Here is a 72,089-nt window from a genome sequence, read left to right as displayed (position 1 = left end):
GGTTAATTGATTTGTGATTCAATACGTATATAAACACACACACACACACACACACACACACATATATATATATATATATATATATATATATTGTTCATAGGGCTTCTTATTGAAAAACCTACTTTGATTAAAATATTGGAACTTGAAAGAAGCTTTGTGATTTTGATTGAGTTTGTATTCAAGACAAAGATTTTGTTAACTAGTTCACTTCAAATATACTTGTGCATTCTTATAAAGCAAACCAAGAACCCTAGTTAACTCCAAGGCATTTCAAATATATTTTACTTGGAAGTTTTGATTAAATACGAATTTGTGTGTTGACACATATCTTACATCAAACGATTGTATTGGTTTTCATACATTCTTGACCTTCAAGTTATATCATATGTTAATGTGTTAGGAAATTGAATTGTACTCACAAGCTTTTGTTAGAAGCATTGTTTTGAGTGTTATTTTCAGATTTCATTGAAAATACGGTTCGGGTTGTGAACCGGGTGTGAGGAGGAAGTTGTACCTCTTGTGAGCAACGAACAAGGAGGGAGTTGTACCTCTTGTAAGCAGCAGTTTGTAAGGGAAGCTCCGTCCCACTTTAAGGAGTAGGGTTTTTAGTGAATCCTTGAGTGGTTGCTCAAGGCGAGGACGTAGGCTAAGTTGGTTGAACCTTGTAAAATCGCATTTGTCTTCTCTCTTCCCTCTACTCTTTATTTTCCGCATTGTATTTAAATTGAGTATATTGCATGCATAGATAGGATTGCCACACACATACATAATTGAGCAACAAGAAGTAGTTGGTAAATTTATAAGAAGTGTGTAAAAGGAAATTAAGTGGATTGTTTTGTTTAATATCCAATTGACCACCCCCCCCCCCCTTCTTGGGATTACACCTTAATCAACACAACTCATGGTGGCTTAAATTGCACCGTACAATGCAACAACAAAATTTCTAACGCTAAAATTGCAGGGCTTTCATTAGTGTGATGACAAAGACTTTATGCCCAATGAACAAGTATAGTCCTACAACTAAACTTGCAGGGCTTTCATTAGTGTGATTACAAAGACTTTATGCCCAATGAACAAGTATAATCCTACAACTAAACTTGCAAGGCTTTCATTAGTGTGATGACAAAGACTTAATGTCCAATGAACAAATATTGTCCTACAAATAAACTTGCGGGGCTTTCATTAGTGTGACGACAAAAGACTTTCCCAACTTTAAAAAAGTTGAAAAGGCTAAAACACAAAGTTATAAAAAGGTAAAAATAAAGTAGGAAGACTTTCTTATCTTGCTTTGGGCCTTTCGTCAAAATGCCACCGACAAAGTCTCGATTTTTGTGCATGAAACTCGAGACATCACTAGACACATCCTAACCATCTTGGACCACTTCGGATTACCTTGGACGGTCAAAATTGATTGAGAATGCTCTGACATGCCAGAGATAAATTAAGGAAGGGAGGGAGCTTAGGATGTGCCCTATGTTCTTGGTGAATTGACTCTTGGACAAAATCTGTTGTCAACATAATGTTCTATATATTTTATACATGTATTTAAGTTTAGGTAAATTAAGCTAAATTAATTCGAGTTCGAGTTTGAAGAACTTGCAATTGAATCAAATTCAAGTTTAGCAATTTTGATATCGATCGAATACGAGTTGATTTTTGAGTTCAACATTTGAAATTTGGGTTGAGTTTGAGTATCCTTCCATATAACTCAACTATACTTAGCCTAATGTGAGAATCAAAAATTATGAAATATGACTCAAGACTAAAATAGTTACAATTATCAATTAATGAAATATCTCCTCATGTATAGATAAAAGTAGATCACTCTGTTCCTTCTATATTTTTGGATAAGAGTGCCAAAAAAGTTTTGAAAAAAACAAATGTAAAATGGTTTGCTAAAATTGGTAGTACGGTTTCTCTTTCATGCAATTTAATTGTATGTAAATTTGCTTATCTCGTGTAATTTCTTTTTATCCAAGAAGGTAACTTATTCGGAACTTGAAAAAAAAAAACAATTAGTAAAAGAAAGAAAAATATACTCTTTTAAAGTTTTTAAATATACTTTTTATATATTTAATATTAAATACATGTTAGGACCGGAGAAACTCATGGATGGGCTTGATATACATGGGTGAATACCAACTTGATCCAAAAGCTTAAGCCTATTGGGTTTTGGGCCCAACCTTATATATAAGTACCCATCATGTAACGACCCAAAAATAATAATAATAATTAACTAATTTTAAAAATTATTATTATTAATTAATTAATTATTATTAATAAAATTAGGAAATTTGAGGATTTTGGGTATATATATATATATATATATATATGTGTGTGTGTGTGTGTGTGTGTGTGTGTGTGTATAAAAGTATATATAAAGTTATTATATAATAAAGTTAAGTATGAGATAAAGGAAAAGAAAAAAAAAAACTTAAATGCTAAGCTTCCTGGAGAAAACAGGAAGGAGAAAGAGAAAAAAAAAAAAACTATTCACGCAGTAGAACAAAGGAAGGAAAAGGAAAAAAAAAAAAACTCTCTTGACTCACGCTCTCCACTCCTCTCTTTACGATTTCGCGGCGGATTCTCGCCTAATTGAAAATCTAAAAATACCACTAGACTTCATTCTCCGCCACCGACATATCTACCGAAGTAAATTTGTTATAGGAGCAATGTGGGCATATCTCCTGGGGGTGAGGCAAATTCTCATTCTTACCTCAATTTTTCTTAAATTTTAAGCCAAATGGGCAATCGGACACCACCACGAGAATCTAGGGATGATTATCTACAAATCTAGCAGAGCGGATTTCTCATGGGATTGTTGTGGGAATAGCCCCAAAACTAAGATAAATGGGTTATTTAGAAATTAATTGTTATTTAATTATTGTAAATTAGGAAAGGTTAAAATAATATTTTATTGGGATTAATTTGATTAAATCAGGGTTCAGGTGAGCGCTGCGGGTATAATTTTGAAAGCTCGACAGGCGTGATTCAAGGAAACAGGTAAGGGGGAATAAAATTATATCAGTTTTTTATTAAGGTGAACTTGTTATTTATGAGCGTATAAATTTTATTATTTATCTATATGATTTTTAGAACCGTCTGAGTATTATAAAATGATGATTTTGTTTAAAGTTTATATTTGGGATAATTGCATATGATATTAAATTCGTGTGACAAGGGAACAATTTTTCCTAATAAATTAAATATGAATTACTGTGGTATTTGGGTTTGCATGTGGGGATATTTGTAATGATTATGACATGATAAAAATTTGCTATGTTTGACTCATGTGTGGAAATGTATTGATCTGTTGGAGTACTGTGTGGGAATGTGGATATGTTAGATACTTGTGTGGTAATGCATTGATGCGTCTTTGTGAACTAACTGGTGTGGTTATTCGTATGCATCTCAATATAATGTTGGCATGAAGAGGTTGTTATATTGCCTAGATATAAATCATGATATGACATTGGCAGGTTGAGGAGCTCGTCATACTGTCATTTATATGGGGTAGGACATTGGCAGGTCGAGGAGCTTGTTCTACTGATATACGACGGGTAGGTCATGGAGATTGGATACTGGTGAATAGTGGTGCTTGTGTGGACCACGTTATATTCTGTGTGGATAATTGTGCCTGTGTGGGCCATGTTATATATCCTATGTGGATAATGGCGTCTGTGTGGGCCATGTTATGTATCATGTGTGGATGGTGGCACCTATGTGAGCCATGTTATGTACCCTGTGTGGGTAGTGGTATCTGTGTGGGCCACGTGTAGATAAGAAGTACATAGGTGTCTGTGTGGGCCACGTACTGACATGTACGTAGTTGCTCTGTGTGGGCCACGTACTGATGATATTAAAAGATGAAGTATGAGATGCATGATTCCTGTGTGGATGTGTTGTGCGCATGTGAATTTAATTATAGCATAAAAATAATGGTATAACATATTATGAATGCATGTGTGTGCATGCGGCGAGGTAAACATACCATCAGGGGCTTGCTGAGAAAGGCAAGTACTCTGCTAGGTAGTTTCTTGGTATCAGTGCAAAGGGATACTACTTATATGAGCGGGTAGACATCCCGATCCTCGGAAACTTTCGTATTTAAAATAATAAAGATGTGTGTACTGGCGGCAAAGTAATACTTCACCTAAGGGCTTACTGAGTAAGGTGAGTGCTCTGGTAGGTTGTATTTTTAGTACCAGAGCAGAGGGAAGCTACTTGTTTGGGCGGGTAATCTTCTCTATCCTCGAGGACTTTCACTTGCATAAAAATTATGTACTTGTGCATATTGGATGTGTGTATGATATTAGATGTCGGAGATGTTATTAATAGTACATTTTCTCAGTTGTTATTGATATTATGTGAGAAACAGTTTATTTTGATATGTAAATATTAAAACTCATTTGTCACACACTATTATAATTTATTTCACCCTTACTGAGAAATGTCTCACCCTAGTGGATTAACAACTTTTCAGGTTCTTCTGGAGATCGGGTTTGAAGGCCTAGGTTGGGACTGTTTTTGCTAGTTTCTTTTTGGGGTAATGTGAGATACTGATATATGTATAGATATATTTGTATGGGATTATGTTTTAAATACTAGTTGTGGATATAGATATCTGGATGTTGTAGTATTTGTTTTTGGGTTTCTATATAGAACTCTGGTATTTACTTGAGGATATTTATTTATATTTCGCTGTGTACATGTTAATTATGGTATCAGATACAGGTAATTGGAACACGTGGCACCCGGGGCCCACTTGGCGGGTTCGGGGCGTCACATTGAACAATATCATTCATTTTCTAGTACTCAGACGGTTCTAAAAATCATATAGATAAATAATAAATTTCATATGCTTGTAAATAACAAGTTCATCTTAATAAAAAACTGATATAATTTTATTCCCCCTTACCTATTTCCCTGAATCACGCCTGTAGGGCTCCCAAAATTATACCTGCAGCGCTCACCGGAACCCTGATTCAATCAAATCAGCCTCAATAAAATATTATTTTAACATTTCCTAATTTACAATAATTAAATAATAATTAATTTCTAAATAAGTCATTTATCCTAGTTTTGGGGCTATTCCCACATCAATCCTACGAGAAATCCGCTCCGCTAGATTTGTAGAGAATCATCCCTAGATTCTCGTGGTAGTGTCCGATCACCCATTTGGCTTAAAATTTAAGAAAAATTAAGATAAGAATGAGAATTTGCTTTATCTCAGGAGATATGCCCATGTTGCTCCTGTGACAAATCCACTTCGGTAGATATGTTGGTGGCCAAGAATGGAGTCTAGTGGTAATTTCGGATTTTCAATTGGGCGAGAATCCTACGCGAAATTGTAGAGAGATGAGGAGTAGAGAGCGTGAGTTGAGAGAGTTTTTTTTTTTTTTTTCCTTTTCCTTCCTTTGTTCTGCCGCGTGAATAGTTTTTTTTTTCTCTTTCCACTTCCTGTTTTCTTCAAGAAGCTTAGCATTTTAATTTCTTTTTTTTCTTCTTTCTTTCTTTCCTTTGTCTCTTACTTTACTTTATTATTTAATAACTTTATATATACTTTTATATACATACACATATATATAAATATATATATATATATATATACATATATATATATAATTTATCCTTATATGTAATTAAGTATACATATATACATATCCAAAATCCTCAAATTTCCTAATTTAATTAATTTTCTTAATAATAATTAATTAATTAATAATAATAATTTTTTTTTTAGGTCATTACACATCATCCACTCTAATTTTTCAATGTGAGACAAGCTCACAAGTGGAATTGTCAACAATCTCCCCCTCACTTGTTGGTTCCAATTACTCCCCATTGAACGGAAACCGTCTCCCTTATGGGAACAAGCCCAATTCCTCAACAGTTGCTCAAGTGGGTCTTGACCCTACTCGGATCCATCCGCAGTCTAGATGATCCTTATTGGCTTCAGTCACACACTTGGTTCTCCAACTGTTAACACGTTAGGAGAATTAGTTTTACATCTTGACTTTTTACGATGTCGCTCATCCAGAGTTATGAATCGTCGGCTTTAATACCACTTGTTGGGACCGGAGGAGCTCATGGGTGAGCTTGATATATGTGGGTGAACACCAACTTGACCCAAAAACTTAAGCCTATTGGGTCTTGGGTCCAACCATGTATACAAGTACCCATCATCCACTCTAATTTTTCAATGTGGGACAAGCTCACAAGTGGAATTCTTAACAATACAATTCAATTAAAACAAATCAAGTTGTGCTCGAGTTTGAAGAACTTGCAATCAAATTGAGTTCAATTTCAACAATTTTGAGATTGATTGAGCTCGAATCGAATTTCGAGCTTAACATTTTTTAGTTAAGTCTAATAAACATATCCCACTATATTAACTCATCACAACTCAAATACACCCCTAAGGAGATGATGAAAATTATGAAATGAGATCTAAGACTTGAAATAGTAACATGAAGTGTAACGACCCGAACCCTTAAACCCAGGTCCGACGCGTTATACCTGCTAAAATCCTTGATAATCCGTAATCCATATCATATACAGCGGAAAATATAAACAAAATCTCCATAATATAATATAATACTAGAGTTTACTAATTTCTATCTATAATCCAAAGTATCCATCCAACACCTGCATTTCCATATATACATACATCTCCAAAAGCATTTTAGTATTTTCACAACCATTCTGTTCTCAACAGGCTTAAAACATAAAAACTTAAAACATAAATATTTACATTCCCCTAAAGTATATAAAAATATACCCTTTCTCTTTATACAATCCTCAGAAGGCTAACAACCCTTGAGCTCTTTAAGCCCGACCTCGAGGATGTCCTGAAAAGAAATAATCATATTCGGGTGAGACACATCTCAATAAGGGAATAAACATACATATTAAAACAGCATGTGGCCAACATGAGATAAATAGATATCATTTTTATTTCATTTGCAAATCATCATATAACATTGAAATCGTTTTCTGAACCTAAACAATCACATGCAAATGTTTAACTCACGAGATTACCCGAGGATAGGGGTGATTACCCGCTCATACAACTAGCACCCCTCTACTCTGATACCTAGGTAACCCTAAGGTTACAATTAAAACATATTAGAGCACTCACCTTACTCAGTAAGCCCTCAAGTGGTAGATTAATCTCGTATTCACACAGTTTAACAATAGTTTACCGGCAAACGCCCTAAGGATAGGGAATTTTACTCGCTCATACAAGTAGGTTCCCTCTGCACTAGTGCGTTATATAGCTAGTGCCACATCTGAAACTACTAGTGCATTCGCCTTACTCAGCAAGCCCTCAGGCGAAGAGTGCGCCCCGCCCAAACGTAACATGTTCTACATACATAAATATTTCTAATATCATAATACATCATTATTTCCATCATTATTCAATCATTCACATTCTTTCATGTTCATAACTTAACATTTCCTTGTGTTTCACTTTAAGTGACTCTTTCTCATTTGTATCATTTACATTTCACATTTCATTTCATTGCATTGTCATTCCTGGTCATTTCCTTTTATAACATTTTCATTTCATTCCTTTGTACTACAGCCGCTCTTTAGCCGTCATTTGTTAGTCCACATAGAAATGCGCTAGAATCTAACACAGCTCATTTTAACTGTCATCAGTTAGTTCACATAAAAATGAGCTAGATCTGCTAACCCGGCTTTCAGCTGTCGTACCTTTACATGATTGCATTTACATACACTGGCAACATTGTCCATATCATATTTTATTCTCATTGCATTACTTATTTAGCTTGCATCACATACATTTAACATATAATTTGTATAGATTCTCATGCCAAACAATTTAGCAATAAAATTCATACATATTTCTCATAAAATAAGTTAACCCACATGTAACATTTACATGCTCAAAATACACTTCATTTCTTACATAATTCCTTAGAAAATTCTTTTCACTTTCGTTCGTTTACTTTCACACATACATAACTATATCGACAATCCTAGGCTCAGAAAACATAAATTTCATGGCTGGCATTTTAAACCCATATAAAAACATATACACATAAATAACACATAATCATTTTTAATTCATGAAAAACCTGATTTAAAATATAAATTTTTCCCTTACCTGAATTCTCGAACTACACCGACAGGGACTCCGGAAAAATACCTGCGGCGCTCACCCGGATCCTGAATCAAAAATTCTAGTTCCATGTAATTAATCCTGAATAAAATATTATTTTAATATTTTTCCATAAATTCTAAATAAATAAATAAATATACCCTTAAATATAGCTAAATTACCAAATTTCCTAAATTAATTAATTCATTTCCCCAAAATACTACCCATCTAGCCTTCCTTAGACTCCACACACCTCAAATTAATATTTAAACTAATATTTAACAGTCCCACTTAATTTTCTAAATTATGCCTGCGGGGTCCAAAATTACACCTGCGGCGCTTACCCGAGTCTTGAATCAGAAACTCTAATTCTATTTAAATTATTCTTAAATAACATACTATTTAAATATTTTTTAGGGTCATAATTTTCAATTTACAATTATACTCGCAAATTTAACTAATTTGTCAAATTTCTCAAATCCCACTCTCGCTTTGGAGTAGGGTTTAGAAAATTCCAATTGAAAAATTACTTACATCAAAATGACGACGACGACGACTAGGATCACATGGTGGTACCCGTTTGCCGATTTAACAGTAGATTTAAAACAAAATTGAGAAAATGGAGAAAATTTACCTTTCTCCGGGAGCAGTGCCTAAGTCATTCCCATGACTAATCTGCTCTAGTAGAAATGTCGGCAATAGAACCAGAAATCCAACGGGACCTTACATTTCCCGATCCGCTGCAAATTCACCAAGAAATTGAAAGAATGAGAGAGACGAAGACGGAGTGGCTGGCACTGCGCAAATAAAATTTCAGAGAGAGGGGGGGGCGTGCCTGTTCTACAAACCTCTTTTTCTTCTTCTTATCCTCTTTACTTTATATATATATATATATATATATATATATATATATATATATATATATATATATATTATTTTAATTATTATTTTTTTAAATCCAATGCAATAATATTTAATCTAACAACTAGTTATTTAATTATTTAATTTATCTTAATTTAATTTAATTTCTTTAATTTTTATTTTTTTTAATTTAATTTTTTTTTCTTTTTCCCACGTCATTTCTTTTATTTATTTATTTGTTATTTTATTTATTATTTTTTTTCTAAATTATTTTAATCCTTTTAAATTTCCGGGTTTTACATGAAGTTAGACCATACGAAAGTAGATGACTTCTTTTTCCTTTTTTTTTTATAAAATTTTTTTTGGGTACCACAACCAAGAGAGTTAAAAAATAATTTGGGAATGCAACTTTTGTTTCATAGAATATAATTGTAAGAATATGTAAATTTGCTTGATTCGATTAAATTGGTTTTTTTTTTTTTTTTTATAATCCAAAAGAGTAGCTTATTTGGAATTTAGAAGACGACAAGAAAATAGAAAAAAAAATATATGAAAAAATATACTTTGTTAAGTTGGGTTGTAAGTAAAGCAAGAAGAAAATAAAATGAGTTTACTAAATAAATCAATAAACAAAGTTTTGATTTTTATGTCATTAATAATTGGTTTTCATAATTTTTAGTCATATAGAATTAATTTTTATTTCTAATAGTATTTGATTCTAAAGAGAAAATATGAAAGCTATTCTAAAATCATACATCCACCTAACTAAGTTTTCACAAGTCCTCTTTTTTAGTTGTTTTTTTACTTGCTTTATTTATGAATGTTTAAATAAGTACTTAAAAAAATATTTTTCCAAACAACTTATTTTAATAAAACTCACTAATTTGAAAAAGTAATTATAATAAATAATCGCAAACTACTTTTAGATAGGTATGTTTGTCGATAGTAAGGTGTCAGTATAGTGAATTCAGTGAATTAATCAAATTCATAGAAAAATTTTGGTTTAGGGTATACCCTAACCTTTACCCAATTGAATTTTAGTTCAGTTGACTTGGTTAATTAAAATTATGAAGCATTTCTTATTTGCATATTTATATTTATATATAATATAAATATATTTACATATATATATATTTATAATTTTTATATATTAATGTCTATACATTTAATCGATAAATTTGATTAATCGAAAAAAAAGTTCTCTTAAACCAAATGAACCAAGCACAAAACATAGAATTTTTTTTAAAATCAAACCAAACCAATCGAAATTAAAATCTTAACTGAACCGATTTAATTGAACTTCTTTAATTTGGTCTATGAAATCCATTTTCACCGTACATTGCTCAATCCTAACTAATAGTATTTTTCTATAAGTGATTTCAAATTATCTCAAATAAATCATTTCCCTTCTTGTTCGCTCCTTTTATCAAGATACATTTCCTAATCTCACAAACATGGACACCCAAGGTAGTCTTTTACATTTTGAACTCCTCTACAATGGTTGGAATAATACTCCTCCCTTTAACACTTGAAGTTTTCCTTTATGTCTTAATTAATTAGAAAATTATTTAAAAAAATTTTCCAAAAATCCCAATTAGTAACTTCAAAAGTTCCAACAAAATTCTTATTTAGGAATTTACTTGGCAAATGTATTCCAATATTCGCAAAATATAAGGAAATCTAAGACAGCTGAAATATTTAAATGCCGATTATCATTAAGGAAAGTTTCTTCGCAAATATATTATCTAATAATGATTATTCAAGAACAAGAATCCTCTCTAAGTTAAGAAATTAATAGGCACATTATCCTCTATGTCTAAGGATACATTTCAATGGCCATAATTTGAAATTACATATTAGAGGTGTCAGGTTTGAACCTTGAGAGGATGAGATGGTAAATGAGTTACCTTGTATGGTCCGGGCCTTGTTGGCTCTCAATGGACTAAAAAAGAAGTACATTAAATTAGGCGAGATCAAATCAAAAGAGGAGGGAAGTACCCTCGTGATAAATCAAGAATTACTATTTGTGAAAAATTGAATTCAAGACCTCTTATTGTGCCCATTGGCGCCTTAAGATTTTCAAATAACGCAATTTGAAAAATTGAGAAACATTTTTTCAAAAATTTTGAAGCAAAAAATTATTAAATTTCTTTTTGAAAATTCCCTCAAGGCACTCACTAGTGTAACAAGAAAATTTGAAAACTTCTAAGTTGGGTTCTTTCTTGCCATGCACGTTTGGTTAACATAAAAAAAAAAAAATTGAAGCAACATAATGCATAATTTTAATGTATTGATTAAATTTAGAAGGTGTTGTGTAAAATCTTCCCTAATATGAAAATTTTTTAATTAATAGCATAGGCCTGTTAAAGTGGTCATGTCATTATATGGGTTCAAAATAAGAAATTTGATGGTAATAAATTGATAAAAGTGCAAGTTGCAACTAGAGAGAGAGAGAGAGAGAGAGAGAGAGAGGAAAATAGCTATTTATATATGGAATGTAGGTAATGAAAGGCATATATTTTTTCAAATATTAGTAATAAATATGCCAACATTTAAATTTCAAAGCCTCTCGAACACTCCAAGCCTATAAATTAAGGTACTGACACACCTTTGGTTGAAACATAAACCAGTTGTGTGTGTGTGTAAGAAGTAAGAAGTAAGAAGTAAGGTGAAGAAGATGGAAATGAGTCTGACTGCAACCTTGAAGTTCTTGATTACGATGGTGAATGGTTCGCTACTGTTCAAAGACTTCAAGCGAAAGGAGTTTTGCCTGCAGGGTATGAAGAATAAGGCCTCTGTTTGTGGCAACTTAATGGAGTACACAGATCTAGTTTAACTATTATTATATGTAATTTCAAGCTGTATTTGGTTTATGTAAGTGATAGCTTAATTTCGCTTCTGGGAAAATGGGTATGGGACTATGGGAGAGGAGATAATAACTTTCTCCATGTTCTGTTTTGCCCTGTTTCTCTTCTTTGCTTGCTTATACTTTCCCTATTGTTGAGTGCTATTCTTGCGTGGTTGTAGGCAGCATGAGTCAATATTAGGTTTTTTCTTGGCAGGGTCTCCGCCTTAGTAATTGTAGCTGCCACAACAAATTGCATCCATAATATTCATAGTTTTTACATTGTTACTATGTATTTTTCTTTTCAGGAAATTAATTATAGCGAAGTGTTAAAATATAGGAATATATTATCTTTGGAAACAAATTTGATGGACCAGATAAAAAAAAGTGTGAAGTTTCAACCATTCACATTAGATCACTTTCTAGCAATACATGGAAAATCCAAGCAATTTATTAATTTTTGGAAAGAAACAAGAATCACAATAATTTTAGCTATTTCTATGCTCAAATAGTCAAGCGTTTGCTTTTCAGTAAAACTCAAAAACATTTTTGCCGAGTAGTCAAGTATTTTCTACATAGCATTTGCTAACAGTGAGTAAATCACTTATCATGGTTCACCCTAATAGTCATGTACTTTTTACTTGCCCAATTTATATGTACGCACTTATATATATACATATATATTACAAATCGTATGTTTGAATATATGCATTTACATAAATGTGTATATATATATATATATATATATATATATATATATATATATATATAGGGGGTATGCAGTATTGAAAAATTATTAGTTTATCTAATCATATCAGTTAAATCCATATATTTTGGTAATTTTCAACTCATAGTTTTCAATTTGAATAAAACTTTTAACACAAACAAACCAAAAATAAAAATTCAAATATTTGGTTGATTGCATAGAAATAAAATAAATAAAAATCAAAGTCCTCCCACACCCAAATACACATAACCAACTTTGAGTTGGGGTGAGATCATATTTCCCACTCATTGATAACTGTATAGGTGGAGTCGAGTTGGGGTGGATCACTTCCCATAATCATAGAAAAGAAATGGAATGAAATTATAAATGGAGAATATGATAAAATTTAGTATGAAATTTAATTATATTATTATCTATTCCATTTCATTCTTATGTACCAAACATACATTTAATTAATTAGTAATTATGCATACAATAACAACAATAACAAATCTTAAATCCTATTATGTGAGGTCCACTATATGAATCTTTTTTTCAATCAATTCCCGTGATTCGAGACATTTTCTTCAACTAAGTTAAAAGCAATTAATTAATAATTATACGTGTGTAGTTTAATTTTCACTAGAATTACAGATATTTTAATTTTTAAAGTTTGCTTTTAAATTTTAATGTGTCTTTGTGAAGTTTATTTGTAACTCTCTTGTATTTTGGACTTGTTTACAAATAGGGTATGAAAGCCAAGTCAAAAAACTAATTTGTACACATGAGCAACAAATTGGGGATGTCTCCATGAACATGGACCATCCCCATTGGTGCATTAACTAATCGGGTGAGAGCCTTCTCATCAAAAAGAAAAAAGATAAAAAGATAAATAAAAAGCACCCCGATGTCATTATTACCACATTTACTATTTAAAAGCTGTCCCAAATGAGAAATAAGAGTTAATGGCAACAACATGAATTTTTAACCTTGAATTTAAATTTGAATAAATTTACACAAACAAGGCCCAATAATGAGCACAACTCGTTAGGCAAATAAGACCCAATTGATGAGCACAACTCGTGAGGCCACACAACAGCTTAGTGAGCACATCTCATTAGGCAAAACAATGTCCAACTAATGAGCACAGCTCGTGAGGTCACACAAAAGCCCAATAAATGAGCGCAACTCATTAGGCAAATTGTGTCCAACTGATAAAGCAACGCTTGTGAGGCCAGAAGAATGTAAATACAAATGAACACCACTCAGGTAGGCAGGGAAGACTCGACTGATAAGGATAGCTTGTGAGGCCACAAAGTACATCAACAAAATGCCACAAAGAACAGCTTAGCGAACACAACTTAACAAGAAATGCCACTAATAGCAGCTCGGCAAACACAGCTCAACAAAAAATGTCACAAGAGCAGCTCGGCAGAAACAGCTCGACAACAAATGCCATGAAGGGCAACTCAGCAAAATAGCTTGGAAAAAAAATGTCACAAAAAGAAGCTCGGCAGAAACAGCTCGACAACAAATCCCATGAAATGCAACTTAGCAGAAATAGCTCAGCAAAAAATGCCACAAAAAGCAGTTTGGCAGAAACAGCTCAACAAGAAATGCTACGAAAAGCAACTCGATAGAAATAGCTCGGCAAGAAATGTCACGAAGAGCAGCTTGGCAGAAACAGCTCGACAAAAAATTCCACGAAGGGCAGTTCAACAGAAATAATTCGGGAAGAAATTCCACAAAAAGCAGCTCGGCAGAAACAGCTTGTCAAGAAATGCCACGAAAATAACTCGACAAAAATAGCTCAGTAAAAAATACCACAAAGGGTAGTTCGGCATAAACAGCTCGGCAAGAAATGCTATAGGGAGCAGCTCGACACAAACAGCCCTGCAAGACATGCGGCGAATAGCAGTTCAACAGAAACAGTTGGGCAAGAAATGCCATGAAGAGCAGTTCAGCAGGAAATGCCACAAAGAGCAGCTCGGCAGAAACAACTCGACAAGAACGCCTCAGCCCAAACCCTTAGGACATCCACTCAGTAAGCATCGGCGCAGACCAACCAAACCCATGCATCATCAGCCTGGCAAAAAAATAGCTCGGCATGCGAACCAGTTTGGCAAAGCCGAATAAGAGCCCAACCGACTCAGACTAGTCGAACCCCCAGGCATCAGCTTGGCAGAAGGCAAGCTCGGCACACGAATCAGCTCGGCAGAGCTAAAGTGGGGGGGGGGGGACGACTGATATGCCCATATCAGGAAGTCAACACTTAACCATCACTCCCTAAGTCAAACCTTCTGGCGAAAGCAATCAGCTTCAACTCGATAAAGAGGGGAGAGATCCACGCTAGCGCCTTAAACTCTTGGAGTGATACATGCTAGTGCTTTATGACCTAGGAGCGATCCACGCCCTCACGTCATAATGAAGAATCACCTCAAGGGTTAACCCTCACCACTATAAAGAGGGGGACGCAAACAAGCGAAGGTATCTCATTCTTAACTCACATTTATTGTTGCATTCAATCTCTTTGAAGCATTCCTCTTACTTAGGCACCGGAGTGATCCCCCGGAGTACACCCCGGGTCCTCCAAACCTGTTTTTCTTTCACCCTTTTCAGGTCATCAGAAGTCGGGGAGCAGTCTTGCAGGTCATTGCCATTTTTATCCCGCAACACTCGTCAATAAATTAGAAAGGGATAAGATTTATTATTAACAAATGCAAAAAAAAAAAAAAATTACTGAAATTATCATTGACAACTTGCCGGACTCCTTTTATTATATGAAAAATGACCTTTATATTAAATGACGATGAACTCTTCACATATGAACAATGAAATATGACTAAGGCTAGGAAATTGGAACAAACCAAGAATCAAACACCCTCAAGCACCAAATTCCTTCCCAAGGTAGTTGTGCTCCTTACCCTCTATTTTTTATCCTACAGTATATTTGTATGGGTGTGCACAGAAATGCTTGATTGACATCCAGTCCCAAACACAACTCATGGCGGCTTAAATTACATTGTACAATGCAACAACAAAATTTCTAACCCTAAAATTGCAGGGCTTTCATTAGTGTGATGACAAAGACTTTATGCCCAATGAACAAGTATAGTCCTACAACTAAACTTGCAGGGCTTTCATTAGTGTGATTACAAAGAATTTATGCCCAATGAACAAGTATAGTCTTGCAACTAAACTTGCGGGCTTTCATTAGTGTGATGACAAAGACTTCATGTCCAATGAACAAGTATAGTCCTACAAATAAACTTGCGGGGCTTTCATTAGTGTGACGACAAAAGACTTTTCCAACTTTAAAAAACTTGAAAAGCCTAAAACACAAAGTTATAGAAAGGTAAAAATAAATAAATAAATAAAAGTAGGAAGACTTTCTTATCTCTGCTTTGGGCCTTTCGTCAAAATACCTCCGACAAAGTCTTGATTTTTGTGCATGAAACTCGAGACATCACTAGACACATCCTAACCATCTTGGACCACCTCGGATTACCTAGGACGGTCAAAATTGATCGAGAATGCTCCGATACGCCAGAGAATGTTTCAGCACTAGGCTTACATCTATTAGCAATCTAATAAGTTTATTATCAAAGTATAGAGAAAATATAACAAGAGAATACTACTCTTTTCTCAACAATTGTGAAAATTCCACGATTCTTTCCACTCAAGAAAAGAAATTTATGTAATAGGAAGAATTTAAGGTAAACTTAAACCTTATGGATATAATGTCAAAGCTCTCCAAACATAATAACGCTACAACTATCTAGACAGTTGTTCCCAAAGTCAAAACATGACTTTGAAACTTGCATACTTGGGAAGTTAAGTCATAGACATCAAACAATGAGTCTTTAATGAAGAAAATATGAAGTTAATTAGAAATATGACTCAAGACTAAAATAGTTACAATTATCAATGAATGAAAAATCTCCTCATGTATAGATAAAAGTATATCACTCTGTTCCTTCTATATTTTTGGGTAAGAGAGCCAAAAAAGTTTTGAAAAAAACAAATGTGAAATGGTTTGCTAAAATTGGTAGTATGGTTTCTCTTTCTTGCAATTTAATTGTAAGAATATGTAATTTGCTTGTCTCATGTAATTTCTTATTATCCAAGAAGGTAACTTATTCGGAATTTGAAAAAAAAATCAGTAAAAGAAAGAAAAATATACTCTTTTAAAGTTTTTAAATATAATTTTTATATATTTAATATTAAATACATGTTAGGACCAGAGGAACTCATGGGTGGGCTTGATATACATGGGTGAACACCAACTTGACCCAAAAGCTTAAGTATATTGGGTCTTGAGCCCAACCATGTATATAAGTACCCATCATCCACTCTAATTTTTCAATGTGGGACAAACTCACAAGTGGAATTCTCAACAATCTCCCCCTCACTTGTGAGTTCCAACTACTCCCCCATGAACGGAAACCGTCTCCCTTATAGGAACAAGCTCAATTTCCCAACAATTGCTCAAGTGGGTCTTGACCCTATTCAGATCCATCTATAGCCTAAATGATCCTTATTGGCCTCAATCACACACTTGGTCCTCCAACTATTAGCACGTTAGGAGAATTAGCTTCACATCTTGACTTTTTACGATGTCGCTCATCCAAAGTTATGAACCGTTGCTCTGATACCACTTGTTAGGATAGGAGGAGCTCATGGGTGAGCTTGATATACATGGGTGAATACTAACTTGACCTAAAAGTTTAAGCCTATTGGGTCTTGGGCCCAATCATATATATAAGTACCCATCATCTACTCTAATTTTCCAATGTGAGACAAACTCACAAGTGGAATTCTTAACAATACAATTCAATTAAGACTAATCAAGTTGAGCTCGAGTTTGAAGAACTTGCAATCAAATTGAGTTCAAGTTCAACAATTTTGAGATTGATTGAGTTCGAATCGAATTTCGAGCTTAACATTTTTTAGTTATGTCTAATAAACATATCCCACTATATTAACTCATCACAACTCAAATACACCCCTAAGGAGATGATGAAAATTATGAAATGAGATCTAAGACTTGAAATTGTAACATGAAGTTAGACCATAAGAAAGTAGATGACTTCTTTTTCTTTCTTTTTTTATAAAAAATTTTTTGGGTACCACAACCAAGAGAGTTAAAAAATAGTTTGGGAATGCAACTTTTGTTTCATAGAATATAATTGTAAGACTATGTAAATTTGCTTGTCTCGATTAAATTGTTTTTTTTTTAATCCAAAAGAGTAGCTTATTTGGAATTTAGAAGACAACAAGAAAATAGAAAGAAAAAATATGAAAAAATATACTTTGTTAAGTTTGGTTATAAGTAAAGCAAGAAGAATATAAAATGAGTTTACTAAATAAATCAATAAACAAAGTTTTAATTTTTATGTCATTAATAATTGGTTTTCATAATTTTTAGTCATATAGAATTAATTTTTATTTCTTATAGTATTTGATTCTAAAGAGAAAATATGAAAGCTATTCTAAAATCATACATCCACCTAAGTCTTCACAAGTCCTCTTTTTTAGGGCACTACTCTTTCCAAGTTTTTTTGCAACAGGTGCCAGTGAGTAAAAGTGGGCAGGATATTTTTGTCTGGAAGCCTGCCCCGAACAATAATTTTTCTACAAAGACGGCTTGGGAGGCAGTGAGGAGCAGAGTGATAATTTTTTGTGGAATGACTGGTTTTAGCATTCTGTATTACCTAGAAGAATCTCAATGTGTTTATGGAGAGCCTGGTTTAGATGCTTGGCTGTAAATTATAGAATTCAGATCACAAGAATATCGATGACTTTGGCTTGTGATTGCTACTTTCAGAGAAGTCAAGAAAACATTGATCATATTTTTTCTTTAGGAGAGGTGGTTTTAGAGGTTTGGCATCGGGCTAGTGTGGCTTTGGGGATTCCTTTCCAACGATCTCTTCCTTGGAAAAATAAAATGGCAAATTGATTCCACTATGCAAAAAATCATCTATTAAAGGTTTTTTAATCGAGCTGATTCCATGTTTGATTACGTGGTGCCTCTGGAATCGAAGATGTAAAACGAGAATGGAAAGAGTTTATCAAAGTGCAGATCAGATATGGAGAAGTGTTCGATTCTGTGTTTGTTTTATTGCTGAGAGCACCATTTCTTTTCAAAAATTGAAGAAGTCGGGCATTAAGATTTTGAATAAGTTTCAAATTAAGCATCAGGGAGTTTGCAATAGGCCTGGAAAAATTATTCATGGGTTAAACCTCCAGTAGGATGGATAAAACTTAATTGTAATGGGAGTTGTAGGGGCAATCTGGGTACTTCAGGAGGTGGAGGAATTATTCGGGATTGTCATGGCATGGTAAAAGTGGCTTTTTCAAGTTATTTTGACAATGGTACGAATAATAGTGTGGAATTAAAAGCAATCAGGGAAGAAATTCGTTTATATAAATGTTTGCATTATGTTAATGTGATTATTGAAAGTGACTCGCTAATTGTAGTTGATTGGCTTTGGAAATGTAGATGTACTTTGTGGTATCTTTGGGAATTTTGGGAGGAGCTTGTAGCAGAGTTAGAAGGAGTGAATGTCATGGTGATGCATCAATATAGAGAAGGCAATAGTGCTGCTGATTTTTTTGCTAAAGAATGAGAAAGGGGAAACAATGTAAGTTACGAAAAACAACACATTCTACCACGTTATCTGAAAGGTATCCTTCGGATGGATAGGTGGGGTCTTGTTTCCTTTTGTCATTAGTTTATTTCCAGAGTTTCGTTTTGTTTTTTGTTGTTTTTATGTTTTTTTCTCCTTTGTTAGTTATGTTTAATTTTGTTTGTCCTAATTTGGTTGGTTGGTGTTAACTTGTAATCGCGGTATTCCTCTACCAAAAGTGAAGGTTTATTAATAAATAAATGGAGGTACCGCCCTCTTTTACCAAAAAAAAGTACTGACATAAAAAAAATATTTTTCCAAACAACTTATTTTGGGAACTAGTTATTTTCTGAAGAAGTATTTTTTGTAAAACTCAATAATTTGAAAAAGTAATTATAATAAATAATCGCAAACTACTTTTAGATAGGTATGTTTGCTAATAGTAAGGTTGCACAATCAGTCACTATAGTGAATTCCGTGAATTAACCAAATTCATAGAAAAATTTCGGTTTAGGGTATACCCCAACCTTCACCCAATTGAATTTTAGTTCAGTTGACTTGGTTAATTGAAATTATGATGCATTTCTAATTTACATATTATTTTATATATAATATTTTTATACAATATAAGTATGTAAATATTTATAATATGTATTTATTTACATATATATATATATATATATATAATTTTTATATATTAATGTTTATACATTTGATCGATAAATTTGATTAATCGAAAAAAAATTCTCTTAAACCAAATGAACCAATCACAAAACATAGAATTTTTTAAAAAATCAAACCAAACCAATCGAAATTAAAATATTAACTGAACTGATTTAACTGAACTTCTTTAATTTGATCTGTGAAATCCGTTTTCACCGTACACTACTCAATCCTAACTAATAGTATGTTTCTATAAGTGATTTTAAATGATCTCAAATGAATCATTTCCCTTCTTGTTCGCTCCTTTCATCAAGACACATTTCCTAATCTCACAAACATGTGCTGGACACCCAAGGCAGTCTTTTATATTTTGAACTCCACTACAATGCTTGGAATAATACTCCTCCCTTTAACCTTTCAAGTTTTTCTGCCACACCATGGGGTCTGAAGTGCTCGTTGATGGCTGGAGTTTCTATGTAATCAAAAAATAAAAATAAATAACACTCCTCCCTTTAACCCTACAAGTTTTCCTTTATGTCTTAATTAATTAGAAAGTTATTTGAAAAAGTTTTCAAAAATCCCAATTAATAACTTCAAAAGTTCCAACAAAATCTTATTTAGGAATTTACTTGGCAAATGTATTCGCAAAATATAAGGAAATCTAATGCAACTGAAATATTTATATACTAATTATCATTATGGAAAGTTTCTTCACAAATATATTATCTAATAATGATTATTCAAGAACAAAAATCCTCTCTAAGTTAAGAAATTAATAGGCATATTGTCCTGCAAGTCCAAGGATACATTTCAATGGCCATAATTTGAAATTACATATTAGAGGTCTCGGGTTTGAACCTTGAGAGGATGAGATAGTAAATGACTTACCTTGTATGGTCCAGACCTTGTTGGCTCTCAATGGACTAAAAGAAAAAAGTACATTACACTAGGTGAGATCAAATCAAGAGAGGACGTGACTTTCCTCGTGATAAATCAAGAATTACTATTTGTGAAAAATTGAATTCAAGACCTCTTATTGTGCCCATTGGCATCTTAAGATTTTCAAAGAATGCAATTTGAAAAATAGAGAAACTTTTTTTCAAAAATTTTGAAGCAAAAAATTATTAAATTTCTTTTTGAAAAATTCCCTCAAGACACTCACTAGTGTAACAAGAAAATTTGATGACTCCTAAGTTGGGTTCTTTCTTGCCATGCACATTTGGTTAACATAAAAAAAAATTGAAGCAACATAGTGCATACTTTTAATGTATTGATTAAATTTAGAAGGTGTTGTGTAAAATCTTCACTAATATGAAAAATTTTTAATTAATAGCATAGGCGTGTTAAAGTGTTCATGTGATTAAATGGGTTCAAAATAAGAAATTTGATGGTATAAAATTGATAAACGTGCAAGTTGCAACTAGAGAGAAAGAGGAATATAGCTATTTATATATGGAATGTAGGTAATAAAAGGCATATATTTTTTCAAATATTAGCAATAAATATGCCAACATTCAAATTTCAAAGCCTCTCAAGCACACCAAGCCTATAAATTAAGGTACTAGCACACCTTTGGTTGAAACATAAACCAGTTGTGTGTGTGTGTGTAAGAAGTAAGAAGTAAGAAGCAAGAAGTAAGGTGAAGAAGATGGAAATGAGTCTGACTGCAACCTTGAAGTTCTTGATTACGATGGTGAATGGTTCGCTACTGTTCAAAGACTTCAAGCGAAAGGAGTTTTGCCTGCAGGGTATGAAGAACAAGGCCTCTGTTTGTGGCAACTTAATGGAGTACACTGAAAGAGTTTAATAATTCTTGTATATAATTTCAAGGTGTGTTATTATGCATCCATAATATTCATAGTTTTTACTTTATTACTATGTATTTTTATATTCAAAAAATTAATTATAGTGAAGTGTTAAAATATATGAATACATTATCTTTGGAAACAATTTTGATGGACTGGGTAAGAAAAAGTGTGACGTTTCAATCATTCATATTAGATCATTTTCTAGCAATACATTGAAGATCCAAACAATTTATTAGTTTTTGGCAAGAAATCAGAATCACAATAATTTTAGTTATTTCTATGCTCAAATAGTCAAGCGTCTGTTTTTCAGGAAAACTCAAAAGCATTTTTACCGAGTAGTCGAGCATTTTCTACATAGCATTTGCTAACAGTGAGTAAATCACTTATCTTGGTTCACCCTAATAGTCATGTACTTTTTACTTGCCCAATTTATGTGTGCGCACTTATATATATATTACAAATCGTATGTTTGAATATTTGCATTTACGTAAATGTGTATATATAGAGGGTATGCAGTATTGAAAAATTATTAGTTTATCTAATCATATCAGTTTAATCCTTATATTTTTGTAATTTTCAACTCATAGTTGTCAATTTGAATAAAACTTTTAACACAAACAAACCAAAAATAAAAATTCAAATATTTGGTTGATTGCATAGAAATAAAATAAATAAAAATCAAAATCCTCCTACACCCAAATACACTGCCATACATAACCAACTTTGAGTTGGGGTAAGATCATATTTCCCACTCATAGATGACTGTATTGCTGGAGTTGAGTTGGGGTGGATCACTTCCCCTAATCATGTTTCAATAGATTTACGTTGACCCATTTTGCATGCTTATACAAGGATGGTCGATTTGCAGAATGGAATGGATAGAAAAGAAATGGAATGAAATTATAAATGGAGAATATAATAAAATCTAGTTCATTATTATTTATTCCATTTTTCATTCTTATGTACCAAACGTACATTTAATTAATTAGTAATTTTGCATACAATAACAGTAATAGCAAATTTTAAATCCTATTATGTGAGGTCCACCATATGAATCTTTTTTTCAATCAATTCCCAGACATTTTCTTCAACTAAGTTAAAAGTAATTAATTAATAATTAATTTTCACTAGAATTGTGGACATTTTAATTTTTGAAGTTTGCTTTTAAATTTTAACGTGTTTGAGGAGTATATTTGTAGCTCTCTTGTATTTTGGACTTGTTTATAAATAGGGTATGAAAGCAAAGTCAGAAAACTAATTTGTTTCACATGAGCAACAAATTGGGGATGTCTCAATGGACATGGACCATCCCCATTGGCGCATTAACTGTTTGGGTCTCACCAAAAAGAAAAAAGACAGAAAAATAAAAAACACCCCTAATGTCATTATTACCACATTCACTATTTAAAAACCGTCCCAAATGAGAAATAAGAGTTAATGGCATCACTTATCTTTCCATTAGGAACATGACATAAGACATTTATTCAAATTCAATAAAAATTCAAATCCAAATGCTCTCTAAAGATGGGATTAACATTTTTTTTGTGAGAAAAACTCCATCCAAAGGGTCAATGCACTGATGAAAAAAGTGGACACAGCTTATTACATCATCCAATTAGCCAAAAAAAAAAATCCTGAATTTGATGTTGTTTGTTCAGACTGAAAGTACATTAAAAGAAACTGCTATATTTAGAGAGCATCTATCAAAGTTAACCCCAACCATTTGAAAGAACACACATCCTCCAGAGAGAGGGAGAGAGATGAGGTTGCTTCCAGAGGGCAAACCATTCTAGTAGGACAGAGCTATTTCTCTGCGGAGAGGGGGCTGCACCTCTGGAGAAAGGGGGCTGCAGGCTTCACGTAAGTGAAGTCCTTAAATATGTTCCCTTTGACGTCGGGGCTGGAGGCTGGAGAGTCCAACAGTGGCATGTCAGTCCAGTGCTTCTCAAAGTTGGCAATGCAGTGTTTTCCAGCAACTTCTGGACGAAAACTTGGTTCAATTTCCCGCGCCTCTAGTTTCCTCCAGTTTATAGGCTTGAACCACTTGTGGCGCTTGATCTCCTCGCCCCCTGCAGGCCCACTTCCCAGCCGCTTGCTTGCATCCTTTTGTAGCAACTATACCAATAAGCAACAATTTTTATAAATTTCCTCATCAATAAATTAGAAAGGGATAAGATTTATTATTAACAAATGCAAAATAAAAATTACTGAAAATTATCATTGACAACTTGCTGGAGGCCTTTTATCATACAAAAAATGACCTTTATATTAAATGATGAGGAACTCTTCACATGTGAACAATGAAATATGACTAAGGCTAGGAAGTTGGAACAAACCAAGAATCAAACATCCTCAAGCACCAAATTCCTTCCCAAGGTAGCTGTGCTCCTCACCCTCTATTTTTGATCCTACAGTATATATGTATGGGTGTGCACAGAAATGCTTGATTGACATCCAGTCCCAAACACAACTCATGGCGGCTTAAATTGCACTGTACAATGCAACAACAAAATTTCTAATGCTAAAATTGCAGGGCTTTCATTAGTGTGATGACAAAGACTTTATGCCCAATGAACAAGTATGGTCCTACAACTAAACTTGCAGGGCTTTCATTAGTGTGATGACAAAGACTTAATGTCCAATGAACAAGTATTAGTCCTACAACTAAACTTGCAGGGCTTTCATTAGTGTGACGACAAAAGACTTTATGCCCGATGAACAAGTATAGTCTTTTTGCAATTTCTGTTTAGCATATTGCTCATGGTAGTCAGAGTGGTTAACATTTGCAGGACTTCTCAGTCTGGTGTCAGCAATAAAGATGCTGCTTATGGTTGGAGCTACACTAATGTCTGGTCAGTAGGCATGGAGGAAATAACAATGGCTAGCAATCTGGTCACTGGCCTTGGAGACAACAGTGGCAAATTGGTTGGATCTGATGGTTGCCTATGGAGCTTGTGTGCACAGCTAGAATGGGAAGCCATGATGCTAGTTTCGACTGGTGGTTAGCCATGGAGAAGACAAGTCAGGTTCTAATTATAGGATGAAGACGACAGCAAGGGCCAAATGTGATTTGGTCAAGGCCGCTGGAAAAGATGGTAATAACTCCTATCAGGGAACAGTGGCAAACTGGTAACAGCAATGACAACAATTTTCCCCTACTTCCCTCTTTCCCCAATTGGATGTCACTGAAATTTCGATTAGGGATAGTGTGGATGTTTCACAAAAATGAAAAAACCAGTGTTTTAAAAGGCGAAGGCGGAAGGCGAGGCATTTTACCCTCCGCGAGGCGAGGCATAAGCCTCAAGGCGTAAGCATTTAGGGATTGTTTTTTTTAAAAAAAAATGTAATAAATAAATAAAAATTATATATAGTATAAAAGGGAGAAAAATATTAGAATAATGGAGAAAAAAACAAAAATATAATTCTTAAGTATTAAAAATAAGCCATAAGTTTTCAAACAGGAGAAAAAAACCAAATTACAAATTTCTCCAGCCTGTTAAGGGTCTGTTTGGGAAACTTTCATGAGAAAATGAGAATAATTTTTAATATTCATTTAGTCAACTCTGGTTGATTGTAAAAATAATATGGTCAGATCCGTCGGACAGAGACAGAGAGAGCAGAGGCTTCGAGCTTCGAGCAGAAGCTTCGTCGAGAGAGAGCAGAGGATTCGAGCTTCGAGCATCGAGCAGAGGCTTTGTCGAGGCATAAGAGAGAGAGAGAGAGAGAGAGAGAGAGAGCAAAGGCTTCGTCACGCCTCGTCCAGGCTTCGAAAGAGAGAGCAGAGGCTTCGCCGAGCTTCATCGAGTCGTCCAAAGACAGAGCAGAGGCTTTGAGAGAGAGCAGAGGCTTCGTCCAGGCTTCGAAGAGAGAGCGAAGGCTTCGTCAGGCTTTGGCGACAGAGCAGAGGAGAAGAAGCTTCGCGGGAGAGAGAGGGAGGATAGGGTTTCAGTATGTTTTGGGTTCTGGACCGAAAGGCATATGCCTTGCATATGAGGCGTTAAAAAGCGTGGTTTTTTGGCTGAGACGTACGCTTTATTGGATTTACGCCTTTACACATATGCCTTGAGGCGTATGTGTCCTAAAATGCACCGAGACACGCCTTAAGGCGCGCCTCAAAAACGCCTTTCAAAACACTGAAAAAAACACTTGCCTATAACTGTAACATAGATGCTCTTTCGTGGGCTGGCATCAGTGGGATGTGTGAGGAGGTGCAGGTGCAGGTGTATAATTTCAATCCCAATAACCTCGTCATTTAGATATCTAAACTCACTCATCAATCCTTCAAGATCCATGTAAATCACTCCAGCAGATGACCAGGCATCCTAAGGACAGATGCCGGCACATCTAAGGCAGCAAATTTAAATACAGAAATACAGAGTCAAAATAAACGTTCACACACAAAATGACATAAGCAGCTCACAGCTTTAAGAATGACAAATAAATTTAAGGGCATGTGGATTACCCCTTTCAAAAGAGAATGCGCTTCACTCGACAAAAATGATGGTAACTTAATCTTATCTTTAATTATCTTCTGCTGCATCTTTTCCCGGTTCCCACCAATGAAGGGAGGCTGCAGAAGGAAAACAAAAAAGTAGTAAGGCACCACAAATGTTGACTTGATGTGTAGGAACTTCCAAACAAATTAAATTTGCTTTCAGGACCTCAAAGGTCACAAATGGATGTTAAAACATAATCTGGAATAATTCTAAGATACTTCATCTAATTTAATATAATCACTAAATGTATATTTAAAAAACTGTCAATTGATTTCCAACTATTCAGAAATTCATTGTCAAATAGATGCTAATAAAAGTTTGACATTGTGCGACACATCTGGAACCTGAATAAGTTGGTTCCAGTGAGCCTAGCATCAATTTTTTCCTCAATTAAACAAAGAATTATTCAAGAAAAAAAGTTGAGATAATTATAAGGGAATAATTGCGTGGATAAAGTCAAGCATCAAGAAAACATACCAAAACTTTTCAAAGAAAAGGAAATTATCAAAAAAAAAACTAGCAAAAAACATTAAATATGCGTATGAGTACTGCCCCAATAAAGATTATCTAACCACCACATGGCACACTTGCAGAAGATAATTCATTAAAAAATGCTTACCTTCCCAGTGAGCATCTCGAATAATAGGATGCCCACACTCCACCAGTCTGCGGCCTTATTGTGGCCCTTTCCAAGAACAATTTCAGGTGACATATATTCTACTGTACCACACATGGAATTTGACCTTGTATTCTCATCAAATTGCTTTGCCAGTCCAAAATCAGTCAGCATAGCCTGCATGAAGGAATGTGTATATGAGGTCAACTAAATACACCACATAACACCAGAACAGAGGCAAGTGTGCACACACACAGAGAGAGAGAGAGAGAGAGAGAGAGAGAGGGAGAGAGTACATGGCCATCTGCATCCAGCAGGATATTTTCAGGCTTAAGATCCCTATGCATTACACCATTTGCATGAAGATGAGAGACAGCAGAAACAATCTCAGCAGCATATATACGTGCCAGATCCTCTCTGAAGCAAACAAGGATATATGTGATGACTCTGCATTGAGGGAAAATTCAAAATTACATGAAAAAAGTGCTGATTAAAGAATACCTGAAAAGGCCATGGTGATAGAGCTGAAAAAATAGGTGACCCCCATTTATGAAATCCAGCACAAGGTATAACCTATATTTGGTCTGCATTTCAGGAACCACTCAAGCTTAAGAACACACATCATATAGTAAGAAAATCCATCAATTTATTTTCAACTCTTCCATGTAGACTATATGCAAGACTAGATTTCCTGTATATGCTTGTAAGTTCCAAAGTTCAATTAGAAGCTTCAACAAACAATAAAAGAAAAAGAGAAGAGTATGCATGCATGTGTAATATATATGAAGTTCAAAAAAATTATTTCAGAATGGGGAAGTAATTACTTGGAATGAATATCTGAGCTGGACAATGAACGGGTGATCTATTTTTGTTAAAATATCCCTCTCTGCTTTCATGTATTCAGCATGATTTTTCTCCACAATCTTATCCTTCCGAATGACCTTCATTGCATATATTTCCAATGAACCCCTCTTCCTCACCTGAAACACTTTTCCAAAAGCACCCTTCCCAACAACCTTCATAACCTCAAAATCTTCAAGACCTACACTTTGGACCTTCATGAAAGTATTATCAACATTGTCAAGATGTTCCTCAACAACACCATCCTCCGCCGAAGTTCCCTGAAGTTTTTCAATGCTCTCTCCATTGAGACACTTGGCCAGTTCCACTGAATCATCCATCTCATGTATAGTAAGGTTGCTGAGGTCCAATGATTGATTAACACAAGTAAAAGGGCCAACCAAAGAATGTGTTTGGCTGTAAATTGCAACTGGATCATCATAAATAAGCTTAGTCTCTTCAGGTACAGACAACGAGTTCACCGAATCCCCAAATTTTGCTTCTACCGAAGCCTGAACTGGGCCAAATACATCAGAAAAATCAAAATCATCATGATCTGAGGGGACAACTTCAGGGGGGTTCAGAGGAAAAAGTAACTGTCTCTGGAATGGTTTGCCTAGATGAGTCTTTGCCAAGCCAGTTAGCTGAGAAGAAACCATGTTGCAGAAAGTAGAGAGGGATGTGTACAGCAGATGACCAAATTAATCACTATGGATGAACCTCACAATATTCAGAGAAGTGGCCTCCTGAAGATTTCCTAGCAATAGCCTTAATCAGCAAGAAGTTCACGTATGCAATCGGGTTCCCAAAGAACTTTGGCAATAAGCAAAACAAAATCCAGAAGAAGAAGTTGTTCTTGTTTCCCGATTTACAGGAAACGATGGATGCTTCAGTAGTTCTTGAATTCATGAAGATTAAGTCGTCAAACCTGTAGTTCATGGCAAATATGGAATAAAGGAACAAGTTAGCAATACAAAGCCAAATAAGTTAACAACAAGAGTATTAGGGTTTGAATGGAGAGGTAGCAATGGTCTGAATTATACAATTTTCATTTAATTTCCTTTTCATGAAGCTTATATAGGTCTAAGTTACCTTGTTCAGATGTACTATGTCCAAGCATTATAATCTTCCGTATTTTTGGTTAACTTCCTCAATCATGAATATCTATCATTTACTTGTTACTGGAAAGGCATGATGTCTGTTCATATTCTAGACAATCCTAGGAAATTCCTTACAGATATCATAGATTAAAAATAGATGGGGAGGAGGTTGCTCCCTCCCCCGCACCCCCCCTAAACACACACACACACACACCTCTTGCATTTGCAAACCAAGTATATGTTTTATTGCAATAAATTGGTGATACTTCTTTTACAGGAACTATGAAACATTGCATGTTTGATCCCCTATTCAACATGGAATAGGTAAACAATTTGAGCCTTATTTCAGCTATTTTGAAATGAACTGAGAATTTTCAGAATTTACTCAGTGTAAGCTTTCCAAATAGGTTGAGGCAAATCATGGTTCAAACTGGAACACTTCGTGAAAGAAGCAAAATTCTATTTATTGGTCTATTTTAAACAACTTGGGGCCAGGAACTTTGTTATCTAAATGCTTGTTTAAATTCAAGGAATTGGGTGATTTACACCTATGGTTTGAAATAAATATTATGCTTGGATTTGATTCTAAATTTAATTTGAGTGGAATAGAATTCAGAATGAAACTTGATGTTTGGTTTAATTTTCAACTTGATTTGATCTGCCATTTTCTGCACTGCATTGAGATGATATAAATTTTACAGTAGGAAGAATGCAAGCAAAGTTGGGATGCTTAATGAGCTCTTAGGTTCACTGATCTTCCAATCTATAACTTATTTGCACCCTAATATTCTTTAAAAACCCATGTCTTTACAGTATTGGAGTTAAAAATATTCTCTCTCTTGTAATTCCTTGCACATAATAAAAACTGACTTTGATCAATCAGTAAATATTTCTATCATCTACGATTATGTAGGTTGGTGATGATGATTAGTGTTCTTATCACTTGGCTCACAAATTTCAGGAAAATATTTCATAAAATCAACAGGAATTCCTACCATTTTAGGTATGATGGCTGGAAGTGGCAGCCCTTTGCTAGGATTTTTATCACTTGGCCTCCACAACGTAGAGGTAATGAACAACCATTTATTTTCAAAAATACTTTGGTAGATTTAAGAGACCTTATGAAATGTTTGTTATTATTTTTGTTTTCTTTTGATGTGCTTGTTCAGGGACAGCAAAGAAGCAGGCGAGGACAACGCATTTATCTACTTTGCAAGTTTTCCATTCTGTTGTCTATATTAAGCTGTTATGCAAAGAGAGTTTGGTTTTCACTTGTTGCAGCAACCCATTAATACACTTTTAATATCATGAATTCATATTTGAATTAAACAATTGTGAATAAATTTCCATGACACTTTAAAATAAAATTCAAATAAGAACATCAATAAAATTTCTAAAAATAAGAAAAATCATCGAAAAATAATTTCACCGTTTTTCAACCTTCATATATAATAGGATTGTTATAGTACGTCAAGTATATAATTATTATCAGAATAATTAGAGTAATTCTTATTTTCATTATAATATACTTTAACTTGCACTCTAGCATTTTCCATTATTCTAATTATATATTTTTATTTTTATTTTACCAAAATAAACACACGTTTGATTAGATTTTTAACTTTTTTCTATTTTTGGAATCAAACCAAACAGGTTGTCAATTTCAATTTTTTTAAGTTTTTATTTCCCTTACTTTCTTGGTTTTACTTTCACATTTTTAACAGTGATAACAAAAGATGATTTAATTTTGCAAACCATATTTTTGCATAAAAGGAAAGACTCCAAAAATATTTTTCATCCAAAATTCTTTCAGTGATTTTCTACAAAGAAAGGGAAAATCCTAAAGCATATTTTTTCCTGGGTCCCCACAGGAAAGGTCCACAATAAATAAACAAATTACGCAAATCTTATAAAACACTCATCACATATAGAGAACAAAATAAAAATAAGTTCTTGTCAGGAGAAGGAAAATTTCTTGGTTATGCATTGAAACAAATCTCATAGTTCCGAGTCAACGTTTCCAATCCATGAAAAAATTCCCAAGATACTTTTTCCAGGCTAAACAAGCAAGCATATATACAAATACAAGTCCGAATGAGCAACTTAATTGTTCGATAAATAATCAAGCGTCCAAAAAATATTTTGAAAAAACAAAAACAAAAACCCTAACCAGATCCAACAGCGTCGCGTACACATACAGTGACAAAGCTTCGATCAATAAGAAATCAAAACCAAAACCAAAACCAAAACAAAAACCAAAACCAAAAACAATTGATTCCTAACATAGACTCAGATCTCTTCAAACAAACAAGCAATCAAACGATCAAACAAGAAGCTAAAATCTTAAAAATGATGAAGGAAGGAGAATCGGAAAGGTACCTGGGGAGTTTGGGGGGTACGCCGGGCGGAGGACTCAGAAAGCCTTCTAACGATTCCTCTGACGAACGTTTCGGGTCGCCACTTCCGAATATATACCCGGCGGGTGAGCGAATTTCATGCGCACGAAGCTGATGCTCCTTACTACGCGTAACACGTGGCACGATCGTAGCGGTCGAAGGAGTCCTCTTCTTGCTATTTGAGTTTCCGATTAGGATTTTCAATTTGGGCTGGCGCCTCGTCCCAACTCGGAGAAGCCACGCAACGAATCACGGCATATGCTTCGTACCGAAATTATTGATCTCCCGGGTCCATACGAAATATAAAATTTAAAAATTAGATAATATTATATATATATATATATATATTTAATGTAATGGCTATGAAAATATGACTAATTTAGACTATTTAGTTATGGGTTACTCAGAAATTACAATTTTATTCGTATTTATATTCTTTGATGGAAGTGAAGGCAGTCTCCACTCATATAAAATTTGTTATTTATGTGTGGTTGAAGTAGATGGAAGAGGGAATCGATTGCTCAATGTTTAAGATTAAATAGAAATATTGCTTAAACAATGATTCACGGTTTCACATTGATTGTGAATTAGGAAATTTTTGAACTTAAAAGGTTTGTTTACATTATGCCCAATTAATTTTCTCTTATCAAACAAGATATTATTGTCAAATAGTTAATTAATCGAGATCGAAAGAATAATAGCATCTTAAAAATTATAGGATAGGGTGTAATATTTAAATTGTTAATTGAAAAGGTTATTCAAAGAAAAAGATGAGATTAGTTGTAATATAGATGAGTAGAGTTTTGAAGGGATAAGGGTTGAGGATTGACTTATTTTAAAGATAACTACTAATGGTTAAAATAGATAATGATGAGATTAGAGACTATCCAAGGAATTCTTATCCTTATAAAGGGGTGGCTTGCTTTTGTAATTTCTAAACCTTCACAAATTTAGGAAAGTCGTAAATGATATTCCAAGCTACCTTCATTTGTAAGTTAGAAGCAAGGATAAATTTTTTTATTCTCTTTATAGTTCCTTCAAAAGTTGTAAACAATAAAATTGAATAGGTTTAAAGTAAAGTAAAAAAAAATAATATAAGATGTGTTTGTATTCATCACATTCTTAGAAAAAAAAAAATAGGGATAGATATATTGTATATTAATTTACTCATTGTGTGGTGTCACGGTCCCACTTTGGTTGTGTATGATATTAGGTTTGTAAGAATGGTTTCAACTCTAATTAAGTGAGACACATTTTATAGGACAAACTCATGAGGTCAATGGGTCAAAGCGGACAATACTTAACCGGAATTGGGTCCAGGACCGTTACATTTGGTATCAAAGCCTCCTTGGGGATACTATCATGTGAGTTGATATGCCCTCAGGGTACTATCATATGAGTGGATCTTACACAAAGGTATAAATCACTTTGATGGGGATGTTAGAGATCGAACGAAAGGCTTTGTCGCGATCTCACATCGGATGTGTACTTAGGCAATCACGCTGACAAGGATGTCAGAAATTGGACAAGAGAGCCTGTCACAAACTTACATCAAATGTATACTAGGGAAATCATGCTGACGAGGACGCCAGAGATTGAATGAGAGAGCCTGTCATAGTCCCACATTGTATATGCATTAGGAAGATCTTGAACTTATAAGGAGGGTTTGGGCTCCAACTAAGTGAGATGTCTTTTATAGGACAAATCCGTGAAGCCAGTGGGCCAAAGCGGATAATATCTCATCAGAGTTAGACCCAAGACCGTTACATGTCGGCATGTTTCTCGGACATATTTAATATATTACTCATAGAGCTAGTTTTAAAAAATGATCAAGCTCTTTTAAAAAATAATATTTTCCTTAAAATATTTAACTCCAAAATAATTTAATAAAAGTTATTTCCTAAAAACACAAACTCTCCATGTTCATTCTTTCTCAAGATTTTTTTCCTAAATATTAATTTGAAAATAATTTTATTAATTGTATTGTCCCCATATCAAAATTAATAATGCACATAAAAGATATTATTTCTTAAAAAAAATGATTTAAAAATCAAACTCTAATCCCATGTTTGTAAAGTCTTTGAATTTGGATAAGATATAATATAAAATTGTATTAAAATTTGTCCAAATTTACCTAAATTCAAATGAAAAGTTCAAAATTCATCTCCTAAACATAGCATAAATTTATTTTAATTTCTTTTCCCTCTTTCACCGTCTATCCCTCCTATAATCTGTCCTTTAACCTACCTCCTTTGCTGCTTTGCCATCTCTCTAAGAAGAAACATTGATAATATAAGAGCAAAAAAGATTTGCCCGGATCTCTACTACACACACACATAGATACATAGATACATAATATTAACTAAGAGAAGTTTAGTCAATTTTGAACCAACATTTTCATTATTCTTGGGATGTACTTGTTAAAAAAATATTTAGTTATTTATTTATTTATTTATTTATTGTAGCTTTTATCACAGCCATTAGATCGTCTCTAAATTCAATGGTTGTGTGGTGTTATATATATGTTCGTAAGTCATGGAAAAAAGAGTGTATTGTTTGTCATTTTGTGTAAGGACAACTAGAGGGGGCTTTCTCCCTAGTACGATTTTTCTTCACTAGTTTGATAGGTAAAGGAGTGTACAGGGGATCTGGGATCAGGGAGAGTCTGATCAGATCTTGTACTGCCATCGTTTCATAGTGAATTTTTCTCCAGGTGCACACTCTGTGGACGTAGGCAATCTTACTGAACCACGTAAAATCTCTCGTCTACATTTTTTCTGTGAATGTTCTTTGTACTATTTATTTTGTTGATTGGAAGATTAAAATTGTTGCGCGTCAACAAGTGGTATCAAAGCACGGTTTCGATTGAATGCAGATCTCATAGATCAAATCAGATTGAAAGAAATTTTTTGGATAGTTTTTCTGCGGGAGTGCTCAAGATCAGAGCAGTTCATTTAAATCGAATTGAGGTATGCGGATTCAAATCAGGTGCCGAAAAATTATTTTGCAATTTTTTCAATTGAAGGAGGATCATTTTCCAATTGAAGGTGTGAAAAAAAAATTCAGAAAGAAAAATTTTTTTTCGCGGATGAAGAACATGATGAATAGTGCCAAAATTGGGTGACAGACTCGGATTCAGAATTGGGTCGAGTACGGAACGCAACGGTCTGACACGCGGGTCAAGAGGCTGGGTTGCGAGTTGGATCCAAGCGGAACCCTCGGAGTCAAGGCGCAAGTCAGCATCCAGGTCTGCTAAAACACGTGCGGGTCGCACATGCAGTGGATCAGGGATCCGAGTCGAGCGGAACGGGTCGGGTTGAGGTGCGGATCCTCCCCATGGAGCGTTGACGTCACGTTGACATCATCCTGACAAGTGCTAACGTCAGATGAGAGAAAAAAAAAAGAGAAAGAAAAAAAAATTTTAATGTCGAGTACTTCGACGACCAAGTTCGATGTGGAGCCCTTTAATGGAAAAAATAATTTTAGTTTGTGGCAGAGCAATGTGAAGGATGTGTTGGTCCAACAAGGACTAATTAAGGCACTGTATAGGAAAGACAAGAAGGCAGAGACCATGTCAGATGATCAGTGGGAGGAGCTATAAATGAAAGGCGTAAGTACCATTCGCTTAAGTTTAGCTCCAGAAATTAAATACAGTGTGTTGAATGAAACATCACCAGCTAAGCTTTGGAAACAAATTGGAGAATATTTATATGTCCAAGTCCTTAATTAATAGACTGTATTTGAAGAAACAAATGCATCAATTGAGGATGACTAAGGGCACAAAAGTCAAAGACCACCTTAATTATTTCAATAAAATAATCACGCAAAAGTTGAGTATTGAGGTAAAAATTGAGGAGGAAGATAAAGCTCTAATTTTGTTGTATTCGCTTCTCATTTCACTTGATACTTTGAAAATCACACTACTGCTAGGTAAGGAGACTCTTACAGTTAATAAGGTGACTACTACCATTTTGGAGAGTGAGAATTTTCACAAACCAGATTATCTAGGACATGGAGAAGGGTTGGTGGCTAAGGGTGAGTCTAGCCAACAGCGGGGCAGGAGTTCTAGCAAGGGTAATTGGAATCAAGGGAAATCTCGATCCAAGTTCAGGGATAAAAATGGGAACTGAAGGAGTGGTTGTTTTTATTGTGGGAAAAAAGGGCATATGAAGAAGGACTATCTAAGGAGGAAAAAAGATTTAGAGGAAAAGAACAAGAAGAAGACTGAGCAGGCTACTGTTGTAACGTCCCTCAATTTCTTAACATAAAATATCACATAATAAATAAAATGGTCAACCCGAACCCGTGGGTAGCGGGGACACCTGTCAAACACAGCGGAAAACCTAGCAGTAGTAAACATAAAAATCTCAAACATCCAATCATAAAACATAATACCAGAGCTTTCTATAACATTATGATACTGTACTACTATACATCCTCATATACATCAAAATATCTCTAGGGTCAAACACAAAATAATTCTAACCCTAGTACAAAATTTTACCCTCCTCACGGGGTAATCTCACTAATCTCAACGGCGGCCTTGACCCGCCGGTCTCTCAGGGACTCCTGAAAAATGTAATAATATTGGGGGTGAGACACTTCTCAGTAAGGGAAAATAAACTAAATACAGCTGTGTGGCAACATGAATATTTAATGCATTTATACGTATATAGTACATTTCATAATTCCATAAACATCATCATATCGTACTGGGTAAACATATATTTTCACATCTGTTAATAATTCATATCATACATAAAATCATTTGTTATAACTGTAGTACTGAAAATAAACACAGGATGAATAGCTAGCTGGTGTCATGTATTACCCCCCATGACGGGTTGTGCAGCCCGAAGGCGAGACCCCACAATGGCTGGCCGACCACTGCCGAATCAAATATGTCTGTAAGTACGATGAGCCCGCCACACCCTGGTCCGGACTGCCAGGTGGACGTCCACACTCTACTGAAAGCCACATCGACTATCCATCTCCCATCCCCTCGTGGGACGGTAGCACTAATAAGGCCTCGTGCCAAAATGAACTCATAGCTACGGTACCGAGCTCCTGGTCTGAATTAAACTAAAATCCTGGTTGTGAAAACATATAATACATGATCATACGTAACATCATTACGGCCACGTGCCGAAAACATAGATACGGCCTCGCGCCGAAATCATACATATGGCCTCGCGCCAAAATCATAGTAAATATGGCCTCGCGCCAATAATATAAATACGGCCTCGTGCCGATAGCATAGAATCGGCCTCGTGCCGATAACATAAATACATGGCATCACGCCAATAACATAAATACGGCCTCGTGCCGATAACATAAATATATGGCCTCGCGCCAAAATTGTTTCAGGTATATATATACTGAAAATACATCATTTATCACAACATAACTCATATTTTCATAAATGCTTGGTTCGTAAAATCTTTCACATCATAATACATTTCACATAAAATAATATTCATGTCACACATATGCTGTTAAAAGTCATACTTCATATTCTAAAATCGTGAATTTCTTACATCTCATACATACATATACATTTTAATCATCATAGCAGTATTTTCTCAATCGTACATTTCATTCGAAATACACAATATAACATATGTTTTTCTGAAAATAAATTTACTCATAATCAATAATAATTTGTATGGAAAATTACTGCTTTAGTTTATTCCCTTACTTGACTATTGAGAAATTCCTTAGGACCCAAAATTTCACGCCCTTGGCGCCCGAAATCTAATTCCTGCAATTTACATTTTTCCCCAGATTTATTAATCTATTTCTCCAAAATAATACTCATCTAGCCTTCCTTAGGCTCCATATACCTCAAATTAATATTTAAACTATTATTTAATATCCCTACTTAATTTTTTCAAATTTTGCCTGCGGGTCCCAAAATTACACTTGCGGCGCTTACCCGAGCCCTAAATTTCAGAAATCCTATTTCAGTCGCAGATGCTTAATATTTAAGCATTTCTAAATTAATGCTAATTAATTAAAAATAAGCCCCTTAATAATCGCCGCACCCCAAATTTGGAGTTTTGGCCCGACACCCCCACGAGAATTCCGTCCCACTAGACTTGTAGAGAATCATCCCTAGATTCTCGTGGTGGTGTCCGTTCGTCAATTGGGCTTATATTTTGCAAGAAATTAAAGAAAAATGGGGAAATGGCTTACCCCAGGGAATATGCCTACGCCGCTCCTACCACCGATCCGCTCCAGTAGAAATGACGGCAACAACGAATGGAGTCTAGTGGTATTTTCGGATTTTCGATTGGGCGAAAATCCATCACGAAATCGAAGAGAGAGGGAGAGAGAACGTGAGGAGAGAGAGAAGACCTGCGCTGTTGCAGGAAAAAGGAAATAAAAGAAGAAGAAAAGAAAGAAGAAGAAGAAGAAGAAAAAGAAATCCTGAAGCTGGAAGCTTCAGGATGTAATAATGTTAATAATAATAATAATAATAATAATAATAAATATATATTTAATTAATATTAATAATAATATATTTTATTAAAAAAATAAAAATAAATTTTAATTAATTTTTTTATTTTTTTTTTCTTTTAAATCCGATTAATTAATTAATTAATTTTTTTTTTTATTTTTTGGAAATCAATTCACTAATTTTTTTATATCTCTATTTTTGGGGTTTTTACAACTGTGGTGGAGAGTAGTTCATTAGTTTTTGATGGGAATATTTTGGTTGTTAATACAGGTTCTAGTTACTTAGCTGATACCTGGACTTTGGATTCGGCGTGCTCATATCATATGTGTCCATACAGGGACTGGTTTGACTCCTATGAACAAATCTTTGGAGGGACGGTGTTTTTGACGACCTGCTTAATTTTCACATTTTTTTAATACAATAAATACAATATCACAAAGCTCGGTAGATCATAGCCCACCTGGACTCGTGGGTACCAAGGATATATCAGAACATATAGCAGAAGCCTAAGCAGCAGGAAACATACAATCATATACATCTCATTATACCATACATCACAATACCAGAGGTACTACAATCACTGTATTTCAGTATATACATCCCAAAAACAAGGTCTAGGGACACTTCCCACAAAATCCAACTATCCCTACTAAAATTTACCCTTCAAAGAGGGCAGACAAACAGCACTAGATCAGCGGGGCTTTTCCCGCTCTCTTATCTAGGGCTCCTGAAAAGTTTATAAAATTTTGGGGTGAGACACCTCTCAGTAAGGGAAATAAACTAATACCAGTGTGTGGCAACTTGAGTATTCCATGTTATACATATATCATATGGAACATATTCAATAACTGTTATGTCAAATTTGGGAAAACATATATATATCATCAAAACATGGCAGAACATACTGCATTTTCATAAACATATTTCATCTCATATAATAATAATAATAAAACATTCCTGGTAGGTTAGCTAGTTGTTGTCATGTATTACCCTCACATGACTGGGTTGTGTGGCCCAAAGGCGGGATCTGACAATGGTTAGCCGATCACTCCCAAGTCAAAAGTATAATTTATAAGTCTGATGCGTTTGCCTGACCTGGTCCGTACACCAGGGGTGCTCACACACTTCTTAAAAACCACATCGACCATCCAATCTCACACCATTCCGTACAGCGGCGTTAACACAAATATCTTGATCATGATGACCATGGACACATAGCAATGGTACCGTGTAAGTGCTAGCCTAGACCAAGCCAACCTAGTTCTGATACCATATAACATATATTGAAACCGTGATACATGGATATTTCATATAATTAATTTTCAAATCAATCATATCATTTTGCATATATACGTATATCATGAAAATCATCGGCCCGTACGCTGGCAAATCATATTCATAGCTCAGCCCGTACGCTGGCAAATCACATCCATAACTCGGCCCGTATGCTGGAAAATCATATATATAGCTCAGCCCATACGTTGGCAAATCATTTCCATAGCTTGGCCCGTACGCCGGCAAATCATATACATAGCTTGGCCCATACACCCGCAAATCATATCAAAATCTCGGCCCGTACGCCGGTTTTCCATTATAAAAATTCGTATCATTAACACATCCCCAGAAACAGTATTTCATATTAATTTCTACTCATGCCACACTAAACAGGTTTTTCGTATATTTAACATATCATCACTTTCAACAGCATTTTCCCAAATATAAATAATATATAAATATATTTATTTTCTTGAAATCAAATGCTATAACAATATACATATTTTTCATAAAATACTAGCTTAGTTCATCCCCTTACCTGATTCTTGAAAAGCCCCTAAGAAAATCTGTCCTGCACCCGTAGGGTTCCCTACTCAACACCCTAAAAATAATATTCCCCATAACTAAAGTTCAGTATTTCTACGCGTATAACATTTTCTACAACTGCCAAATAACCAAATACTGAGTAGAAAGTCTTACCCTGGATTTGGGATGGTTTCCAACTCAGCCCCACCAACGATCCGCTCCGGCAGATTTGTAGAGAACTTTCCCAGGAGCGTTGTGGTGGCTTCAGATCGTTGAACTAGTGAAAATTCAGCCTGAAATCAAAGAGAGAAGGAGAGGGAACCGAATAGGAGAGAAAAAAAGAGGAATCTACGTGAATTTCCATAAAAAAATTCGAGTTTTTCACTATTTATAGGGCTGGATTCGTCGACGAGCCACGTCATCTTGTCGACGAGTCCTTTAATAATTTCGTCGACAAAACCCACTCTCGTCGATGAAATTCAGACTGCCCAGAACCTCTCTCGGCATTACCTCGTCGACGTGGCCTACTGCCTCCTTCTCTTCTTGTTTCCATTTTCCACCTTCTTAATCATTATTTAAATACTATTATTCTTCGAGTCATTACAGTGTTGATGGGTAATAATGCTTCCTGTGGTATTCTTGGTATTGGAACGGTCAGAATCAGGATGTTGATGGTGTGGTTAGAACCATCAGGGATGTGAGGCAAGTTCCAAATCTAAAAAAGAATCTGATTTCTTTAGGCTCTTTGGATAGTAATGGTTTCTCTTTTTCAGTTAAGGATGGTGTGTTGAAAGTGGCTAGAGGTTCATTGGTAGTAATGAATGGTCATTTGAGGAACAATTTGTACACTCTGGCGGGTAGCACAGTGACAGGTGGAGCTACAGCTAGAACCTCTTCAGATACAAATATAGATGATACTACTCTATGGCATATGAGGATGGGTCGCATGAGTGAGCGTGGTTTGCAGAAGCTACACAGGTGGAACTTACTGGGAGGTAATTCTTGTTATAAGCTTAAGTTCTGTAAATACTGCTTGTTTGGTAAATAGCACAGGGTGAGTTTTAGAATAGGAAAATGTATGAGCAAGGAGGTGCTGGAGTACATTCATTCAGATGTATAGGGTCTAGTATAGGTACAGTCTCACAGTGGTGCTATTTATTTTGTCTCATTTATTGATGACTTTTCTAGGAAAGTCTAGGTGTATTTTATGAAGCACAGGAGTGAGGTATTTAGTAAGTTCAGGAAATGGAAAACTTAGGTAGAGAAACAAACAGGGAAACAGGTGAAGTTTCTGAGATCTGACAATGGATTGGAATACAAAAACAGTCAGTTAATTGACTTCTGTAAGAAAGAGGGGATCACTAGGCATCATATAGTTCCATATGGGCCACAACAGAATGGGGTGGCTGAAAGGATGAACATAACATTACTAGAGAGGGCAAGATGTATGAGGATTCAGGCTAATCTGCCTAAGTCATTCTGGGCAAAAGTAATGAGTATGGCATGCTACCTGGTAAACAGGTCTCCTTCTGCAGCTATTGACGTAAAGATTCATGAGGAGGTATGGACAAGTAAGCTAGTAGATTACTCTGTGTTGAGAATATTTGGTTGTCCATCGTATGTGCATGTGCAGGAACAGAAAAGATCAAAGTTGGACTCTAAGTCCAAACAGTGCGTATTTCTTGGTTTCCGAGAAGGAGTGAAGGGATACCGGTTGTGGGACCCTATGGCACGGAAGGTGGTCATTAGCAGGGATGTGGTCTTCTTGAGGAAGTCATGTTAAAGGAGAATGCTGATAAGAATGTGGAGTCTGATTCAGCGGGAGTACCTATTCCGATAGAGCTAAACAGTATCCAGAAATCAAGTATGGGTAATACTCATACTACTGTTGTTGATTCTGTTGCACAAGATATAGTGAGACATGCTACAATTCCTCAGGAAATTTCTCAGACAAGTGATAAACATGAGCCTATAGGGCTAACCACCGACAAAGAAAGGAGGAATGTTAAGGCTTCGGTTAGGTATGGGTTTGAGGACTTAGTTGCATTTTCTCTGATTACTAGTAGTGTAGATCCTTCTGATTTTTAGGAAGCAGTTCAGAGTTCTGAACGAGATAGTTGGCTTGGAGCCATAGTTGAGGAGATAGAGTCTCTTCATAAGAATAACACTTGGGTGTTGATTCAGAAGCCCAAGGACAGGAAGTTGATTGGTTATAAGTGGGTTTTCAGAAAGAAATAACCTACTTCAAAATCAGAAGGGATAAAATATAAGGCCAGGTTAGTAATAAAAGGATACAAACAGGAAGAAGGTATAGATTATAATGAAATCTTTTCTCCTATTGTTAAGCATGCTTCTACTAGATCCTTGTTAGCATTGGTTGCTATGCATGATTTAAATCTGGGACAGATGGATGTAAAGACAGCTTTCCTTCGTGGTGAGTTGGAGAAAGATATCTTTATGGAGCAATCAGAGGGGTTTGTGGGACCAGGTAAAGAACACCTGGTATGTAAGTTGAATAGGTCTCTTTATGGTTTAAAGCAATCCCCTAGGCAATGGTATAAGAGGTTTGATTCTTATATGTTGAGGATTGGGTATGTTATAAGCAGTTATGACAATTGTGTTTACTTCAGATTGCTTAACAGTGGTGTATATGTGATCTTTATGCTATATGTGGATGACATGTTGATTGCTTCTAATAGTACTGATAAGTTGAATGTGTTGAAAGCCAGGTTACAGTGGTGTATATGTGATCCTTATGCTATATGTGGATGACATGTTGATTGCCACACAGGCTAGTAATATGCCACACGGGCTAGATATATACCACACATGCTAGTTAAATGTTATACAGGCTAGTATATATGCCACACATGCCTTCTCCTTCCATTTACATCATTAATCACTTCATAATTCCTCAAAAATTCTCAACTCAATATAACAATATATCATTTCGTATTTGACATAAATAAACTATCATATCCACGTAATCATACCCAACCCGTTGTTTCATAATTTCACAGTATCACATCATATCCACAAATTAATATTACGACACATACTCGCAATATCATGCCATAACAATTCCATGAATTCATTTATAATTAATTGTTAATTAATCTCATACCACACGGTTATACATTAAATTTTCACTAAATAATTCGTTGGGAAAAAGGTGCGTATTTCTAAAATCTAGTCCGATCATTTCCTAAATTCTATTTAATTTAAACATGCAATTTCCTTAAAATGGAGGCACTCAAACCACTCTACCTAGTTATTCTCAAATACGCATAACACTCAAAACTACCATTTCATACGCCCAAATCATACAGAAATTCAAATACAGTGTATACGTATAATATATTTGAGTTTAATTGGTTCAAAATAAAAAATAAAAAAATTGACATAATATACTCCTCTTACTTTAACCTTAGAGTGATGTCTAAGATCCCCAAATGACGATTCACTCCGATTAACTTGTTAAGGATTGTCGCTAAGACCCCATAGTGGTGTTCGTTTTTCAATTCGGCTTATGGATGGAAAAAAATTGAAGAAAGAGAGAGTGAGGGTTAGAGAGAGAGAGAGAATTGAGAGAGGACGTGAGACAGAGAGGGGGCCTTGAACTGGAAGATTCAACATAAATATCTAATATTATAACATTATTTTATAAATATCATACTTTCATGTTTTTGTTATATATATATCCTATCATCTCATGGATATACTATTTATTTTATTAGCTTATTTAATTAATCACCTACAATAATTAATTAATTAATTATTAATATAATAATAATACTAATAATATTATTATTATTAATATTTTATACTTTTATGCGTATTATTTTTTGGGACGTTACACTTGCTACTTGCATGTAAATACATTTGTAGTGGTCATAAATTTGTAACGTGGTCGCGTTTGTTGTCTAAGTGGTGAAATTATAAGAGGAATTGGCCCTCCATGTTGTAGCTGAGCCTAGCCTTTCAATTTTTGACACGTGGCATGTGGAGCCCAGGTCTCCTACTGGAAACGTTAACGTTGTTGGTACGTTAACGCTGGTTCCTACTGCTCTTCCTCTGTTCTTCGCCTGAGATCCAGAACATGTGATGCAATGTCCCACCACCCGTCCCGCCGCCAACCATCGAGGTAGAGAAGCACGGGAAGATCTCCTTCCTCACATCGTCGTGTGAAATTGTTGCTTCACCCACCACCAATGCAAGTAAGGACCACGATGCCGGCGAATCTGTGAAAAATGGAAATGATAACTTTTCGTTTGAAAAATGAGAATGGAAATGAAAAAGAAATTAAGAAGATGGAGGGGTTGCAGTCCTTGGTTTCATAGCACAAGCTCACCAGCAATGGTGAGGACGCAGTCCTGCATTTCAATTAATTACTTCTGTTTAACATGGAAGTCGTCTCAATTAATGTGTATGTGTTGCTTCGATTGAATTTTGTCTTGAATTCGTCTAATCGCCGATGCATTCAACAAAATAAACATGTTAAAGAATCAAACATGGGAAAGAGAACCGTTGGATGCAGGTGGGTGTTCTCTGTAAAATACAAGATATATGGATCTATAGAGAGATACAAGGCGAGATTAATGGCAAAGGGATACACCCAAACGTATGGAATAGATTATTGAGAAACATTTTCACATGTAGCAAAATTGAATACAGTTAGGGTTCTACTATCTCTTGTTGCTAACTTGACCAGCCTTTACATCAATTGAATGTAAAGAAAGCATTTCTTCATGACGATCTAGAAAAGGAAGTCTACATGGATATACCTCTTGAATATACAACCTTCTTTAGGTTTGTACAAATTGAAAGACTTTCCCTCACACTTAATAACTGACCATCATGTCCCTTTCCCAACATATATGGAACAACCCAACAAAAGATGATATGATGAGCAGGCAATGGAGAAATAACGTTAGCGTCAGTCTTATCACCGCCGGCACGCTGATCGTAGTAATCGTAGGCGGCGGCCCCCAAGAGCACCGCCAGCATCAATGCCTGTGCATGCATCCTGGCATGAATAAGCCTGAGGCTACGTACTCACCAATGCTGGTGACCTTGTGCTGTGAGCCTGTGAGACCTAGGACTGCAACCCCTCCATCTTCTTAATTTTTTTTCATTTCCATTTTCATTTTTCAAACAAAAAGTTACCATTTTCATTTTTCACAGATTCGCCGGCATCGTGGTCCTTGCTTGCACTGGCGGTGGGTGAAGCAACGATTTCACATGAAGATGTGAGGAAGGAGATCGCCCCGTACTTCTCGACCTTGGTGGTCGGCGGCGGGACGGGTGGCGGGATATTGCAGCACATGTTCTAGATCTCAAGCGAAGAATAGAGGCAGAGCAGCAACAACCAGCGTTAACGTACCAAGAACATTAATGTTTCCAGCAGGAGACGTGGGCCCCACATACCACGTGTCAAAAATTGAAAGGCTAGGCACAGCTACAATGTGGATGGGCCGGTTCTTTTTCTAATTTCTCGCTTAAGTGGTAAGTAGGATTTGTAACTTTTGTAATCCCTACGTCATGAGTTTGATTTTCCCTTAAAATATTACACTATAGAACTATCAGATATATATATATCAATGAGTGTACGCCTTTCATCTCTTGGGTTTGCTGTCTCACCATAGTATCTAAAATAGCACAACAGTGGCTAAAGTTACCAAGTTATCAAAAAAAAAAAAAATTGTCTCCTTTGTTTCTTTTTTAATAATTGAAAATATAATTATTTTTCGTATGAATATACTTATTAAAATATTTGTTCGTACTGTTATGTTTAATTAAATACTGACATATGAATCGTGTGTATGTTGCTAATGATTTTACTAGAGGTTTGATACAAAAGAAAGGAATAAATTCGAGTAGAGTGGAATTGAATTTTTAATTTGATTTTGTCATGCTCTCAATTTTTATTTCATTTTTACCCTACTAAACATGATGTATAGATGTATATACTGTAAATGGAACAAAAATATTCCTATCAAACATGTATGCTCATTCTAAAAATAAATTTATTAAAAATATTATTCCACAAAAAAAAATATTTTGTTGAAGAAAGTGAGAATATAGTCTTCCCTCTCCAGGAAGGCGACCGTTTTATCTCTCATAAATCTGTTTGCACAACAAACTGAAAAATACGCACAAAAATATATTGATGATTTGGCCCATGCAGGTCTCGAACCTGCGACCTTCGCGTTATTAGCACGACGCTCTAACCAACTGAGCTAATAGGCCACGCTGAAGTGTTATTCTGTTTTAAGTTTATAAAGTTAAGATCCGAGACTCCAAAGGAGCGAGACCAACCTGTTGAGACGCGTCAGATGTGATTGGTTTTTGACTTTTGCGTATGAAAGGCTCAGAACCACGTGCGAAGCAAAACGCTCCCCAGAAAACGATTAATGGCAATGCCAGATGGCACCCACTTTCCGCTGGAATGCAGATGCGTTCAATGTTTTATTTATTGTATGGGCCCCAATTTATTTCCGCAGCTCAGATGAATCCACATCAGCACCTCATGCCTAGGTGTACTCATTTCATAAAAAATTAAATCTATACCGGAAGTCTCTCCCTCCACTCTTTATTTTCTAAATTCTATACTTATTAAAAATAAATTATTATGAATATAAAACATATTTAATATTAGCAAGACATGTAAATTCTTTTTTTCTTTCAGACTCATGATTAGTGACATAATTCCAACCACTATTAATGAAAAATAAATTTAATATAATTCTATATTTATAAAGACTTAAATGAATTCAAAATCCTATAAGAATTAAATGAATGATGAGGTATTCTCTCTACTAATTTTTTAAACAACAAATAATATATTTCGTGTTGGATTTATCATCTAAAAGATCGGGATTTAATTCATCCGGTGAGTTTAGTAAGGGTAATTTATTTGTGGTGGTTCCTATGAAGGCCATTAATAAAATTCCAAAAATTCAAATAATATATGTATTTTTTGTATTAATTTAATGCTTGTAGAAGAACCTTTTTTTAAGGAGCTGGTCAATTTTTAAGATTTTTACCTTTTACACCTTTAAATAGTTTTATATACTTGGTTTGATTTAGTTCTCACAACTCCTTATAACTCGAAGTCAAAAACTGAATCAAATGTTTTCAATTTTATAATTTCAAAAATCAAATTGAACGAATCACTTAAAAAATTGATTAGTTCAAGGTTTGGGTTTTTTTTCTTTTTTTTTCCTTCTTGGGTTCTAGTTGATTTTCTTATGCCCCAACCTTACTATATTTTATAATATTTTTAACAAAAATATCTAATGTTTTCTAGTTATAAAAGACATTTTATCAATAATACTAGTCATGGGCACGCACTATGTACGCGCTCACGACTTTATATTTTTTAAAAAAAATTTAAAAATTATAAAAATTAAATATTATAAAGACATTTTGAAATAATTGTACATAATTGTACGAGTATTTTGAAATAATTATGAGCAGTTATAAAGATAAATTTGGTATTTTTAAAAGATGGCACCAAAGGGAGAATTCTCTTTATAGTATTAGAGATATTTAAAAAGATGTTAAAATATACTTAAAGGTGAGTTCAGTCCCCCCTTTTTTTTTATGAATATTCCTTTTAAAAACCTAAAAATTAAATATAACAAATTAAGTAAAGAATTTTTTCACTTTGAAGAACCTACCTCCTAACTTTCTTTAAAAACTTTTAAAAGCAAAACTTTTTATATCATTATTTTTTATTTCAAAATTTACAACTTTACCCACACATTTTACATTCTTTATAATGATAAATTTATTCTAATAATTTTTTTTACCAAATATTGATTTTTTTATTTTCTTTTTCACATTAAGCCAAATAATTTGTACAATAAATTAAACTGCTTTCATCAACAATAAAATTAATTGCTTTCAGTTTCATTTATTTATTAAACATTTAAGATGAAATAATAATAATGAGATTACTGGGAAGCAGCTAAGATCTAAGCCCGCTTCCATAAATTGTAGCCGTTGCCGCTCCTCCCCAATTCAATTTCAAAACCATCCACAGCACAAAACCCTAGGAATGCCAGCAGCTCAGTCTCCGATCGCCGGCGATGTCAAGCTCAGGCCAAAGTCCGGCCGGAAACCATTGCAACCTAAGAACATCCCAGTCAATCAGACGGTAGATGCCGGGAAGGCCAAGCGGAAGCCGGAATGGGCGGAGACGGTGACGGTCGGGGACTCGAACAAGGAGAATCGACCGATCGTCGGAACTCCAGTGAAGATTGAAGCTTTCGAACCGTCGCTGGCGGAGGAGCTGAGCGCGATGCGGAAGAAGATCGAACTGTTGAGATTGGACTGGGAGAGGACGGAGAAGGTGCTGAGAGAGAGGGATCTGGTGTTGGAGATGCAGATCAGGGAGCTCGAAAGGAGAGGGGAAATGCAGAAGGAGCTTGAGATGGAGGTCGATCGATTGTACAGATTGAAGCAGCTCAAATCTTCCCCCATGGTAATGCGCGAGAGAGATACGAGGGATATATCAACTGATTAAAATTTTTATTTGTCTAGTTGATTGATTGATTTTTTTTTTTCACTTCGTTTTTTTTTTTTTCTCTTGCATTTCTGAAGGAGATCTCTCCGATTCGATCGTTGAGAGAAAAGCAAGGGGAAAAGAAGACTGAGGAAGCACGATCGCAGGCAAGTGCACATCTTTTATATTCATTTCTTCACTCACTTCCCCTGTTCCCCTACCAAATTTCCGATGTTGAAATTTAAACGCTCGCAAATGATTGAAGGAGATAGTTTTTTCAATTAATTTTTTAAAATTTTGATTCAGGAGGTAAGAGGGGACTGCGAATGTGAAGAGGAATCTGTGGATGAGAACTCATTGCAGAACTCGAATTCAGAATGTTCGGAAGTTATGGCACAGAAATGACGATGGATATTCTCATTCCATTAGTTTGATTTTTCATTCTGCTTCTGTACTTTTATGGCGGTGGTGTTCAATCAATATAATATCTCATTGTTTTTTTTCACAAACTGAAATATTTAGACCCTCTTCTTTGGCAAATCCCTAGGATTTCTTCTTTCTTTTACCCTACATTTTCCCTTTCATTGGACACGATGGGTCAAACATCTCATGGGACTGCTCAAGGAAAAAAGGCTTCGAGGAAATCCCTCCATGCCTAAAAATGAATTTCAAATCTCAGGAGGGAGAATTCTTCCTTCCGAATCTTTCTTGTAGAGATCCAAGTTTTGCACTCTTATACTCCTACTTACACTCTACTAAATTAACTGATTGCGAGCCTAAAATAATCATCACAAGACATAATTTATATGCTTACACTCTAATGGGTCCTGCAGGCATACTATGGAAATAATGTTGAAATAATATTGATTGATCCTGTACCAATCAACAAACTAACCAATACACTAGATGTATTAATTAACATCTTCATCAATACATCAGGTACGTGCAATATTTTCTCCTAATACTCAATAGGATTCGAGCTCGAGCTCGACTATTCAAAGATTTAACTTCCTCTCAAGGAAGTGCTGGTGGAGAAAGACTAGTAGGGATAGGAATTCCTCCATGCCAAATTTGTAAGTAGATTGAATCATTGTATTTTTGAAAGCATATCTGCATTTGGATAAATTTTAACATAATTTTATATAATATTTCATTCAAATTCAATATAACATCAAATTTAAGACCTATCCAAACATAGGATATTCCTTCCAAGTCTATACCTTTCTACACCTTAAGGTCCCGTGTTTTGTACTCACGGTCACATGCCAAGTGTGCTAGAAACTACTTCCATACCTCACTTTTTAAAAGTAACCAAAACATAATAAATGAATACTGATGATACATAATTAACATGTCTACACTGGAAAGACAGGCATATAATTGTAGATTTTGTTAATTTACTCAAGTACATTCAACTACAAGCATAAGGCAGTGAGCACATTAAAAAAAATAGAAACAAAAAACAAAAATAAAACAGAATAAAACAAAACATAAAAAGCCCAGGATGGGGAGCTTCGACTGCCTGTGCAAAAGCGTTGTGAAAGCCCAGAAAGGTTGTTTGGCATGGTTTTCACGGTAGCATGTTTTTGCTGTCTGCTGTTGTTATGCTGTTGCAGTTTACCAAACGCAAATCACTTTATACAAAGTCTCGCCATTGACTTGATAAATGAAAACTCTCGAATAGAATAAGCAATGCCTTACAGTACCAACTAACATGATCAAGGAGCCAAATAAGCTTAGAGAAGAAAACTTTTGACTCAATAAAATGCACCTTTCTTAGGGTTTGGCACAGATCCTACAACTAATCCATACATTCTAAGTCTAAATAACTCACTTGGATAAAACTTGAAAAACAAATTATCCCTATAGCAATTAATTATGGCAGAAAAGATTTGTCTGAAAGAGACAAAGACCAAAGCATAAGCTTTGATCCATTATAAGGAATGATGGAACTTCACAGCTAATCAGCTGTCCATCTGTGACCGCCCAATTGTCACTGCAACAGAAAATATGCCCTAACAGAACTTCCAATGGTTGTTGCAGTTTACACAAGTCACAAACGTCGTCATGGGTTCATCTGCACTCCTGGTCTGCAGTTGATAGTAAGTACACTTGCGCTGCCCACAACGGCCACACTTGAACTGATCAGTAGTGGCTTTTGGTGCGCCACCGCGCTGACAATCAAACAGGGCTTTCTCTTTTATTTGTTTATTCTCGCGTTGCCTTTGATTACTTGCCATTTCTTCCGGAGTCATTGTCATAAGCATCTCGGGCTTAACCTGGCCAAGAAGAACTTTTCTCCTTAAATCCGGGTTGTTTGAGTCCTTGAGGTTGAACATTATAGACCTGTATTTAACCTTTTGGCTCCCATTAGATCGGCCCATTTTCTCAAACATTACAGATTCCACTGAGACTGCCACCCGTATTGGATCACAGGCATCCACTTCATCCTTAATGCCCTCATCAGCCTCACCAGCAACTCTGGACAGGGCCTCTAAAAGGAGCTCACGAATTTTGTCGCGCAAAGCATCATTGCACTTGATCATTGAAGTCAGCTTAGGAGGGCCATTGGCAGCTTGCAATGGTTTCTTGATGCTGGAAGTTGGTTTCTCTTCCCTGGAGATCTTTTCAACCTTAACAGAAACCCCATTGTTTTTCTCAACCTTGATAGTTTCTGAGGTTGAAGTACTCCCAGGTTTCATTAAATTGCTTATATCAATTTTCTCAACCTTGACTGTCTCAGATTTCTCCACTTTCTCAACCTTTACTGCTACTGACTTCTGAACCTTCTCAACTCTGGCAGTCTCTGCTTTTGCAACCTCCATCTTGGTTGAACATTTATTTTCTAAGCTACCATTTTTCTTATTTCTGGTCGTTTCATCAATGACTATCTTTTTCCACTTATCAAGCAAGTCAGAAGCCACAACCTGGATTTTCTCCCTTGGATGTTTTGTGAGATGACGAAGCCGTTTTCCAACCTGAAATTAATGTCACATAATACATTAGATGACAAAATTAAATTTTGATAATGGAAATTATCACTAGCATGAACAAACATTCAACAAGTTCTTTTTAAATATCTTACGGGTAAAAATTTAAAAGTAAAATGAAAAGCAACACCCCCTACCAAAATATATATATATATATATTTGCTCAATCATGCAGGAAATACATACATTGAGGTTAGAATGTAGTTACTCTATAATTATCTTCAAATGAGATGGGATTAGTTAGTTACATATCAATCTCACATTGCTTGTTTATTGAATTGCATAATATGCATCTCATCAAGTGCAAAACCATAACCAGTAATAAAGACATGCAAAGTAACAACAATAACAGAGCCTCAAGTCCCACTGGGGGGTGTTGGCTACATAAGTTCTTTCCCAGACTCTACTTAATCTAGGACAACATTCACAAAAAGTTGAGAGCCATTAAACCATGTCTTACAATCCCAACTCAAGTAAATGTCAATTGAATTACTGCTCACTGGTGTGCTATCTGGTCTGCATCATATAAACACATCGAAGTAACATAATTCATTTTTTTTTTTGCTTGAAATAATGTTCTTTTAAAAACAAAGGATACATGGAATGCAAATTAAGGTAGATTTTGTAAAAGTACATGTATGTCATATTACCTGTATGTGCAATAACTACACACATTATACCAGCACAACTAATATAATATATCAACACACACAGAAGCAGGTAAAAAAAGAAGGAAATCATGAGAATCTCTCAAGCCAGAACAAAGAGGGAAAACCCAAATGTGTTCAGTCCTTCCCTTCTATATTAGAGCATAGTTGTTAGGATCTTATCATTCACAATTCGATTTGTAAGATTCATACCACTTCTACATTAAATCGATCTGAACCACATTAACAAATCCAAAAACAACTGAATCATTATGAACCTATTGACTCACCATCATGAATCTAATGATTCGAACCAAATCTATAGATTAACACAATTCTGGGCCTATCATATCCTGACAAACCCAACTAGTTTGAAACCCCAAAAAACAACATTCCTTTCTTTTTTTATTGCTTTTATTTTTACACGATTACCTTCCATTCATGGTCTATATCAGTTTTGTGCTGAAAAAAAAGGAGAAAATAGAACTTTAGGTCTGATGTTGTCTTCACAAAATCTTCTTCACTCTAGGAGCAAGAGTATAGTGTCCTGCCATTGAGAAGAAGCAACGAAACACTCACCAGCTAAGGTGCTACCCTTGTCTCGTTATATTGTTAAGGTTTAGAAGTTGATTTTTTAGTAGTTTGTTCAATTATTATCATTTTTAAGGTTTATTTTTTTCTTCTTAATCCGAGAAAGAATATGAATGAAATATTATTGTTTTTTTAATTGTTGATAAACACCAAAGTTCAACTTTTTACTCTTTTTTCTTGATTCCTTCCTTTAAACAACATAAAGTTCATTATTTATTAATATTTCCAATTTATTCTCTTACTTTTCAATTGTTTAGGGAAAGCATACACATGAAATTTGATTTTTTATTGTCAAAATTTAAATGTATTCTACTGTTTTGCTTGTAGTTTGTATATCAATATATGCACATCATTTAGAATTGATTTTGGAAATTAGTACCAAATCTTATGATTTGATTCTCGATTCCCAAAACTGGAATTTCGACTCACAATTCATATCTCAATTTGACAACTATTTTATTAGTTATGTTGCTATCAATTTTCTCTCACGTGCATTGGATGAGCTACTCTTCCAGTCAAAATTATGCAGTTTAGTATAGTTTTACAACTTTTTTATAACAAAATGGATATTTGCCCAAAAAGCCTAATATGTATCATTTCTGTAACTAATATCAAGGACTTATCATGTGACAGTTATTTGCCATGTAAATGAATTCAACTTTTTGTTGGAATTCTACATGTATGTCGGTCAAAATTTCAACATTGGTATTCTAGATATATCAATTGACCAACTTTTGTGTACAATATATTTACTTAAAATTAATCACCACCAAATGAACTCAGAATTTAGGTTGACTGCCCACAATATGCATTGTCAAATAATACAAGCAAAAGATTGCTATCTTAACCATAAAATATGAGTATACAAGTATTCTGATGTACCCAATGGCACTTGATATTTCCATAGCTAGGTGCTTAAAGTTTGGGGGAGGAGATAAAGAACTCACATGAATGAGGAGATGATCCTCTCTCTACAAGGAAAGTTATTAGAAACTCAATATAATTAAACCAATGGCAGGAGGCATGGCATTGCTCATGGTTGCAACACAAAATATAAAGTTAAAGAAACTATGTACTGGCCCTGTATTTTTCTAGGATTTTATGCTTTCACCTTGCCCTAAAACAAAAAGAAAAAAATACAGAGACAAGATTCCTGCCTCCAACTGGAGGTACAGCATAAAAAGCACTTTCGTTTGCTACTTCAAAGTGGCAAAAACACTCCATTCCTTACCTTTAAACAAAGTTTCCGAATAGTCAAAAGCATTCCCCCATCTCTCTCTCCATCCCTCTCTGTGTATACACACATATATATAAATATATATATATATATATATATATATATATATAGAGAGAGAGAGAGAGAGAGAGAGTGAGAACACCCCAAAAAAACTGCAACAACAGCAGCAGCAGCAGCAAAATTTGTTCAAACATATTTAAGACCTAAATATATAACAACCACAAAAATCAACTTGTTTGATTCTCCTGTATCTTACTCTTCTGTCTACCCCGTGTGATTTTTAATTTTTTTTTGGTTTTAGCAAAATCCTTGTTTTACTGATCAAAGAAAAACAGAACATCAAATTCAGTCAGTTCCTAACAACATTCAGTGGTTTTCAAAACAAAAAAAAAGAAACAGCACCAAGGAAACAATAAATCTGAAGTCTAGGGCCTCAGTCAAGCCTCATACCTGCGTTGAAACGAGAACATCATACGACACAGGAGAATTCTTAAGCTGTTTCAACACATCGATGCATCGCGACACCTCAGGACCACTCGAGGAAACCCCTTCACCTGCCGCTGCGTCCGCAGCCTTCTTTGCCGATTCAAACAGCTCCACTAGCTCTCTCTCCATTGATCTCCAGATCTTTTATCAAAACCTTCCGGGCATGAAACCGAACTGAAAAAAAAAATAATAATGATAATAATAATGAATCAGAATATACATCCCCAATATTAAAAACAATGACAGTAATAGGTGCCTCAGAATGAATTGAACCCTAATAAGCATGCAAACAAAACAAAAACGTGATGAAATAGGTACAAATACGAACATTCAACGAGGATTTCTGAAGAGATCTACAGAAAAAGTGCAGATTAGGTTTCATATTACATGAGGCAAAACAGATCGGTGCAGGATTGTAGAAGCTTTGAAGAGGAAAGCTTTGGATTGGTTTTGACTGGCAATGTTGCCCTAATTTATTTTTTCAAAGAGGGGAAGGGGATAGGGTGCAGGATGGTTAGGGGCAGATGGTTATTATTGCCTTAATCAGAGAAGGCTCAAGACAGTGGACGGCTTCTGATCGTGTTATTTTTATTATTAGTAAGTTGTAATAAGTAAGTTGTAAGTTCTGGGGTAAAATAATGGCCTCATCAGTTGGTAAATTATGGACTAAATTTGTCCTTGTTATTAAACTTTTAATTTTTACAATAAAATGAGAATAATTTCTCGTTTTCTATTTAGGAAAAATACCCTTTCATTAAAAATGGTTACATAATAATTTCAAAATCAGCTCATTTCAATTTTTTTTTCTTTTAAAGAAAATTATTTATAGTATAAAATTAACAATTTTTTCTCTTTTTTTTTCTTCACTCCTTACGAAGTTACAATTCACAAAAATTCCTCTTCTACACACGCCTCCTGTAAGCCATCCTCTTTTGGTCGCTAGTTCTCCATCTTTGAAAACTCCCAATCTCATAGCGACCCACTCTCTAAAAAAATCTTTAATTATTTTGAAATCTATCTTCTTGGACACTCTCAAACATCTTTGCTGAACTAAGACCAAAACTGTTTGAATCAAAGAGTTAAATCTTTTTTACGCCACAAAACACAATCTCAAAGAGACAAAACACATGTTTCCCAACATACTTTAGAAATAATAGCATGAAAGTCAATCATTGTGATCCAATCCCACCACAAGCTTCTTCATCCCTAGGCTAGGACCAACTATATAAAATTTTAAATACTATCAAAAAAACAAAAACAAAAACAAAAACAAAAAAAAAAAAACCACTCCAAACTAAACCCTTATTATCATCGACTTTTTTTAGCACCCATTAAACAATTAGCCTCACTCGCATCTTCTACAAAGTTGCCATCACCATTTTGGCCATTTTGGCATATGGTTGTCATGATTTAAACGACCTATAAAACAACACAATCTCAAGAGGAAGTTTTATTGGTCGAATTCAAATCTGGTCCAGAAATCTTAAGAGGACAGCTTGTTTTCTTTTTCTTGGATGATTTTTTAAGGCAATCTTGGTTCTTGAAAAAGAGATTAGTGAGGGAAGTGCGTAAGCTAGTTTCAACGAGCAATGATCTACCTCACTTTGGCGAATGGAGATTGGCAACAAGATGAGAAATTCGAGGTGCTTTGGTTTTCTTCCATAGGAAAGGCATTATATGGATGAAATGGTCTTCCTTGGTTAAGAGGCCCAAACCTTCTAACTTTCACGACGGTGAGGAGGGGAAGGCATGAGTCATGTTAGATGCCATAGGCAGAAAGCTTGCAATAAAAGGATTGGCAGAGAGGGATCCATAAATGGCATGAGCAGATCTGCAATGAGCCCAGTGTGGGCTTAGCCCCTCACTCAATTGACAAAAATATTCCCATATTATATATGTGAGAGGTTTGAAGTTGCGAGTCTTTTTAGGATTGCACCCACTTAACTTGCTTTTGTAGAAGGTTTAAGTTCTAATATATAAAATTTAGGATTTTAAAATTAAAGTAAAAAAATAGAGAAAGAAATGCAAATAAGGATGAAACCCAATGTAGTGAAAGTTTGAATTTTTAATATTGATTAGAACTCTAATGTTATGTTTAAATTGATATCATAACAATTTAAGATTATAAACAAATAATTATAAAAACATAATCTTACAACAACAAGCCTCAAGTCCCGCTAGGTGGGGTCGGCTACATGAATCTTTTCCACCAATTCACCTGATCAAGAGCATTTTCCTCTATTAGATTAAGGGCCAAAATAATAATAATAATAATCTTAAAAAATAAAAATAAATAAATAAAAGTATTTTTGCATGAGCTTTAGCCCCCACCTATTATAGGTTATTTGCCACTAGTTGGTGGGGGAGATTTGGCAACTAAGATGTAAAGGAGGGTGGATTTTTTTATGTTGCTAGGACTTACGACAAGAAGGATTCAGGAGGGGTTTGCAAGAAGGAAGATGTTACAAAGGATGTATGTGGGTGGGGGTGAAGTGCAAGGGTTAAAGAAGAGATAAGAGGGTGAAAGAATGGTGGCAGTTTTGCATTAGTGTTGGAGATGGAGGAGTGAAATTTTGGAAAATCATAAGCAATTGAAAAAAATTAAATATTTATTTATTATGTATATTTTTTAGTAAGAAAAAAAGTTGTATGGGTCACAAAATCATTAAATAAACAATTTTAATAAATGGGCATTTTTCTCATGTCAATGCGTCCTAGAGGAGGACTGCCCCAACCTAGATGGGCAATTGAGCAAGTGAGAGCAATGTGTGAGATTATAGGTAACATATTCAATGGAGACATCACTAACTGTTATTTTCCTGTGTAGTTAAATCATGCCCCAAGGATATGCGCGCTCGCGCACACACACAAAGCAAATACAAAAAACAAGGAAAAATCAAAAAGGAGAAGAAGAACAATGATTTTACGTGATTCAACTATGTGCCTATGTCTATGGAGCCCCTGCACAATTTCCACTATTATCAAACAAAAATTTTCTTAAAGTTTCAACCATTAGCTACAATATATACATAGTCCTATATGAAAACCCTAAAATACCCTCATATAATAATACAATTACATTACACCCTGAGTCCTCCGTGTGAAACCTCCCACTTGTAACAATATTTAAGTGGATAACCCCTCTGAATATGAGTCATAACTCAACAATCTCCATCTTGATGAATATTCACCCCTCGGGAGCTTTGAGACCCATGCCTCTACCTAAAACTGCATATTACAAATTCAGCAACTAGCAATAAGGAGTAAGTTCAAACAATGCCAAAAATTCTCCTTAGTAACAACCTTCATCAACATGTCAGATGCATTTTCTTGTGTAGTCACCTTAACCAACTGAATTTCATTTGTACTAATCAACTCTCTCATTTTGTGATATCTAACTACAATGCACTTTGTTCTGACATGACAAACTTGATTCATTAATAAGTAAATAGCACTCTAATTATCACAACGCAAATAAATAGTTTGTTGCTTTATGCCAAGTCCAGTTACCAATCCTTTCAACGACATAGCCTCATTTGCAGCCTCTATCACTGTCATGTACTCAGCCTAGTGGTAAATAATGCAAAAACTAACCCTAAGATGGATTTCCAACAAATAGGTCCACCTGCCATAGTGAATACATAACCTGTTGTGGACCTCCTGTCATCCAATTCTCCTGCATAATCTGCATCATCAAATCCCTATATTAAAGTTGAATCCTATCCTATACAATTCTAGAATTTGTAGTGCCTTTCAAGTACCTAAGGACCCACTTCAAAGCACTCCAATGCTCCTTGCCCAAATTTGTCATAAACTTAGTCACTATACTAATTGCATGTAGAAGATGTGAACAAGTACAAACCATGGCATACATCAAGCAACCCACTACGTTGGCGTATGATACCCTTGACATCTCCTCCACATCCTCCTCTAATTGTGGACATTGTGTTGAAGATAGCTTGAAATGATTTGCTAATGGTGTAGACATTGGCTTAGAATGGCTCATGCTAAATCTCTCCAACACCCACCCTATGTAAGCCTTTTGAGAGACCCAAAGCTTCTAATCATTCCAATCTCTCGGTATTTCCATCCCAAGGATCTTATTTACAACCCCAAGACCCTTCATCTCAAGTTCCTTAATAAGGATTTTAAACCATTGACATCACAAATATTCTTTATAGTAATCAACATATTATCAACAAATAGCAGTAGAAAGATAAATGAACCATCAAATAGACTTCTAAAATAAACAAAACAATCATACTCACGGTGGGTATATTCGATACTCATCATGTACGAATCAAAGCACTTGTACCACTACCTTGACGATTGCTTCAAACCATAAAATGATTTCTTCAATATATGAGCATAATTCTCCTTCTCAAGTTCTATGAAACTTTCTAGTTGCTCCATATAAATTTGCTCTTTTAAGTCATCATCAAGAAATGTTGTTTTACCATCTAGCTACTCTTAACTCCAAACCAAATTGAGCTGCCATGGCCAACAAAAGCCAAATGGAGATATATGGGGCAACCGGATAAAATACCTAATCATAGTATCCCTTCCCCATGAGAATACCCATTTAACACTAGTCTGGCCTTGGATCGCTTACCACCTCTTTCTGAAATATCATTTGAGAATACCCATTTACCACTAGTCTGGCCTTGGATCGCTTACCGCCTCTTTTTGAAATATCATCTTTATTCCTAAACTCCCATTTGTATGATTGTATCCCACTGCTTTCCTTCCCTTCGGAAGTTTCACCAACTCCCAAGTCAGACTTTTATGCAAAGACTTCACCTTTAACATCATAGCTTCCATCTACCTATGTTTCTCTGGGCCAAAAATTGCATCCTAAAAGAGTATGGATCTCCACTTCCACTAACAAGAGCAAAGGAGATCATATCCTCAAAAACTATATCTCCGCAATATATAGATAATGCATTTTGGTCTGTCTATAGCTACACCATGGTAATTTGGTTCTCGCTAATCATGTTGCTTAACAAAGGGCACCTTTGGTTGCTGGTCCTATACTTTACCAAGTTCCACCTGCACCTTTGGCTACTTCTTGTCAACTTTACTACCTTGTCCATCTTCTTTGTAACTTAGCATTGATGTCTCATCAAACACCACATCTCCACTCATAAATACCTTCTTATCTTTTGGATCTCATAACTTGAAGCCTTTAATCCCGTTTTCATAGCTAATAAAAATGCACCTCTTGGATTTAGAGTCTAGTTTGGATCAAAGCTCACTATGAATGTGAGCGTATGCTAGACAACTGAAGATCCTCAATTTAGAGTAGTCAACCTCTTGACCAGTTCAAACTTCCTCATCCACTTTACCATCCATCTTTGCAGAAGGTGCCCTGTTAATAATATAACAAGTTGTGCTAACTGCATCTTCCCATAAATTTTTGGGCAATTCTGCATGTAGTCTCAACTCCTAACTTTCTCAAGTAAAGTCATATTCATCTTTTTAGCCACCTCATTCTATTGTGCAGTGTGACAAACTGTAAAATGTCTGACAATTCCCTCAGACCTGCAAAAGTTCAAAAACTCATCAGACTTGTACTCTAACCCATTATTTGATTTAAGACACTTTACTAACTTTCCCATTTGTTTCTCAACCACTGTCTTCCACTACTTGAATTTGGAGAATACCTCTGACTTTTCCTTCATGAAATAAATCCAAAGCTTTCTAGAGTAATCATGAATGAAGCTAACAAAATACTGAGCTTCATTCTTAGTTGGCACCCTTATAAGCCCCCAAACAACACTGTAAACATAATTTATAATATCTTTGCTCTTTCGAAAGATAGCTTGAATTTCACTTTGCATTGTTTACTCAAAACACAACACTGCAAAAACTAACTTTGCACTCCTTCAATCCTTTCAACAATTTTCTCTTATAGAGTTCCATCATACCCTACTCACTCATATGTCCCAAGCACATATGTTAGAGCGTAGCGTCAACTGTGTCAGTATCCAATGAAGCAGTTGTTGCACTATCCACAATTGTACTACCTATTAACTAATACAAATTGTTATCAACTCGTTTACTCTTCATAACAATCATAGAACCCTTTTAAAACCATTAGGATTCCACTTTCGAAATTACTAAAAGCCCATGCAAAGTATTTTCTAAGTAACCTAAGGAAAGCAGATTCTTCAATTTCAAAACATGTCTAACATTTTATAATGTTCTAACAATGTCATCAAACATGCTAACTTTCACAGTACCAACTCCAATTACAAGACAAGGATGATCACCCTACTGATCCATCATCACATTCCCAGTAAGTATCAAACCACACCCTATATGGGCAAATAATGAAAGGAACAACCAGAATCCATAGTCTAAGTATCCTAAAAAAAATTGTTACCTAAAGCAACAAGCAAGAGCTCTTCGTTGTCTGAACTATCTGTAACCACACTTACAAAGCTTGAAGGGCGGTATTTCTTGTCTTCCTCTTTCTTCCAAAAAGGACAATCCTGCTAATGACACCCCTTAACTTCTTGGCCTTTGATCTAGACTTCGATTTGCACCTCTGGGTATACTTCTCCTAGGATCTCCCTCTCCTATGTTCGGCCTTGGCAACCAAGCCCCCTAATTCATTATCCTCTTTGTTGAGTTTTCTTCTAGTCTCATTTGACCTAAGAACCCCAAAAACCTCTTCATAACTTAAAATGGATTTCCCAAGAGTAGTTTCATAACCAGATGTTCAGAAGAAGAAGGAAGGGTTGATAACGACATCAAAATTTTATCTCCATCGCCAATCCTCACATCCACTTTGAGCAAACCATTGATAATCTGATTGGATTGATTCATATGTTGATTTAGATCTTCATCCTCAAGCATATGAAGAAATCAAAAATGAATTTTTCAAGAGCAATTTGTTAGTATTCTCTTCAACATATACGGGATTTCCAACTCATCCATAAACCCTTGACAATTTTCCCCTCTGTCACATAGAATATTATAGAATCTGCCAAACAAGATCAGATAGTACAGAAAGCGATCAATTCTAGTTCCATCCGATCATCTTCATCAATATTCTCTAATTTCTTTCTTGTCAAAGCCTATAAACCTTTTGTTCAACCAACAAATCAATCACTCGCATCTGCCACAAGCTAACGTTCCCTCTACCATTGAACTTTTCGAATCTAGTTTTCATCTCGCTCATCCTTGGTACAATCCAGAAGCAAACCCTAGAAAAAACTAGCATGAACCTGGTGCTTTGATACCAATTGTTGTGAAATCACGCCCTAAGGTTATGCACACGCGCGCACACACACCAAATACGAAAAACAAATAAATCTCAAAAAGAGATAAGAAAAATAATGAATTTACGTGGTTCGATAATTTGCCTATGTCCACAGAACCCATACGCAATTTCCACTATCATCAAATGAAAATTGCCTTAGAGTTTTAACCCTTGGCTATAATATGTATATATAACCCCAATATGGAAACCCCAATATACACTTACATGATAATACAATTAAATTACACCGTGAGCCCTCAACACAAAACTTCCCACTTGTAACAAACTTCAAGTGGATAACCCCTCTAAATAAGAGTCATAAGTCAAAAGTTCCTGAATTAATAATCCTACTTAACGTAATCAAAATAGAATTCAAGAGTGCGATTATGCAAAAGTAAGGTATCATTGTCAAGGTATCAACGCCTCTTATACGCCCAATCAATTGATGGTATATCATTAGCCTTTGATTATCCTTTTGAACTTAACTAACTCTTCCATGTTGATTTAGTTTACCAACCTTTTAATATTGAACAATCCCGCTACTGCAGTGACTACTCTCACCTTGAGAGTTTCAAAAGGATGTCATACTTTCAAATTCCGTTATCATTAAATTAATTATACAATAACGATTCATCAGTATTGTTGGCCTAACTAGGCTTTTGCAATCAGTTTTGGTGATAACAAACAAAGGACATTTTAACTTGAAAAAGTTAAGTTATGATGTTTTAGGAAAACAAAGATTATTGTGGACCATCAAGTTAGATGACCTTCAAGAAGAGTCAACAAGAAGCTTAATATAGCTTAATATTGACCAAAGCAAGGGAAGCTAAAACAAGCTCATGCAAACATCCAAAGGACTTCGAAAGCAAAAAAGGAAGTGGAAGATCTCAAAGATTAGCAAATAAGATTTTTAGGAAAACCAATGTAAGTACTTCAAGGGTTAAATATTTATTGAAATATCTTTTGAAGCTTTCTTGGGGATTATGTGAACTTAGAGATTTTCTAAAATTCCCGAAATAAGTTTTATAAAGATTAAAAGAAAGAGAGCAAATCAGTTTTTATCACTAAAAGAGAAAAATTCAAAAAAGAAAGTCAGTTCAGATGACTGAACTTCAACTTTAGATGACTGAAGATTATCTTCAAACGTCTGAAGAATAAGTTCAGACGTCCGAAGATTTTCTGGGAGGAAACAGAAACAGGCAGTAGCAGTTCAGATGATTGAACTTGGACTTCGGTCATCTGAACCCGACTCTTCGGTCATCTGAACCTCATCTTCGGTCGTTTGACCCTGTGTCCAGTTCATTTTTTTTACGACTCAAAAACCTCAGATGACTAAACTCAAGTGTTCAGTCATCTGAACACTGTTCAACAGGCAAATTTTTTTAAAATTTAATATTTTAAATAACAGTTGCTTGGGCTCCAAACTTTCTAAAATCTTAGGAAACACTCAAAGGAAACTTTAGCAACAAAGAAACAAGTCTGATTGCCTATAAATACATGGTTCTTCTAAGTCAAAATATACCAAGTTTTGAAAATCTCTCATAAGCTCTCTTGCTCTCAAAGTCTCATCTTGTTCATCTCTTGCAAACTGAAAATGCTGTGATTCTGAGATTGTTGTTCATCAATCCCTGAAGTTATATTGCTGATTTCTCATCTGGAGAAAAGGGAGTTTGGTGAAATTTTTGTTAAGCTTCAAAAGTGTATTTCATTCTTGATATTTATCTTTTAAAGTACATAGTTTTGAATTGTACTAACTTGCTCTTTGTGTGAGCGTTCTTTGTACACAATCTTCTTATTGTTTCTCTTGTAGATTTTGGAAAATTCCAGGTTATTGGATCAATGACCAAACGCAGATATATTGTTTGGAGAAGGCAGGCTCTAGCCTTAACAAAGGAGTGATTGTAATCGGTGTTATTCCGCCCGGTAAAGGAGCTGCAAATAGTGGAATCCTTTGGTAGGTTTTGCCAAGGGCGAGGACGTAGGCTGTGTTGAAGCCGAACCTCATAAAAGTCTCGTGTTATTCTTTCTCTTCCCTGCTCTTTATTTTTCAGCGATATTTACAATTTGTGTGGTTGTTCTAAAATTGAAAAACTAAGTATTTGGTTGTTAAATAAACCGAAAGATAATTTGTTTTGGATTGATCAACATTGATTACGGAAACCGAAAGGGACTACATTGGTTAATCATTCTTAACTTATTAATCTGAAAGCTTGTTTAAAAGCTTAATATTGGGAGGAATTGTGCATGAGTTTTTATTTAACACAAAGCTTATACTAGTTCAGCAAATTTTCTTATTATTGATTAAGTGGTTAATTATCTTATTCATTGGTTGAGTTTATTAATCTTGTGGTTACATCTAAGTATTAATTGAAGTAATAAAATAATAGAATTAAAAAGGGAAATAAATTTTAAAATCCCAATTCACCTCCCTCTTGGGAAACTATTCCTAATTTCAAGTATCAATGTTTTAAAAGGTGAAGGCATAAGGTGAGGCATTTTAGCCCTTAAAAGGTGAGGCGTAAGCCTTAAGGCGTTGGGGCATAAGCCTTTTGAGAATTTGTTCTTTAAGATAAAAATTTGTTAAATAAATTATATACTTAAAATAAAGTAAAAATTATTAAATCACAAATATAATGTAAAAAAGAAAAACTAGATGTACTTTGAAAAATACTTGTTGGCCATTCAAAAATTGCTAACTTGAATATAACATAAATCATGACAAGAGATAGCTATGCCATTACAAAGTTCAAACTATTTTCATGATGTAAGATATAAATCCAGTTATTTTGGAAAGGTTGAGGTTCAAGAGTTTTACAAATAAACTCATATTATGACATTCTTTTTATACAAACATGCAATTAAAATTTTCTAACCAAGTCTAACTTGAGAATCACGCACCCAAAATGCATAAGCCTCAACTAAAAAGGCGCAAAAGGTGTGCTTCTTGTAAAATTGCGTGAGCCTCAACTTGTAATGCGTTAGCCTTTTTGGAATTTGGTATTTTAGATTGAGCCTCAAGGCGTTTTAAGTATGCTTTGCCTTGAGGCGAGCCTCAATTGAGCCTTTTAAAACACTAGTCAGTATCATGCAAGAAACAAGAGCATGCAAAAAAAATACAAACAAAAGAGAAAATATGCAAATCACATAAATGGAAAAGTACCACATTTAATATAATCACTTAGGTAACTCAATTTAAGTGATTGAACTAAACAAAATGTCCCCTCATAGCTAAATGAATAAGGTTTAAAATGCCCTATCTCTGGCACTCCATCATTGATGAGATGATTCACACGCATGCAAAAAGGTAATAAAATTACAGTAAAAGGTGCAAGATGACATGCAAATGTATTTTAAATTAGTTTAAAAACTAGGAATATTTTTTGAATTTTCTTCAAATTTTTTGAACAAACCACATTTTGAGATTTTTTTTATAATACCAACAATAATGTTAGAAAATGATAAGTATCATGATATTAAGCACATATATGCACATTAATACTCACACATGCATACTCACACATCCATGCTCACACACACACACGTGTATATTAAATCACCCAACACACATATACACACATTACATATATGTAGAATCATATTTAATCTACACGCATCCATGCATCTAATTACTAACATGTTCATTCATATATCTAACTTGCATGCAAACAGATGCGTACATCCATACATGTATACATTCTAACTTACATTCACCTAATTTATTATACACACATGCATGCATTCACCTTGCATTCATACCATCATGCATGCTCTCACAATCCCATGCACATGAACCCACACATACATGCATGCCCATATATGCGCACACACATATGACCATACTCATGAAAAATTCATCTTGTAGATACAGACACATCCACATTCATGCATGCATGCTAACGCTCACATGCACTCATCAAGCATAAAAGCAAGCACACATTTTCCAATATGCATTGACAAATTTATGCATATATATCTACATGCATATTCATACATGCATATATCATGCACATGGATATATATACATATACGTTGACAAATATCCATGCATGCCTACACCTACATGCTTGCATGCATACACTTTCACATCTACACACATGCATTCACACATAAATACAAGCACGAACACTTATACATTATACACACACAAGCACATGCAAACACCATCATGCATAAATACATATCATAATGCATGTATAATTATTTATATCCAAGTGATTCATATCCATACATGCATTTTACATACTTATACATACATTTACACTCCCACATGTACATACTACATACATATATTGTCATGCATACAAATTCAACCACATGCATGCTTATGTACACATGCATAACTAGCATACAAGCACACACTCAAACACCCAAGAACATGCATATATTCCTTCATGTTCACTCGTTCAAAATCATATATGATGCATAACAAATGTACACTAACACTCACATGGAAGCTCACACACATGCATGCATCTATTATTAGAAAGCCTCTTATTATGCATGTGACCGGCTCGCAGACACACCCACTATCTTATATGCACACACTCACTCACAAACACATAAATGCGTGAGAGAGAGAGAGAGAACATAGTTTAGAGCTACAGCAAGGAGGGTGGCTGCATAAGGACCTCTACCCATGGTCTTTTTTCAACTTTTATAGTAAATAATAATAATAACAAAAAGGTGGCTTTGTGGGGGGGTTGGACAAGATGAGGCTAGCGGCTGTCAATTGTGATTGCTAGGGAGGCTATCGAAGATGGCAACAAGGTGTTCAGCAAGAGTGGAGAAAAAAGGAGGAAAAAAGGGGTTCAAGGGGAAAGAAAGGAGGGCAAGAAGGTCTGGGCAAGTATGGGAGGTAGGGGCCTACACCACTAGCAAAAAAGGCATTGGAAAAATTAGGCAAAGAGCAATCGAACGCTTCATGAAGACAAGAAAATTCTATTTATTGCTCTAGTTTTAGCAACTTGGGGCCAGGAACTTTGTTATCTAAATGCTTGTTTAGTTTCAAGGAACTGGGGGATTCAAACACTATGATTTGAAATAAATATTATGCTTGGGTTGGATTCTTAATTTAATTTGAAAGAAATATTATGCTTGGATTTGATTCTAAATTTAATTTGAGTATAATAGAATTTGGAATGAAACTTGATGTTTAGTTAAATTTTCAACTTGATTTGAAAGATGATCTGCCATCTTTTGCACTGCATTGAAAGAATATAAATTTTACAGTAGGAAGAATGCAAGGAAAGTTGGGATGCATAATAAGCTCTTGGGAAGAATAGTAGGAAGAATGCAAGGAAAGTTGGGATGCATAATGAGCTCTTGGGTTCACTATTCTGCCCAATTCATAACTTATTTGTACCCTAATATCCATTAAAAAAATAAAAATAATAATAAAAAAAGCCATGTTTTATAGTATTGGAGTAAAAATATTTTTTCCCTCATAATTCCTTGCACATAATAAAAACTAAGACTTCAATCAATCAGTAAATATTTCTATCATCTATGGTTATGTAGGTTGGGGATGATGATTAGCGTTCTTATCACTTGGCTCACAAACTTTGGGGAACATACTTCATATAATCGACAAGAATTCCTACCATTTTGGGTATGATGGCTAGAAGTGACAGCCCTTCGCTAGGATTTCTATCACTTGGCCACCACAATGTAGAGGTAACAGACAACCATTTATTTTCAAAAATGCTTTGATGATATAAGAGACCTTACGAGATGTTTGTTATTATTTTTGTTTTCTAATTATGTGCTTGTTTCGGGCCGGCAGAAAAGCAGGTGAGGACAACACACTTAACTACTTTGCAAGTTTTCCATTCTATTGTCTATTTTAAGCTGTTATGCAAAGACAGTTTGGTTTTCACTTGTTGCAGCAACCCATTACTGCAGTCTTTTAATATCATGAATTCAATTTTTGACTTAAACAATTCTGTATAACAAAGAAAAATTAAAAATAAATTTCCATGAGACTTTAAAATAAAATTCAAATAAGAACATCATTAAAATTTCTAAAAATGCGAAAAATCATCCAAAAAACACTTTCACCATTTTTTTACCTTTAAATATATAATAGAATTGTTAGAGTAAGTTCAGAATATAATTATTTACAGAATAATTAGAGTAATTCTTATTTTCATTATAATATATTTTAACTTACACCCTTTAGTATTTTCCATAATTCTAATTATATTTTTTAATTTTTATTTTACCAAGGATAAAAATAAACACACGTTTGGTTAGATTTTTAACTTTTTTCTATTTTGGGAACTCAAACTAAACAGGTTGTCAATTTTCAATTTTTAGTTTTTAATTCCTTCACTTTCTTGGTTTTATTTTCACATTTTTAACAGTGGTACCAAAAGATGACTTAATTGTGCAAACCATATTTTTGCATAAAAGGAAAGATTCCAAAAATATTTTTCAACCAAAATTGTTTCAGTGTTTTTCTACAGAGAAAAGGAAAATCCTAAGGCATATTTTTTCCTGGACCCCCACAGGGAAGGTCCACAATAAATAAACAAATTACGCAAATCTTATAAAACACTTAATTAGCACATACAGAGAACAAAACAAGTTCTTGTCAGGGGAAGCAAAATTTCTGGTTATGCATTGAAACAATCTCACAGTTCCAAGTCAACGTTCTCAATCCTTGAACAAAGATTCGAAAATAACAGCATAAACACACGGCCCTATGAGCAACTTAATTGTTCGATAACAAACATGCGTCCAAAATCTATTAAAAAAAAAACAAAAACAAAAACAAAAACTCAAACCCTAACCAGATCCAACAGCGTTGGGAGCACATACGGTGACAAAGCTTCGATGAATAAGAAATCAAAACCAAAAACAATTGGTCCTAACATTGATTCAGGTATCATCAAACAAACAAACAGTCAAATGATCAAACAAAAAGCTAAAATCTCCAAATGATGAAGGAAGGAGAATCGGGAAAGTACCTGGGGAGTTTGGGGGGAACGCCGGGAGGAGGACTCGGAACACCCTTTAACGACTCTTCTAAGGAGCGTTTCGGGTCGCCAATACAAATATATACCGGAGGGTAGGAGTATCAAAGGGTCGGATTCGGGTTGGATCATAAACCCGTGAAACTTAAATGGACCAAGTTCTAGTTAAACTCGATAAAATTTGAACTGTTTGTAAATGGGTGGATCTAAACTTGCTTAAATAATAAAAGGGGTATAAATGAGTAACCATTAAGTATTCATTAAAAAATATATAATATATTTATTTTAATTTTTTTCTTTGAAACTTCATCAAATATAAGTCATTTTTTAAAAAAAAAAAATATTTATTTTATTCTTTTCTTATTAATATCTTAACATTTGTGAGTTCATAACACTTATTTATTATTTTATGTCTAAATATTTTATAATATATATATTTAAATTTAAAAAAATGGTGCTTACAATCTATTTATTATTTTTTTCTCTTAAATATTTCAAAAAAAGTAGTTATATAACTTGTATCTTATCTCTATTAATTTGTTTAAAAAATATATGGACATCAATCAATTATCATAATTTATATATTAATATAATCTAAAAGAGAACCTAACATTAAGCTCGACATTAACTTTTTTAAGACCAAAAAATGAAAAACTATCAAAGGATCAATAGAAAGGAGGCAACGTTCGTTAATTAAAGCAAGAGATTAGTACACCAATCTTTACTCCCTACTAACATATCCATGGCCAAAGTGTAACCCCTGTCATCTAAATAATTATCCATGAACAAGAAAACTAATAAGAAGGAATTTTGAGTGTTTACAAAAAAGACTACTTAAGGAAAGTAAGACATCTCATCTCATTCTCACTCACTCTTTTATTGTTGCAATCACATAATTCTTTCAAATTCCCAAATTAAGGCATCGGAACAATCCATTGGAATACACTTTAGACCCTCCAAGACGTGTTCTTTTTTTCTTTTTTTTCTTTTTTAGCAAATAATTGAAGTTGTGATCAATTCAAATTCTTTTAGACAATTTTTTACTACAACATTTGCTGTCGTTTATGGGAAACTTTGAAGGATTTCTTTCTAAAACTCAATCATGGTTACATCACGCAATTTTAAGTCCGAACATATAGCTAGGGATCAATCTTCCTAGTCCATTCACTCCCCATCATTAGACAATTTGCTGCAAATTGTGTTTTTAGATCAAATTCTAGTCTTCCAAAGGAGGGTGGAGGACATGTCTTACAATAGAAAAAAAAAATTATATAGAACATGGCCTAGTGGTTGTTCAAGTAGAAACAATACCTAAGGGTAAGGCAATGGTACCATATGAAGCTGCCTTGAAAATATTAGATCCGATAAATAAAATAGAAGTTGGCGTTAATGAGCAACAGTCCCAGAAATTTAAAGAAAAACTCAAAAAATTGATCAACTGGAAAAGTTGGTAAAAGAATATCACAATGAATCCTTAATAGGGGAAATCTCAGTTAGATCTTATGATTACTCCTTTATCAAGGAAATAATGGAGATCCCTCTTCCTAGTAAATTCAAGATGCCCAACATAGAAGGACATGGTGGGTCGTCAATCACCTGGACCACCTCAACATCTTCAAAATGTTGATGCACCGAGCATTTGTGGCAACCCTAAAGGGGAATACTAGGGCATGGTACCAAACATTGAAACTCGACTCAATTGGGTCTTTTCCTAGATGGAGCAACAGTTTGTGGGGCATTTCATCGGCAGCCAAAAATGGCAAAGACTTTAGCCCACTTAATGAGCCTTGTTCAAGGAGAGGAAGAGATGTTGAAATAGTTCATACATCATTTTATCAATGCAACTCTAGAGGTCAAAAACATGGATCATGGAGTAACACTGGTCACCTTGTGTAATAACCCCAAAAAGGGATATAGAAGATTAGTGGATTGATTCCCAAAAAAATAAAAATAATAATAAATAATAATTATTAATTAATTAATTAATTAATCAGATTTTTAAAAAAAAAGAAAAAAATTAATTAAATAAAATTTATTTTTATTTTATTAATAAAATATATTATTATTAATATTAATTAAATATATTATTATTATTATTATTATTATTATTATTATTATTATTATTATATCCTGAAACTTCCAGTTTTAGGATTTCTTCTTCTTCTTCTTCTTCATCTTCTTCTTTACTTTTTCTTTTCTTCTTTTCCTGCAGCTTCTGAACTCTCTCTCTCTCTCCTCTCATTCTCTCTCTCTCTCTCCTCGATTTCGTGACAAATTTTAGCCGATCGAAAATCTGAAGATACCACTGGACTCCATTCGCCGCTGCCATCATTTCTATCAGAGCGGATAGGTGGTAAGAGTGACGTAAGCGTATTCCCTAAGGTAAGTCATTTTCCCCTTTTTCTTTAATTTCTTGCAAAATATATGCTCAATTGACTAACGGATACCACCACGAGAATCTAGGGATGATTCTCTACAAGTCTAGCAGGACAGAATTCTCGTGGGGGTATTGGGCCAAAACCCTAAATTTTGATTGCTTGGGTTATTAAAGGGCTTATTTTTAATTAATTAGCATTAATTTAGAAATACTAAAATATTGAGCATCTAGGGCTGAAGTAGGATTTCTGAAATTTAGGGCCCAGGTGAGCGCCGTGGGTGTAATTTTGGGACCCGCAAGCAAAATTTAGAAAATTAAGTGGGGGTTTTAAATAATAGATTAAAATATTAATTTGAGGTATATGGAACCTAGGGAAGGTTAAATGGGTATTATTTTGGAGAAATAGATTAATTAATTTGAGAAAAATGCAAATTGAATGAGTTAAATTTCAGGCGCCAAGGACATAAGATTTGGGTCCTAACGAGTCTCTTAGTAAGTCAGGTAAGGAGAATAAATTATAGCAGTATTTTAAAATTATTATTTGAATTAATATGTGAAAATGAGCATATGATATTTTGTCTGAAAATTATTATGATATAAATATCAGATAAACTGTGTGGCATTTGAGTGATTTTAAATTATGGTATTTTGGAGTGTAAAATATAACGATGAGTAATTTCTAAGAAAATATTGAAATGAGAATTTGTCACGACCTGCTCATTTTTTCCACATATATATATATATATATATATATATATATATATATATAATATCAACATAAAACATCACAACTCAGCAGGTCACCATCCACCTGGACCCGTGGGTAAAGGGATATAACAAAACATACAGCAGAAGCCTACACAGCAGAAAGTATAAAATCATATACATCTCATCATAATGTGCATAATACATACCAGAGTACTACAAACACTATCTCTCGGTATATACATCCCAAAAATAAATCTAGGGACAATTCCCATAAAAATCCTAACTGTCCCTACCAAAAACTTACCCTTCCAAAGAGGGCAAACACTGCTCTAGATTAGCGGGGCTTTTTCCGCTCTCCTATCAGGGGCTCCTGAAAAATGTATAAGATTTAGGGGTGAGACACCTCTCAGTAAGGGAAATAAACTAATACTAGTGTGTGGCAACATGAGTAATTCGTGTTCAACATATATCATATATAACACATTTAGTACTGTTTCATCAAATTTGGGAAAACACACACACACACACACACACACACACACACACACACATATATATATATATATATATATATATCAACATGGCAGAACATACTGCATTTTCATAACATATCTCAACTTATGTCATAATAATAATAACATAAAACAATCCCTGGTAGGTTAGCTGGCTGTTGTCATGTATAACCCCCACATGACTGGGTTGTGTGGCCCGAAGGTGGGACCTGGCAATGGTTGGCCGACCACTGTCAAGTCGATAGTCTAGTTTGTAGGTCCGATGGGTCTACCCAGACTGGTCCGTACACCAGGGGCGATAGCAGCACACTCCTCAAACATAACCACATCGACCATCCAATCTCACACCACTCCGTACAGCGGCATTAACATAGATATCATGATCACGAGAACCATGGACACATAGCAACGATACCGTGCAAGTGTTAGCCTAGACCAAGCCA

The 72,089-nt window shown here is 34.7% G+C and overlaps 3 protein-coding genes and 1 non-coding gene across 5 annotated transcripts; 1 reads left to right on the top strand and 3 right to left on the bottom strand.

Moving 5' to 3' along the window:
• Window positions 1-23,092: 23,092 nt before the first annotated feature.
• LOC131159956 (serine/threonine-protein kinase AtPK2/AtPK19-like) lies at window positions 23,093-31,328 on the bottom strand. Its single transcript, XM_058115201.1, has 7 exons — window positions 31,072-31,328; window positions 27,577-28,520; window positions 27,254-27,336; window positions 27,049-27,169; window positions 26,756-26,929; window positions 26,103-26,210; window positions 23,093-23,755 (listed from the first exon to the last, which is right to left on the bottom strand). The coding sequence occupies exons 2-7, from the start codon at window positions 28,249-28,251 to the stop codon at window positions 23,444-23,446; spliced, it is 1,473 nt and encodes a 490-aa protein (XP_057971184.1). The 5' UTR covers window positions 28,252-28,520; window positions 31,072-31,328; the 3' UTR covers window positions 23,093-23,443.
• A 14,195-nt stretch (window positions 31,329-45,523) lies between these two features.
• Window positions 45,524-45,597, bottom strand: TRNAI-AAU (transfer RNA isoleucine (anticodon AAU)). The gene has a single exon. It is a non-coding gene; the product is annotated as a tRNA-Ile (tRNA).
• A 1,678-nt stretch (window positions 45,598-47,275) lies between these two features.
• On the top strand, window positions 47,276-48,360 carry LOC131159885 (uncharacterized). Its single transcript, XM_058115097.1, has 3 exons — window positions 47,276-47,836; window positions 47,956-48,024; window positions 48,164-48,360. The coding sequence occupies exons 1-3, from the start codon at window positions 47,411-47,413 to the stop codon at window positions 48,260-48,262; spliced, it is 594 nt and encodes a 197-aa protein (XP_057971080.1). The 5' UTR covers window positions 47,276-47,410; the 3' UTR covers window positions 48,263-48,360.
• Window positions 48,361-49,228: 868 nt separating this feature from the next.
• On the bottom strand, window positions 49,229-68,247 carry LOC131159884 (transcription elongation factor TFIIS). Of its 2 annotated transcripts, XM_058115095.1 has the most exons (4): window positions 68,044-68,237; window positions 55,965-56,026; window positions 53,773-53,982; window positions 49,229-50,835 (listed from the first exon to the last, which is right to left on the bottom strand). In XM_058115095.1, exons 3-4 carry the CDS (start codon window positions 53,935-53,937, stop codon window positions 49,873-49,875), a joined length of 1,128 nt encoding a protein of 375 aa, XP_057971078.1. In that variant the 5' UTR covers window positions 53,938-53,982; window positions 55,965-56,026; window positions 68,044-68,237; the 3' UTR covers window positions 49,229-49,872. The 2 variants fall into 2 exon arrangements, with proteins under 2 accessions (XP_057971078.1, XP_057971077.1); XM_058115094.1 differs by lacking the exon at window positions 55,965-56,026 and having other exon boundaries at window positions 68,044-68,247.
• Between the last annotated feature and the right edge of the window lie 3,842 nt (window positions 68,248-72,089).

This window comes from Malania oleifera, chromosome 7 (genome assembly GCF_029873635.1).
Source record: "Malania oleifera isolate guangnan ecotype guangnan chromosome 7, ASM2987363v1, whole genome shotgun sequence".
NCBI lineage: Eukaryota > Viridiplantae > Streptophyta > Magnoliopsida > Santalales > Ximeniaceae > Malania > Malania oleifera.
This window is presented reverse-complemented; position numbering and strand designations above follow the sequence as displayed.

Coding starts and splice junctions, on each gene's coding strand:
- LOC131159885 (XM_058115097.1), top strand. CDS start 47,411: ATGCCAGCAGCTCAGTCTCCGATCGCCGGCGATGTCAAGCTCAGGCCA. Junction 47,837..47,955: donor AGCTCAAATCTTCCCCCATG/GTAATGCGCGAG, acceptor GCATTTCTGAAG/GAGATCTCTCCGATTCGATC. Junction 48,025..48,163: donor CTGAGGAAGCACGATCGCAG/GCAAGTGCACAT, acceptor ATTTTGATTCAG/GAGGTAAGAGGGGACTGCGA.
- LOC131159956 (XM_058115201.1), bottom strand. CDS start 28,251: ATGGTTTCTTCTCAGCTAACTGGCTTGGCAAAGACTCATCTAGGCAAA. Junction 27,170..27,253: donor TATCACCATGGCCTTTTCAG/GTATTCTTTAAT, acceptor TGTTTGCTTCAG/AGAGGATCTGGCACGTATAT. Junction 26,211..26,755: donor TCGAGATGCTCACTGGGAAG/GTAAGCATTTTT, acceptor TTCCTTCTGCAG/CCTCCCTTCATTGGTGGGAA.
- LOC131159884 (XM_058115094.1), bottom strand. CDS start 53,937: ATGGAGAGAGAGCTAGTGGAGCTGTTTGAATCGGCAAAGAAGGCTGCG. Junction 50,836..53,772: donor ATGTTCTCGTTTCAACGCAG/GTATGAGGCTTG, acceptor CATTAATTTCAG/GTTGGAAAACGGCTTCGTCA.